This window comes from Salvelinus sp. IW2-2015, unplaced genomic scaffold (genome assembly GCF_002910315.2).
Source record: "Salvelinus sp. IW2-2015 unplaced genomic scaffold, ASM291031v2 Un_scaffold83, whole genome shotgun sequence".
NCBI classification, from domain to species: Eukaryota; Metazoa; Chordata; class Actinopteri; order Salmoniformes; family Salmonidae; genus Salvelinus; species Salvelinus sp. IW2-2015.
The window spans coordinates 4037527-4105307 of record NW_019942514.1 but is presented as its reverse complement, the minus strand read 5'-3'; the positions used below and the strand labels follow the sequence as shown (position 1 = coordinate 4105307).

The window sequence follows — 67781 nt, the reverse complement described above, 5'->3', positions numbered from 1 at the left end:
CAATGGTGGCCCTCTTGAAGCATGTGGGAACAGCAGACTGGGATAAGGATTGATTGAATATGTCCGTAAACACACCAGCCAGCTGGTCTGCGCATGCTCTGAGGACGCGGCTGGGGATGTCGTCTGGGCCTGCAGCCTTGCGAGGGTTAACACGTTTAAATGTTTTACTCACGTCGGCTGCGGTTCCACTGGACATGGTAATGCAGGGGGATCATAAGGAGCGGATTAGTCTCTTCCTTATTGATTCACCTGCGTTTCCAGTGGTGCTGGGGATTCCCTGGCTGGCTAATCACAATCCTGAGATTTCATGGAAACAGGGGGCTCTCCAAGGATGGTCAGGAGTGTTCAGGTAGGTACAGAGGAGTTCCATCGGTGCGACGACGGTGGAGAGTCCAGACCAGGCTTCCACTGTGCGCATTCCCTCTGAATATGCAGATTTGGCTATCGCTTTCTGTAAAAAGAAGGCAAATTACTACCTCATCGACGCGGGGATTACGCGATAAACCTCCTGGTAAACGCTGCACTTCCCAGGAGTCACGTGTACCCGTTGTCCCAGGAGGAGACAGTGGCTATGGAGACATATGTCACTGAATCTCTGGGACAGGGGTACATTCGGCCCTCCACGTCACCCGTCTCCTTGAATTTCTTCTTTTTTGTGAAAAAAAAGGAGGGAGGTCTGCGTCTGTGCATTGATTATAGAGGTCTAAATTCCATCACAGTGGGGTTTAGTTACCTGCTACCTCTCATCGCCACGGCGGTATCATTTCACGGAGCGCGTTTTTTCACAAAACTGGACCTTAGGAGTGCGTATAATTTGGTGCGTATCCGGGAGGGAGATGAGTGGAAGACCGCATTTAGTACCACATCTGGCCATTATGGGTATCTCATCATGCCGTATGGGTTGACAAATTCCCCAGCCGTCTTCCAATCTTTCGTAGACGAGATTCTCAGAGACCTGCATGGGCAGGGTGTGGTGGTGTATATCGATGATATACTGATCTATTCTGCCACATGCGCCTCGCATGTGTCTCTGGTGCGTAAAGTAAAGTGTACGTCAAGGCTGAGAAATGTGTGTTCTCCAAACAAGCCGTTTCCTTCCTGGGTTATCGCATTTCCACTCCTGGGGTGGTGATGGAGTGTGACCGCGTTACAGCCGTGCGTAATTGGCCGACTCCGACCACGGTAAAAGAGGTGCAGCGATTTTTAGGGTTTAACAATTACTACCGGAGGTTTATCCGGGGTTTTGGTCAGGTGGCTGCTCCCAATACCTCACTGCTGAAGGAGGGGCAGGCGGTTTTACGGTGGACAGCGGAGGCGGACAGAGCCTTCAGTCGTCTGAAGGAGCTGTTCACCGACGCTCCCGTGCTGGCTCATCCGGACCCCTCTTTGGCGTTCATAGTGGAGGTGGACGCATCCGAGGTTGGGGTCAGCCGTGCTGTCACAGCGCTCGGGCACGCCACCGAAGCTCCGCCCCAGCGCTTTCTTTTCGAGGAAGCTCGGTCCGGCGGAGCGGAACTATGACTTGGGGGACCGGGAGTTATTAGCTGTGGTAAAAGCTCTGAAGGTGTGGAGACATTGGCTTGAGGGGGCCAAGCACCCTTTCCTCATCTGGACTGACCATCGTAATCTGGAGTATATCCGGGCAGCTGGGAGATTGAATCCGCGTCAGGCAAGGTGGGCCATGTTTTTTTACCAGATTTCGGTTCACGATCTCCTATAGGCCAGGCTCCCTTAATACTAACGCCGACACGCTGTACCGTCTCTATGACACCGAGGAGCGGTCCATCGATCCTACTCTCATCCTTCCAGCTTCATGTCTGGTAGCACCGGTGGTATGGGAGGTGGACACGGAAATCGAGCGGGCGTTACGGTTGGAACCTGCACCTCCTCAGTGTGCAGCGGGTGTTCAGTACGTGCCGCTTGGTGTTCGTGATTGTTTGATTCGATGGGCCCTCTTCGGGCCATCCTGGTATTGAGAGGACAGTGCGGGGTCTTAGGGGGAGGTACTGGTGGCCCACTTTGGCCAAGGACGTGAGGTTTTATGTCTCCTCCTGCTCGGTGTGCGCTCAGAGCAAGGCTCCTAGACACCTGCCTAGAGGGAAGTTACAGCCCCTCCCCGTTCCACAACGGCCGTGGTCGCATTTGTCGGTGGATTTTCTCACCGATCTTCCCCCGTCTCAGGGGAACACCACGATCCTGGTTGTTGTGGATCGGTTTTCTAAGTCCTGCCATCTCATCCCGTTGCCCGGTCTCCCTACGGCCCTACAGACTGCGGAAGCCCTGTTTACCCACGTCTTCCGGCACTACGGGGTGTCTGAGGACATCGTTTCTGATCGGGGTCCCCAGTTCACGTCCAGAGTTTGGACGGCATTTATGGAGCGTCTGGGCATCACGATCAGCCTGACCTCGGGTTTTCACCCCGAGAGTAATTGCCAGATGGAGAGAGTGAACCAGGATGTGGGTAGGTTTCTGCGGTCGTATTGCCAGGACCGGCCAGGTGAATGTGCGAGATACGTCCCATGGGCGGAGGTGGTTCAGAATTCACTCCGCCACTCCTCCACTAACATGTCAAATTTCCAGTGCATGTTGGGCTACCAGCCGGTCCTGGCCCCATGGCATCAGAGCCAGACCGAAGCTCCTGCGGTGGAGGAGTGGGTGAAGCGCTCGAAGGAGACCTGGAGAGACATCCAGGTATCACTGAAACAAGCTGGTGGACGGCAAAAGAGGAGCTCTGACCGTCACCGCAGTGAGGCCCCCGTGTTCGCACCAGGGGACCGGGTCTGGCTCTCGACCCGAAACCTGCCCCTCCGCCTGCCCTGCCGGAAGCTGGGGCCGCAGTGTGTGGGGCCATTTAAAGTCCTGAAGAGGATAAACAAGGTGTGTTATAGGTTACAGCTTCCTTCTTACTATCGTATTAACCCCTCGTTTCATGTGTCTCTCCTCAGGCCGGTGGTGGCTGGTCCCCTGCAGGAAGGTGAGGTGCCGGAGGTCCCTCCGCCCCCTCTGGACATCGAGGGGTCCCCGGCGTAACATGTGCATTCCATTCTGGACTCTAGACGCGGGTTAGGGGCCTACAGTACCTCGTGGACTGGGAGGGGTACGGTCCGGAGGAGAGGTGCTGGGTACCGATGGAGGACATCTTGGATCCATCATACTGAGGGTGTTCCACCGCCCCATCCGGACCGTCAGGGGGGGGGGGGGGTTCTGTCACGACTTCCACCGAAGGTGGCTACCCTGCTGGTTCGGCGCGGCTCTCGGCGGTCGTCGTCGCCGGTCTCCTAGCCGCCACCGATCCCCTTTTCCTTTTCTGTTTGTTATGTCTTATTGGTTGCACCTGTTTCTTGTTTGAGTTTTGGTTCAGGACTATTTAAGCCGGTTAGGCTCGCCTGCTTTTGTGCGGGCTTGTTTTCTGTTAGTCTAGGTTGGTTGCGTGTTGTGTTCCCTGTCTGTTTGTGCCCAGTTTTGGGTTGGACACTTTTGTTTTCACTTGTTGTTTTGGCGTTAATTGTGGATACCGCAATAAAGTTTGGTTTCCCCCATTATCCTCTGCTCTCTGCGCTTGACTCCGCACCCACCACTCCTGGCTGTGTGACAATATGTTTAAGTATGAGAGACTTTTCTGAAACACCAACAATTTAAAAACTACAACAGATACACTAGTTTTAGAACAGCAACTCATCAAGGTTTTTCTTTATTTTTACTATTTTATACATTGTAGAATAATAGTGAAGACATCAAAACTATGAAATTACACATATGCCAAGAGTGTGCAAAGCTGTCATCAGGACAAAGGGTGGCTATTTGAAAAATCTATTTTTTGGTTACTACATGATTCCATATGTGTGATTTCATAGCTGCAATGTCTTCACTATTATTATACATTGTAGCAAATAGTAAAAATAAAGAAAAACTCTTTAATGAGTAGGTGTTCTAAAACGTATGACCGGTAGTTGGCGCCCCCCCCCTTGGTTTGTGCTGTGGTYGAGATCTTTGTGGGCTATACTCGGCCTTGTCTCAGGATGGTAAGTTGGTGGTTGAAGATATCCCTCTAGTGGTGTGGGGGCTGTGCTTTGGCAAAGTGGGTGGGGTTATTTCCTTCCTGTTTGGCCCTGTCCGGGGGTATCATCGGACGGGGCCACAGTGTCTCCTTTCTCAGCCTCCAGTATTTATGCTGCAGTAGTTTGTGTCGGGGGGCTAGGGTCAGTTGGTTATATCTGGAGTACTTCTACTGTCTTATCCGGTGTCCTGTGTGAATTTAAGTATGCTCTCTCTAATTCTCTCCTTCTCTCTTTCTTTCTCTCTCTCGGAGGACCTGAGCCCTAGGACCTTGCGTCAGGACTACCGGGCATGATGACTCCTTGCTGTCCCCAGTCCACCTGGCCTTGCTGCTGTTCCAGTTTCAACTGTTCTGGTGCGGCTATGGAACCCTGACCTGTCCACRGGACGTGCTACCTGTCCCAGACCTGCTGTTTTCAACTCTCTAGAGACCGCAGGAGCGGTAGAGATACTCTTAATGATCGGCTATGAAAAGCCAACTGACATTTACTCCTGATTATTATTTGACCATGCTGGTCATTTATGAACATTTGAACATCTTGGCCATGTTCTGTTATAATCTCCACCCGGCACAGCCAGAAGAGGACTGGCCACCCCTCATAGCCTGGTTCCTCTCTAGGTTTCTTCCTAGGTTTTGGCCTTTCTAGGGAGTTTTTCCTAGCCGCCGTGCTTCTACACCTGCATTGCTTGCTGTTTGGGGTTTTAGGCTGGGTTTCTGTACAGCACTTTGAGATATTAGCTGATGGCTATATAAAATAAACTTGATTTGATGATTTGATTAGTGTACGAATACACCATTTAGTGTGCAGCTAGAGTTTAGCAACAGCTGATTCTGTATGTTCTCTTTAGTCCTCTATTAATCACACTAAGAAACTAATAAACTGAGTACTCAGGAACTAATTAAAGTCTGACAATCTTGGTATAGTTTTAGTGCTGATATGATTTAATACAGCAGATGGATATCATTGCTGTTATGGGCTGCAGCAGTTTTTAACAGGCATGTCATACAAATGCTGCCTAAATATGCAATGAGCTCCAAAAGTATTGGGATAGTGTACCATGTTTTGTTGTTTTGGCTCTGTACTCCAGTACTTTATATTTGTAAATGATGTAATGACTATGAGGATAAAGGGCAGACTGTCAGCTTTGATTTGAGGGTATTTCCATATTGGTTGAACCATTTAGAAATTACGGCACTTTTAGTACATAGTCCCATTTTAGAGGACCAAAAGTATTGAGACAAATGAACTTATATACAGTACATTTGGAAAGTATTCAGATCCTTTGACTTTTTCAATTTTTTTGTTACATTACAGCCTTATTCTTAAATGGATTAAATCGTTTTTTCCCCTGATCAATCTACACACAACATCACATAATGACAAAGTAAAATCAAGTTTTTCAACAAATTTGCAAAAAAAGATCACATTTACATAAGTATTCAGACCCTTTACTCAGTACTTTGTTTGAAGCACCTTTGGAAGCGATTACAGCCTCGAGTCTTCTTGGGTATGACTCTACAAGCTTGGCACACCTGTATTTGGGGAGTTTCTCCCATTCTTCCCTGTAGATCCTCTCAAGCTCTGTCAGGTTGGATGGGGAGCGTCGCTGCACAGCTATTTTCAGGTGTCTCCAGAGATGTTCGATCAGGTTCAAGTCTTGGATCTGGCTGGGCCACTCAAGGACATTGAGAGACTTGTCCCGAAGCCACTCCTGCATTGTCTTGACTTTGTGCTTAGGGTCATTGTCCTTTTGGAAGGTGAACCTTCACCCAAGTCTGAGGTCTGGAGTGCTCTGGAGTAGGTTTTCAAAAAAGATCTCTTTGCTCCGTTCATCTTTCCCTTGATCCTGACTAGTCTCCCGGTTCCTGCTGCTAAAAATATCTCCACAGCATGATGCTGCCACCACTGTGCTTCAGCATAGGGATGGTGCCAGGTTTCCTCCAGACATGATGCTTGGCATTCAGGCCAAAGAATTTAATCTTGGTTTCATCCGACCAGAGAATCTTGTTTCTCATGGTCTGAGAGTCCTTTAGGTGCCTTTTGGTCAACTCCATGCAGGCTGTCATGTTCCTTTTACTGAGGAGTGGCTTCCATCTAGCCACTCTACCATAAAGGCCTGATTGGTGGAATGCTGCAGAGATGGTTGTCCTTCTGGAATGTCCTTCTGGAATGAATCTCCACATAAAAACTCTGGAGCTCTGTCGGAGTGACCATCGGGCTCTTAGTCACATCCCTGACCAAGGCCCTTCTTCCCCGATTGCTCAGTTTGGCCGGGTGGCTAGCTCTAAGAAAAGTCTTGGTGGTTCCAAACTTCTTCCATTTAAGAATGATGGAGGCCACTTTGTTCTTGGGGACTTTCAATGTTTTGGTACCCTTCCTCAGATCTGCTGCCTCGACACAATCCTGTCTCGAAGCTAAACGGACAATTTATTCGACCTCATGACTTGGTATTTGCTCTGACATGCACTGTCAACTGTGGGACCTTATATAGACAGGTGTGTTCCTTCCAAATCATGTCCAATCAATTGAATTGACCACAGGTGGACTCCAATCAAGTTGTAGAAACATCTCAAGGATGATCAATGGAAACAGGATGCACCTGAGCTGAATTCCGAGTCTCATAGCAAAGGGTCTGAATACTAATGTAAATAAGGTATTTCTGCTTTTTTTGTATAAATCAGCACACAAAAAAGTAACAAAAATAACAAAAGTTTTTCCTTTTGTTATTATGTGTATATTGATGAGGAACATGTTTTATTTATTACATTTTAGAATAAGGCTGTAACGTAACAAAATGTGGAAAAGGGAAAGGGTATGAATACTTTCCGAATGCACTGTATGTATTAAAGTAGTAAAAAGTTAAGTATTTGGTCCCATATTTATAGCACGCAATGACTACATCAAGCTTGTGACTCTACAAACTTGTTGGATGCATTTGCTGTTTGTTTTGGTTGTGTTTCAGATTATTTTGTACCCAATAGAAATGTATGGTAAAATAATGTATTGTGTCACTTGAGTCAATTGTATTATTTGCAATTCATTCAGGACTATCTGTAATCATGGTAGCATCCACATTAATGTAGAAGGGTTTAGAAACATATTCTATTCTTATTTACATTAAAAGTGACTCCAAAATGACACAATACATAATTTACCTAATCTGAAACACAACCAAAACAAACAGCAATGTATCCAACAAGTTTGTAGAGTCACAAGCATGATGTAATCATTGCGTGATAGAAATATGGGACCAAATACTGAACCTTTGACTACTGTAATACACAAGTGAATTTGTCCCAATACTTTTGGTCCCCTAAAATGGAGGCACTTTCACTGCACTGCAATTTCTAAACTGCTCACCCGATATGGATGAACATACCTTCAAATGAAGCTGAGTCTGCACTTTAACATTTTTAACACTTTAAAATCATGAAATTTGCTGGAGTACAGAACCAAAACCAAAAATGTGTCACTGTTCCAATACTTCGGGGCTCAAAGTATAATCAAAAACCTGGTAGCCTGCAATTGCAGTAGTGATGGTGGGGGATGGTGGGGGAAAAAATAAAATAAAATAATTGATAGTTACATATCGCAATACTATATCGATATGTCGATACTTTGACTCCAACTTTGACTCCAAGTATAAAAAATAAGTTATATTAGTGTAACCGATGTGAAATGGCTAGCTAGGTAGCGGTGGTGTGCGCTAGCAGCGTTTCAGTCGGTGACGTCACTTGCTCTGAGACTTGAAGTAGTGGTTCCCCTTGCTCTGCAAGGGTCGCAGCCTTTGTGGAGCGATGGGTAACGATGCTTCGTGGGCGACCGTTGTTGATGTGTGCAGAGGGTCCCTGGTTCGCGCCCAGGTCGGGGAGAGGGCACGCCATAGTTATACTGTTTCATTAGCTAGCACTAGTCGGCTGTGCCGGCTCCAAAACCTAGTTATTTTTAATCCTATAGCTTGTTCTCCATCTTTTTTAAGTAGTGAGCCAACAAATTCAGCACTTTTATTTCCATGACTGATCAAAACTAATTTTCTCATGCTCTCTTGTCTCTAATTTTCTCATGCTCTCTTGTCTCATACATACATAGCAATATGTTTGGAACATCAACTCGTAATATATATATAGAATCGTGAGAATCACAATTGTTTTATTTAACCAGGAAGGGCTCATTGAGATTTGAAATCTCTTTTTCAAGAGCGTCCTGGCCAAGAAAAGCAGCACCAAGTCATTACACAATTACAGACAGACATGAAACACTACACAGTACATTTATGCGTAAATTTGACTCAAATTGAATACAATTATACTCTACAAAAGACAACATTTCATCCCAGTCTAAATAGAGTACTCTTGTTGCAGAGTTCAATTTTCAGAGTTATTTCTACTCTATTCAGTGTTTATATTTAACTCTGCAAACTGTAATTTATTCTATTAAGCTTAACATGGAAACAACTACTGCCAATTCACTCAATACAGAATTGAATATCATCAGTCAAGAGTAGCGTTTGTACAACTAAACTTAACGTCAATAAATCAGAAGTCAGTATTTAACAAAGCACTTTATTCTTAAATGTAAGACATTTGCAATGTATATATCAAAATACTGATGATAAAATAAAATTGTGGACTGAAATTAAATGTTGGCCTCTGTTCACTTTAAATACATGTACATAAAAAAGCTCAATATTGCAATTCAATACATCTAACATGTAATGTAATGTATCTAACATGGAGGATTTTGTGAAACTGGCATCTCACATATCAAAAACACTGATGATAAAATAAAACTGGCCTCTGTAAAATGACATTTTGGCATCTGTCCCCCCCTTTATTAAAAGTCAATAAAAAAGCCAATATTGCAATACAATACATATTGGTTTTAAAAGAGCTTACTGTGCCGTTTTTTGGAGTCACGGGAAACAGTATGGAACAAACAAACTTGAATCACCACAACTGTAAGAAATCTTGTATATCAAGTGCTTTGCGACAGAAAAGCTCTTTAACAACTAGATACGGTCCCTCTGTTGCACACCCAACTCTATATGCATTAAAATGTTCATCAAGACACAGTTTGTAGGGCAAAAGGAACCTCTCATCTGTAACATGGTGGATTTTCTGAAAACTGGCATCTCACAATGGACTTTAAGACAAACTAAACGATACATATTTCCATGGTGTTTGGCACATTTAACATTTAAAACCGTGGTGTCAATTGGTACCTCAGTCTCAGCCATCTTACAGTCCCAGTCCACCACATTTAAAAATAACATTTTACCTGAACCGATCATGACTCTGTTGGTGTCAAATGTCTGCCAACTGTATGCTATTTGACTTGTGTTTTTTTTACCAATGTTTAGTTATTTTTTAAGTTTAAGTTTTTTTTTGAAATGATGCTTTGCTTCGTAGCGCCTGCACCAGCTATGTAAAACTGGTCCAATTTTAAGCATACATGTGGGGTATTGCACCATAAAATGATGCTTCGGTAGCAGCCTATTTTTTTGCTTGAATAACCTGTGGTGTTCTGCGATTAAGTGTCTCAAAAAAAGTTGTAATACACTTTGATATCATTGGAGAAAATACAATGTTTACTATCTGAAGCAACAGCAACAGTAAATACCAGTGTAGATCATTTGGACAAACTAAGTCTCCAAAGATAAGTGGTAGATTGAGAAGTAAACACCAGGACTGGATAGCATTTAACCCCAAGTCATTAGAGTCCTCTCCTAACGCCACTGCAGGAGGTTTGTTGTTTTGCTCCATGTAACCATAGTTACAGCTCTTTATTCTCCTGTCTGTCATTTGATGTTGTGTACTTGTTTATCAAGTGCAGTATTAGCAGTTTATTTTCATATTGTGCCACTCCCTTCAAGATATCATGCATAATATCGACAGAGAAGTTTTCAGATGTATTGAAGTACTGCAAGGAGTTTTAGAATGCAAGAACGTTTAACACCCATCGCAGAGGGAAGACTGGGATTTGTCTCTTTTTTTGACAGTGTTATGCATGAAGTGCTCGAGTTCGCATAACTATCTTGGGTGAATCTTCATCAAATTCAGTCTGAAAGTCCACTTTCTCAGCAAGACAAAAAGCAGCAACAATATCTGGCACTGAATGATTCAACAAAACCAAATAAACAGTGAAGACCAAGGTTGTCACCTGTAACTTGGTCAATAGTTCCATACACTGGTTGATCATACAAGGTGACCATAATTCCCCGTTTTGATCCAAGAGGATTTGCAGTTTCAAAATCATAGAAAAGCTGTATCTGAATTGCATGCTTCTGTTTTGAAAATAGAACATGGCTCTTGAACAGATCTCCATCACGTAAGTCATAAAGTTCTCTTGAACTACAATCAGTCTCCATCATCTCCTTCATATTAGGGTGTTTGTAAATAAACTGCAATGGTTTCAACATTGGGATGTAAACAAATTTTTCAGTAACAATTTGATCATAGCCTCCAGTAGTCCGATTGCGTTGTGCATCAAATCTTGTACCAAGAACGTGTTCAACTGGGTCTACCCTTCCCCACTTTTCTGTAAAATACTGCCTTCTTACTTTCAGAATTTAATACACCAAAAGGATGACATTTTTTCAAAACACTGATGAATTTTACACTCAATGTCACTTTTAATAGGCTCCTGTATAGACAGACACTTCTTCAGATTCTTTAGCTTGAATATCATCAACTATCTCTTCCATGGAAATGACCAAAGAGTTAATGGTGGTTTCACCTACACCTGCCACTTTAAGCTCAGCTATGGTTGCAGCGCGGCTGTCTACAAGACTCTTATTGACAAGGACTGAATCAGAAGGGGAACTTGTTGATGGCAAGTCATCAAAATGACTTACTGCTACATATTCAGCTGTAGAGGGGCCTTCACCATGATCAGAACAGGGTTCATGTGCTTTATAAAGATGCTTTCTGAACCCAGAAAAAGTACCATAAACTTGTGAACAACCAGCCTGACCGCATTTAAGACCAAGTGTCTTTCCTGGACAAAGTCCGTGGACCAACTTCAAGTGTTGTGTCAAGGGATTAGCATTTGCCTGGGGGCATTCGCTGTCACGCCCTGGCCTTAGTATTCTTTGTTTTCTTTATTATTTTAGTTAGGTCAGGGTGTGACATGGGGAATGTTTGTGTTTTATCGGTTTTGGGTGGTTATATGGTAAAGGGGGTGTTGGGTGTAGTGTATGGGTTTGTGTTGAGTGTATGTGTCTAGCTGTGTCTATGTTGGGTGTAAGTTGTCTAGGAGAGTCTATGGTTGCCTGAATGGGTTCCCAATTAGAGACAGCTGATTTCTGTTGTCTCTGATTGGGAGCCCTATTTAAGGTAGCCATAGGCTTTCGTTTGATGTGGGTAATTGTCTATGTCTGAACGTTTGTAGCCTGTATGTGCACTACGTTTATTAGCTTCACGGTCGTTTGTTTGTTTTGTTAGTTTTGTAAGAGTGTTTTGTTTTCGGTTCTCCTTCTTCTTAATAAAAAGAAGATGGCTTATTTTCCTACTGCTGCGTTTTGGTCCGTCAATCCTCCACACGATCGTGACATTCGCAAGCAAAACACAACATTTTAGATGACGTGTGAAATGAAAAAGGTTATTTCCTATGCTGTGTTTTAACCCTTTGCAACTTCAAAACTTTTAGCAACTCAATGCAGCATCCGAGCCCGCAACTCTGCAACCCTAGGATTAACCTTAGAGGTATCAACATCAATTTCATAAATTGTGGTTTGCAAGAATTTGTACACATTTACCAGATCCTGGTTGTACGAGGTACCAAAGACAAAATGAGCTTTGAAAAGCTCATCAAAACAGGCAAGAGTGTCTGGTGACTTACAAGGTATTGCATGTTTGTCAATCACAATGAAGTACTTGTGAATCGCACTCCTCTGGGTCCCCACAGCAAGCAGATAGGGTTGAAAGCTTTCCATGACGCTCTCCAGATGCCCCTGGATGCTGGTCCCAGTCTGTGACACAATAACTTAATTAGTGTGCTATTAAAATGAATCACAGTTCGCAAACAGTTTGTGAAAATGTAAATTACAGCTACACATGATCTTACCATGATTTGTCCTTATTCTTAAAAGTAGTTTATAGGATTAGGAATGGGGATAGAACAGTCAACTGTAACCTCACCTTGATAAACTTCACAATGTGGTCACTGGCGTGTCTGGCTGAGATTTTTCCTGGTCTCTTGCGGCCAAGAGGTGACGGTGGAAGAAGGTGGACAAGGACCAAAATGGAGGACATATCACTGTCCCATCCTGAAAGTACACATTTTCACTAAAAGTTACATTCCATTTTGCTTTCAAAAACAATGCTCCCTTTCATTGGTATAATCATTTTATTCCAGCATACCATTTTTCACTTCTCTTGTGGATTCAGCATTTTGAACCAGGTCTTGCAGGTTGCCTGTCTGTGTGAGGCCACGGCTTTGGTCAATGACTTTCTGCTTGTAGAGAGTAGGCCACTTCTCCAGGAACTTTGCGGAGGTTGCATCACCAAACATCAGCCTAAAATCTTGCTCAATCTGCAGACAAGATGGAATAAGTCAAGACAGAACAGTAAACATTATGGTGTGGCACTATCATGTAATATATCACAGTCCTAATCAGACTGTTGTAGAACAGAACACAATTGTCCTGACAGTTTCAAGGCAAGGCAGTCGAAGATCCACATACCATTCCTGCTATGTCTTGGAATCTTGGAAAAGCTGTGAATATTTCAGAGGACTTCACTGGGTCATGAACCATCTTTTGGCGATAGGCGAACGTCTGCTTCATCTTCTCCTTTACAATTGCTTCCTCAGCCGTATCCTTCATCAGTGCAATGGCCTCACAACACAGGCTTTCTGTTGTTGAACAGCTTTCCTCTCTGAAGGGGTCTCTATCAGCTTTTGGACCACTTGTAACATGGTGAAACATTTACAGATTGCTGGGTTTGTCTGCTCTATACAAGTATACAATATTGTGTCATAAGATATAAAAAACAATGCTCGGAAACTCTGCAAGGGTGGCCATGCATGCAGTTATGTCACCAGATGAAAAGTAGGATTTACTTGACTCAGAAACAGAATTGATACTAAGAAATACTAAAAGAGTAAGAGAGTAAGAAACACTTGCTTATACAGATGTTCACACAATTATTCTCTGGTCATGTGTCATGAATGAGACTAACTACAATCAAAATCACTTGCATGTCAGTGACTGACGCATGGCCTTCTGTCGTCCCTCTGATGCTTCCCTTTGAACACATTTCAGTCTCCATGCTAGATATCCACTCCCATCTTCTGCATTGCAATAATGCTCCTAAAGTAAAGTATAATTCACTTTGAGTGAGCAGGTTAAAATATCTTCATATTAATTTTTATCCTTAAAACTATAGATGCGCCGCACCCATAGATGAACATTTGCTCATTCAGCAGGTCTGACCCTCGCAGTGCAGAACTTAACGGCTTTTATACCACCAGAGTTGAGCTTAGGAGAGATGGCAGAGATGGTGGGCATACAAACATGTTAACAGATCTATAGTTTAAATAAAAACAGCACCCAACAGTAAAACAATTCAATATTGACATTCTGGACAAATTGTAAGGTGTAAGACTCCCAGAGAGTTAAAAAGGTTAGACTTAGTTTTTAATGTACTTACATAACCAAACTTGCTCCTAGGATCGACCAGGTATGGGAACAAGGCAATGATGCCCTTTGCGTAGTCCTCTTTAACACGCCTTGAAGGACTTGTCCTAGACACACACACACACACACACTTTACTGTTTGAGATCCAAACAAAAGTATTGATGTGTAAATCACAACTTCTGCTAAAAAATTGTGTTAGGTGGTAAGGTATGTAATGAGTATATGACATATACCCATGTTCACTTGTCATTTGTGCAACCAATATCGTGACCATATCGCGTCTTCTGCTATCTGTTAGGCTTTTTGTCCGAGCATACTCATTCATGATCCTCTCTCCTCCAGGTTTGTTCTTCAGAATGTCTTCAATCATCTAAGTCGGAGTAATTTAAAACACACCATGATCACAACTTCTGTTGATGTCATGCATCACTCAATCTTCATGTTTGGCATTTGTTTAAACTGTAAATGTGCAGTACTTACATGAGATAGACGATTATCCTCAGCTGTCTCTCTTGTAGCACTATGCTGCAATATAATGGTGTCATCCAAGTCCCCCTCGTTGTCTCCACTGTATTTTGATAAGGAGCTGCTTGCAGAGGAGCTCAACAAATCTAGCAATCATGTTAACATTTAACTGGTGTGATTAACACTAATTATAACACAATTTAGGAGGAAACATCCATTATGATTAGAGGACTTTTGTTAATGACAAGCGGAATGCAAAAATGTAACATTTTGAATTGATTAGGCCCACTACTGTTCTAAAAGGGGTGGGAGAGGTGAGCACAGAAACAAATATATTTTTAAAATATCAAAATGGGAAAATAAATCAGCAGATATATCTGCTTGTCTCACATATTCAGAACATGTGTTAGGCTAGCCAGGACTGTATGGATGAATGTGAAGCTCTAAGCTAATAAGCAATTCACCATAAGGATTTGGGTCTTGGGGTAAACAAATCTCCAGCACACCAAGGTCTTGAAGAAACTCAAACACCTCATCAACTTCAGTCTTCGATTCATCATAGACTTTTAAGTCCAAGGTTGGAATGTCAAATTTATTGGCAACTGTGAAGACAAAATAAGATTGCACAACCTTATTGATTAAATATGTTGTGTATTTTTTAGAGAAAAAAACAGAACAGAGGACAGAAATCAAGAGGTCATCTTTACGTGAACATTGTAACCCCAAAACGGACTTAGTGCTCCTTTCCAAATCAATTCCAATTATATGCAGTCTACAGCCTGTCAACTACTGCCACATACCGAATTATTATAACAGCAGTCTGAGTATTATAGCAATACACCACAGATAGCTATCAACACTGAGATTGTAGTGGCATACAAATGTTAGTATCACTTATTCTTTAAAACCATTAATGACCGGCAAAGACAATGAGCGCAGCTACAGATTAGCATAATTAGACAACTCCCAAAACATAAACCAATCTTTGACTGATTTGTGATTTGGGGAGGCGCAAGTTTGCTTTGTATTCATTATCAGCAAGGAAATCGGCAATCAATTTGACAGTAAATATAAAGTAAGTATATTTAAAGTGTGTCAGTATAAGTATGTTGTTCCATAGGATATTGTGTCAAATTTGAAACTTTTCACTCACCACAATCCAAAAAGGATTTGAAGGTCAGTTGCCCCTCATAACAAATGTACTTCTGACAATCCCTGTACTTCACGCGTACAGTCTGCATCCTTGATGACAAGAAAAAATCTCATTAACACAAATTACAAGAGAGCAGTGCTCTGTTTAGAGTAAAACACGTGTTGCACCGACCTGCCTGCCGCTAAATACTGTCTACTAACAGCTCTCTTTTCAGAGTAAAACGCACGTGTCTTACCGACCAAACAGCAGCTAAAAACTGTCTAGCTCTAAAGTTCAGAGTCAAACGCAGGTGCTGCACCGACCAAACTGCAGCCAAAAACCGTCAACCGGTAACAGCTCTAATGTTCAGAGTAAAACGCACGTGTTTGCACCAACCAAACTGCGCTAAAACTGTCCATCAGCTCTGTTCATGTCCATCAGCTCTGTTCAGAGTAAAATGCACATGTCTGCACCGACCAACCTGCAGCTAAAAACTGTCTAATAGCTCTAAACTTGAGTGAAACACAGATGTAGCACAGACCAACTACCGCTAACTGTCTGCTAACAGCTCGCTTTTCAGAGTAAAACAGATGTTGCACTGACTAACCTGCTGGCAGTAGTCAGTAAAGTCCGCCAGCTACTGATAATAGCTAATACTGCTCTGTTGAAAATGTACAACAGGCGTACATACTGTCCATAAACCACTAAAAGTGGTATAACTTAATGTTACTGTAGCTAGCTAGCTAATTAGCTCTAGCTAGATGCTAACATTGGCATCTGACTATGCAAATCGTGCAGTAACAGTAAGCCTACACTACAATGCTAGCTAGCTGTAATGTTGCTCAACTGTTTTAATTTGCACACAAAGTTAACAAATACCAGTGAACTTACCTGGAATTGTAACTAAGTTTAGAAATGAGGAAATTTTGTGGTTCTGTGAATGACTGGAGTTGTAATTAAGTTTAGAAATGAAGAAATTCTGTGGTTCTGTGAATGACTTCTGATGTTCGACCGATCCACCGATCTCGATCTATCCACTCTTTCCATTCACGAGACACTTGCAAATGGACAATGGCGGCAAAATCTCAATTTAACCAACATCAGTGGGCGTGGTCATGCTGTTTTACTCCAATTGAATTTAAGCTGTATTTTTGCTCCCACTCTAGCGGCCACTGGTAATAATTACACTCTATTTAATTTCACTACTTGAGAGGAAAATAATTTTAACTCCGGAAAAAACTCTCCAGATTTTACTGTGTACAAGTAATCTAGTAAAAACCATAGAAATCACAGGAGTATAACGAAATCATAAAACAGCAAATTAAAAACATTGACAGGTCAAGGAATCAAGCCTCAAAATCCTTCATCAATGATTAAAGACCACCAATCTAGACAAATTCTTCCAGATTAGAACTATTTTGTAAGGTGTTCCAAGCTGATGGCACAGAGTACATAAAAGCCCTTTTACCAAATTTAGTTCGGACAACTGGAACAGTTAGCAGGATAAAGTTCTGCGAACGAAGAGAGTAGCCACCACATTTCTGAAGAATAAAAATGAACAAATAAAATAGTAGTAAACCCAAAATGGCGTTGTATATAAAAGTATACCAGTGACTGAGCCGACGAATGACTAGAGAAGGCCAGACAACCCTGGTATATAAAGTGCAGTGGTGCGTAAGGGTTTTGCAGTTTAAAATAAATATCAATGCTCTATGGTAAAGGGTGTCAATTGATCTCAAAAACTGAGCGGAAGCATTCATACCCTATATAAAATATCACCATAGTCTAGTATAGGCCTAAATGTAGCTGATACTAGCCTCCTTATGGCTTCAAAAGAAAAACAGGGCTTATTCCTAAAATAAAATCCCAACTTCAACTTAAAAAATGTTGTAAGCTGTTGAATATGCAATTTAAAAGAGGCCGTCATCAATTAAAATTCCAAGATATTTATATGAGATTACAGCCTCAATCTCATTTCCCTGACAGGTAGTAATAGGTGAAAAGTTCAGAGGTCTATTTCTTGCTTTAGAAAACACCATTAGCGCGATAATATCTGATCGTGAGGTCATTGACCTAGTTTTAATGGCTCTGCGCCCGCATTATCAAACAGAACTGACTAGAGAAGTCTAGTAAAGCCTGTGGTCGAATGTGCTGGTACTTGCACTAGTGTTGACAACTCAGTACTGTCGGTTGAAGATTGTGTTTTTCTCTTTCTTTCAACGATCCAAGTCGTTATTGATTTGACTGTTTCTTGTGAAAGTTAAATGTTGAGGGATTTGAGGTTTTGAAGTTGAGGCAGTTATCAACTGGAGTTTATGGGGTAATACACTTTCCTGCAGCAGTTCATTTCGTGACAAACCTCCCCTCCGATGCCCGATTAAATCAAGAAAGTAAGGATCACTAAAGTTCTTTTGTGGAAGTGTGGGTTATGGATGAGGTAGCCTAAGTGCAAAGAGGCTGATGTGCATCTGCTTGAAAACCAAATATGTGACCTCCTTCGCCCCCCACCACAGTGTTGCATAACAGCGTCAGTACCCTAGTTAGGGCCACGGTTGTGGTTAAGTTGTGATGATTACAGTACACCGCACTCAGCGAAGACGTGCAATAAAGAGGGGTCCTCCAGAGAACCATAAAACTGTCACAACACATCACAGGAGTGTCAGTCGACTCAAGCTGCCTACACGTCGAGAACGTTGCTAAAATATAGAGAGCAGAGAACCAGAGACCTCGGAGAGCGATCATCACTTCCTCAACTTGACACAGGCTGAATATTGCATTAAATGGATCTGAGTTGAGAGAAAGAGTAGAGACAATTCCTAGAACTCCTTTCCTCTAGCTGAGGACTAAGCAGAGAGTCAGTAGAGTAAAGGAAAATATTGGTTTTATCCTCAACTGGTCAGTCAGGCTTTACTTGGTCCAAAATGTTGCCAATATCTGCCAAACTGGGGGTAAAAACATATGGAGTGTCCTTCTAAATGGTACTGTGGAAGTGAGGAGCATACAGCTCATGAGACTGGGTTGGGAAGTCTTCCTCTTTGCAAATTGAAGCAACCCAAATAGGTCTCAGCACCTTTGTATGCATAGCCTCTCTGCACGAGGAGAGTGCTCACCAACAGAGGCAAATGTAAATGTAAAACAGAAAGTGAGAGCCCAACTTGATAATTAGAAAGTACTTGGGTGGAACATTGCAATAGAAAAAATCTTTGCACGCTATAATAAATGATTCTAACTGAAGCAGTGCTTTATAGAATAGTCCAAATCAATGCATTGGCAAGTTAGCATTGAGTGTGTATTGCCCTCATGTATGGTGTTAGAATAGATTCATTTGAGTACCCCTTCCCTGACATTAGTTCAAGCTAAAGCAAAAGTTACATTGGGCTCTGCTTGCACCTGGGGTGATTTCATTTCAAGGTAATTATACATCTCAAATTATTTCTCCCAAAGAAATCAAGTTAAAAGCATACAAATTGTTTCCAAGAAACCTATGGTGACAAAACGTTGGACTGCAAGGACAAATATCCGGACACAGTTGGAAAGCACCATTTCGAGATGAACAAATCACACCACACTACGGGAGATGCATAGCAAACTGCACTTTGGTCCCATTTCTAAGGGCTCTCCTACTCTCACATCCATCTACCACCTCTAAAGAGGGGGGCAACCCAAATGCACCATCAGCATTGAGGTTTGGCTGAGCTGATACATGGGTGTTATGTTCCAAATTGTCTCCAGATGGAGTGGGGAAGGCTAACCCCTCTGTCTCTTTTGCCTCTCCCCACATTAACAAAAGAGTACCCCCACCTCCTCTTCCACCCACCCCTCTCCTCCCTTCATCCCCCAATCCTCAGTTCAATGTTTTAAGAATCAGGCGCCTGAGAAATAGCCGATATTGGGAGACATCAGGCAAGACCTTAATTCAGTGGAGAGAGAGATAAAGAGAGAAAAAGAGAGAGCTGTTGGGCAGGTGCAAGCCGTACACATACAGGGTGGCGATTAGGGGGAGAGTGGCCCTGTGTGAGGCGAGACGAACATCTGTGCCTATTTCGGCAGCACACAAAAGACTAGATGGGGGAAGGGGAAGGACCCCAGCCTTTCCAACATGAACTAGGCCTCACCAAACACCACAGGATGAATTGCATGTCCCAATTTGAGGCTTTCAGCGCCACTCGTCATTAGCATTTGAAAACCCAGGGACATGAGTGCTGCTCACTGGGTAGTTCATGGGGTTTGAGCGAGTGACTTAAATCTTGATGTCCTTGCCACAAAGCCCAGTGGAAGAATCATATTGTTGTGTATACTGCAGTACTCTCCTGTGCATAGTCTGTGTTGATATGAACTTTGTCCTCTTAAATCTGATTAAATCGTGTAAAATAATTTTCCCTGAGGAAATACTCACCATGGCATCTCTAAGTTACATTATGGGCAATCTTTTTAACCTACGATTAAGAAATCCCTACGGAAATATCTGCATTGACCCTATCTTGCACTGACTGCACATCAAGACTATACACAGAGCATACAAAACAGTAGGAACACCTGCTCTTTCCATGACATAGACTGACCAGGTGAATCCAGGTGAAAGATATGATCCCTTATTGATGTCACCTGATAAATCTGTTTCAGTGTAGATGAAGGGGAGGAGACAGGTTAAATAATTATTTTTAAGCCTCGAGACATGGATTGTGTTTGTGTGTCATTCAGAGAATGAATGTGCAAGACAAAAGATTTAAGTGCCTTTGAACGGGGTATGGTAGTAGGTGCCAGGCGCACCGGTTTGTGTCAAACTGCAACGCTGCAAGGTTTTTCACTCTCAACAGTTTCCTGTGTCTATCAAGAATGGTTCACCACCCAAAGGACATCCAGGCAATGTGACAACTGTGGGAAGCATGCCTTGAGGAACATAACACAATAGTCAATTCAGAGTCCACCATAGAAAATTGTATCTAACATCCAGGGCGAAACACTATAGAATAATTTCTTATTATCATGTATTTTTAATTTTTTAATTTCCCTTTTATTTAAGCAGGTAGGCCAGTTGAGAACAAGTTCTCATTTACAACTGCGACCTGGCCAAGATAAAGCAAAGCAGTGCAACAAAAACACAGAGTTACACATGGGATGAACAAACGTACAGTCAATAACACAATAGAAAAATCTGTGCAAATGAAGTAAGGAGGTACGGCAATAAATAGGCCATAGTGGCAAAGTAATTACAATTTAGCAATTTACACTGGAGTGATATATGTGCAGATGAGGATGTGCAAGTAGAGATACTGGTGAGCAGAAAAACAAAAACAAATATGGGGATGAGGTAGGTAGTTGGTTGGATGGATGGGCTATTTCAGATGGGCTATGTACAGGTGCAGTAATCTGTGAGCTGCTCTGACAGCTGACGCTTAAAGATAGAGAGGGAGATATAAGTCGACCAACTTCAGTGATTTTTGCAATTCGTTCCAGTCATTGGCAGCAGAGAACTGGAAGGAAATGCGGCTTGGCTTTGGGGATGACCAGTGAAATATGCCTGCAGGAGCGCGTGCTACGGGTGGGTGTTGCTATGGTGACCAGTGAGCTGAGATAAGGCGGATATTTACCTAGCAAAGACTTATAGATGACCTGGACCCAGTGGGTTTGGCGACGAATATGTAGCGAGGACCAGCCAAAGAGAGCGTACAGGTCGCAGTGGTGGGTAGTATATGAGGCTTTGGTGACAAAGCGGATGGCACTGTGATAGACTGCATCCAATTTGCTGAGTAGAGCGTTGGAGGCTATTTTGTAAATGACATCGCCGAAGTCAAGGATCGGTAGGAGAGTCAGTTTTACGAGGGTATGTTTGGCAGCATGAGTGAAGGAGGCTTTGTTGCGAAATAGGAAGCCGATTCTAGATTTCATTTTGGATTGGAGATTCTTAATATGAGTCTGGAAGGCGAGTTTATAGTCTAGCCAGACACCTACAGTTAAAGTCGGAAGTTTACATACACCTTAGCCAATTACATTTAAACTCCGTTTTTCACACTTCCTGATATTTAATTAGTGTAAAAATTCCCTGTCTTAGGTCAGTTAGGATCACCACTTTATTTTAAGAATGTGAAATGTCAGAATAATGTCAGACCCACTTTCATCACATTCCCAGTGGGTCAGAAGTTTACATACACTCAATGACAACATGATGCTGCCACCCCCGTGCTTCACGGTTGGGATGGTGTTCTTCAGCTTGCAAGCATCCCCCTTTTTCCTCCAAACATAACAATGGTCACTATGGCCAAACAGTTCTATTCTTGTTTCATCAGACCAGAGGACATTTCTCCAAAAAGTACGATCTTTGTCCCCATGTGCAGTTGCATACTGTAGTCAGGCTTTTTTATGGCGGTATGGAGCAGTGGCTTCTTCCTTGCTGAGCGGCCTTTCAGGTTATGTCGATATAGGACTTGTTTTCCTGTGGATTTTTTGTACTCGTTTCCTCCAGCATATTCACAAGGTCCTTTGCTGTTGTTCTGGGATTGATTTGCACTTTTCGCACCAAAGTATGTTCATCTCTAGGAGACACAAAGCGTCTCCTTCCTGAGTGAGATGATGGCTGAGTGGTTCCATGGTGTTTAAACTTGACTACTATTGTTTGTACAGATAAACGTGGTACCTTCAGGCATTTGGAAATTGCTCCCAAAAAATGAACCAAACTTGTGGAAGTCTACTATTTTTTTCTGAGGTCTTGGCTGATTTCATTTGATTTTCCCATGATGTCAAGCAAAGAGGCACTGAGTTTGAAGGTAGGCCTTGAAATACATCCACAGGTCTGTAAACAATTGTTGGGAAAATGACTTGTGCCATGCACAAAGTAGATGTCCTAACCGACTTCCTACAACTATAGTTTGTTAACCTCTCTTGGGTAAGGGGGCAGTATTTTGACATCAGGATGAAAAGCGTGCCCAAAGTAAACTGCCTGTTACTCAGGCCCAGAAGCTAGGATATGCATATAATTGATCGATCTGGATAGAAAACACTCAAAGGTTTCTAAAACTGTTAAAATAATGTCTGTGAGTATAACAGAACTGATATGGCAGGTGAAACCCTGAGTACAAACCAACCCCCCCCCCCAAAAAAAAAATCTGCCTACCTCTATTTTCAATGGCTATCACTTTTATTATAAGGCCAAGTCCTCCCAGATTGCAATTTCTAGGGCTTCCACTAGATGTGAACAGTCTTTAGAAAGAGTGTCAGGCTGGTTTTTGGAAAGATTTGCCAGAAATTGTAGTTTTTCTAGGTGGCTCCCATTTTGGCTGTTGTGTTTCCAAGTGCGTGGAAGAGAGCGCGTTCTTTGGTATTTTTCTCCGGTAAAGACAATAACGATTCTCCGTCTTAAATGTTATCGTTTAATTACGTATTAGGGTACCTAAGGTTTGATTATAAACGTTGTTTGACTTGTTTGGAAAAGTTTATTAGTAACGTTTGGGATTCATTTTGTATGCATTTTGATGGAGGGAAAGTGGGTGGATTATTGACTGAAGCGCGCCAGCTAAACTGTGTTTTTATGGATATAAAGGACATTATCGAACAAAAGGACCATTTCTGATGTAACTGGGACCTTTTGGAGTGCTAACAGAAGAAGATCATCAAAGGTAAGGTATTTTTTATATCGCTATTTCTGACTTTCGTGTCGCACCTGCCTGGTTGAAATATGTTTTTCATGTGTTTGTATGCGGGGCGCTGTCCTCAGATAATCGCATGGTTTGCTTTCGCCGTGAAGCCTTTTTGAAATCTGACACCACGGCTGGATTAACAAGAAGTTAAGCTTTATTTCGATGTATTACACTTGTCACGACTTCCGCCGAAGTCGGTCCCTCTCCTTGTTCAGGCGGCGTTCGGCGGTCGACGTACTGCCCTTCTAGCCATTGCCGATCCACTTTTCATTTTCCATTTGTTTTGTCTTTGTCTTACACACCTGGTTTCAATCCCCCAAAGACCTGTTAATTATTTAACCCTCTGTTCCACCATGTTTGTTGTGAGTGATTGTTTCTATGTAGGAAGGTTCGTTATTGTGGGCTCTGTTTTTGTATTGCATTTATTAGATGTTGAGTAAAATACGGTTATTTACTCATATCTGCTGTCCTGCGCCTGACTCCTATACACCAGCTACACACAGACTTCCTTATAACACTTGTGATTTTATTAAAAAGTTAAATATTTATAATACTGTAGTTTGAATTTCGCACTCTGCAATTTCACCGGATGTTGGCCAGGTGGGACGCTACCGTCCCACCTGCCCATAAGAAGTTAACAAGAAATTTGTGGAGTGGTTGAAAAACAAGTTTTAATGACTCCAACCTAAGTGTATGTAAACTTCAGACTTCAACTGTAGGTATTTATAATTGTCCACATATTCTAACTCAGAACCGTCCAGAGTAGTTATGCAAGTCGGGCGGGCTGGTGCTGGCAGCGATCGGTTGAAGAGCATGCATTTAAGAGCAGTTGGAGGCCACGGAAGGAGTGTTCTATGGCATTTTGGAGGTTTGTTAATACAGTGTCCAAAGAAGGGCCAGATGTATACAGAATGGTGCCGTCTGCGTAGAGGTGGATCAAAGAATCACCCGCAGCAAGAGTGACATCATTGATATATACAGAGACAAGAGTTGGCCTGAGAATTGAACCCTGTGGCACCCCCATAGAGACTGCCAGAGGTCCGGACAACAGGCCCTCTGATTTGACACACTGAACTCTATCTGAGAAGTAGTTAGTGAATCAGGCTAGGCAGTCATTAGAGAAACCACGTCTGCCAATAAGAATGTGGTGATTGATAGAGTCGAAAGCCTTGGCCAGGTCGATGAAGACGGCAGCACAGTACTGTCTTTTATCGATGGCGGTTATGATATCGTTTAGGACCTTGAGCGTGGCTGAGATGAACCCATGACCAGCTCGGAAACCGGATTGCATAGCGGAGAAGGTACGGTGGGATTCGAAATGGTCGGTGATCTGTTAACTTGGCTTTGGAAGACTTTAGGAACGCAGGGCAGGATGGATATAGGTCTAACGGTTTAGGTTTAGAGTGTCTCCCCCTTTGAAGAGGGGGATGACCGCGGCCGCTTTCCAATCTTTAGGAATTTCAGACGATATAAAAGAGAGGTTGAACAGACTAGTAAAAGGGGTTTCAACAATGGCGGTGGATAAATTTAGGAAGAGAGGGTCCAGATTGTCTAGCCCAGCTGATTTGTAGGGATCCAGATTTTGCAGCTCTTTCAGAACATCAGCTATCTGGATTTGGGTGAAGGAGAAATGGGGAGGCTTTGGGTATGGTAGGGTGTGAGTACAGTGGAGGTAAACCTAGGCATTGAGTGACGATGAAGGTTGCATTTCTGGAGGCGCCAGTTAAGCTAGATGTGGTCTCTGCATGTGTGGGGGTGGGACAAAGGAGCTATCTAAGGTATGTTGAGCGGGACTAGGGGCTCCGCAGTAAAATAAAACAATGAGAGCTACCCTAAACAACAGTATACAAGGCATATTGACATTAGAGAGAGGCATAAAGCAATCACAGGCGTTAATTGGGAGAGCTAAGACAACAACGGATAAGACAACAGCGGGTAAACAGCTAAGACAACAATGGGTAAATGGCGATGAATGGGCAGAGAGGGTCAGTTAGCTACACACAGGGTCTGAGTTCGAGGCTGGGGCCGACAGATAAACAAAATTAAGTACCGTGTTAACAGTCCAGCAGACATCAGCTGTGTAGCCGAGTGATCATAGGGTCCAATGAGCAACAATAGATGAAACAGGGAGCCGTTCGGTAGTCGTTACTACGCTAGGCGAGCGGGAGACACGGCGTTCAGAAAGCTAGTGGGCCGGGGCTAGCAGATGGGTCTTCACCGACATCCACGACGCAGATGCCGGATTACGTCAGGAGTCCAGTCGTGATGGATCGGCGGGGCTCCGTGTCGACAAAGGGTCCAGGCCAATTGGCAAGAGAAGTATTGTAGTTGGTGTACTTCGTTGGCTAGCCGGGAGATGGGCCTAGCTTGAGGCTAGCTCGAGGCTAACTGGTGCTTGCTTCTGGACAAGGGTGTTAACCACAATAGCCACTCGGTAGCAGCTAGCTAGCTGCGATAATCCGGTGTAATGGTCCAGAGCTTGTGGCAGGAATCCGGTGATGTAGTGGAAGAAAGCAGTCCGATATGCTCAGGGCTGATATCGAGCTGTGCAGACTGGCAAGTATTATCCGGCCTAAAGCGGCTGGTGTCTAAGCTAAATGTGAAGACCGCTAGCAGTTGCTAACAATGACTAAATAGCTAGTAGCTAATTAGCTGTCTAGCTACTGATGGCTAGCTTCTGATGGAGGTTCTAGTTATAAGGTCTAAAAAATTGCAGATCCATACCACATTGGGTGAGGCAGGTTGCAAGAAGGTATATTTCATTTGAAAATGGATAAAAATAGTTTGAAATATACTTGATATATATACAAAAAAACTAGAAAGAAAACTGAGTATTTACACGGGACAAAACAACACACGTCTTCCTGCTACGCCATCTTGGATTTGACTGGTTCTAGACCGCACAGAGCATCATATGTAATAAACAAAAACCATTTGTGAAGCCATATGTAGGGCGACAGGTAGCCTAGTGTTTAAGAGCATTTGGTCAGTAACCTAAATGTTGCTGGTTCAAATCCCAGAGCTGACTAGGTGAAAAATCTGACAATGTGCCCTTGAGCAAGGCACTTAACCCTAATTACTCCTGCAAGTCGCTCTGGATAAGAACTGCAATGCTGCTGGGTTTTTCATTCTCAACAGTTACCTGTTTGTGTCACACCCTGATCTGTTTCACTTGTGCTTGTCTCCACCGCCCCTCTAGGTATTGCCCACCTTATCCCCTGGGTATTCATACCTGTGTTTTCTGTCTGTCTGAGCCAGATCGTCTTGTTTGCCAAGTCAAGCAGCATTTTTCTCTCAGCTCCTGTTTTTCCAAGTCTCTCTTTTTCTCGTCCTCCTGGTTTTGACCCTTGCCTGTCCTGACTGAGTCTGCCTGCCTGACCACTCTGCCTGCCCCTGACCTCGAGCCTGCCTGCCGCCCTGTACCGTTTTGGACTCTGCCCTGGCTATGAACGCTTGCCTGTCCCAGACCTGCCTTTTGTCTATCCCTTGGATTATAATAAAAAACAGAGCTCAAACCATCTGCCTCCTATGTCTGCATCTGGGTCTCCCCTTGTGTCGTGACAGTTTGTATCAACAACGGTTCACCACCCAAAGGACATCCAGCCAACTTGACACAACTGTGGGAAGCATTGGAGTCAACATGGGCGAGCATCCCTGTGGAACGCTTTTGACACTTTGTAGTCCATGCCCCAACGAATTGAGGATGTTCTAAGGGCAAACAATATAATATTATTACAAATGTTTTGTACACTCAGTGTATATACACTATGCTGTACACACTAATTCACTCACTATGCTGACACTCTCACACAAAACCCACACACATGCACATACACTATTCACATACACACCCAACGACACAACACACACACACGCACACACACTCATATATTGCTGCCACTGTTCTTTATTTTACTTTTTTTTTTTTTATCTATCCTGATGCCTAGTCACATTACCCTGCCTTTTTGTACATACATGTATCTACCTCAAATACCTTGACCTTGCTCCCCTGCACATTGATCTAGTACCAGTATATAGCTTCATTCTTATGGTCACATGCATTGTTGGGAAGGGCTCGTTAGCAAGCATTTCACGGTAAAGTCTACACCCGTTGTATTTGGTGCATGTGACAAATAACATTTGATTCGATTTTTGTAATTCTCACACCAGTTAGCCACATGAAAGAAATCAACAATCTGCTATCTAAACAACATTCAAGGCCCTTTGTGGAAGTTTACATATCAAAGTTGCGTCTCCAGAATTGGAGGGAAAAAATCTATCCATCGTGAACAATTTGAACTGTACCTTTTGAGTATGTCAAGTTAACTGAAAAACATAATAAATGTTATTAATATCATGAAAAATAAAACACCGACTGGTATGTGGTGCATCAAACTTTTCAGAAGTGAATGTCACGTTGGCATGAATGATCGGGAGACACGAGCAGGAATACGTAATATGGGTTTTTATTTCACCCAAATTACGGCGTGGCGTGTAAGGGCAAGGGGACGAAGACCAAACAAACACGTAACAAAAACACAGGGTTGAAACTCAAACAAAAGAGCGAGGAGTACCTTGAAAAAATAACACACACGCACAATGTTTAACACACGGGATGAGACCGTAATCATCTGCGCAATCCACAAGGGCACGAAAGACCAAAACACACAGCACAGGTACTCACACGCACCAACGGACATTGTAACAGTAATCGACAGCACCATGGTGAACAAAGGGCACATATATACAAATACAATCAGTGGGAATAGTGGCCAGGTGTGCGCAATGAAAGTTCCGGAGGGACCCGTGACAGTGAAGACTCTTTGGACGGGTTATCACTTATTTAAATGCCACATGCAAATACCTGTTTTCTTAAATATTCCAATACATTCCAAGATTTGCTGAAGTGAATTGTGAATGATAAATCATTACTATTATTATTATTACTAAATTAGTTATTAGTTATGACATCATTGCATTCTGTCTTAGTCAGTCTGTCTTGCTCAGAAATGGGTATCATTTGGAGGGTAATAGGGAGAAATCAGTGATCACTCCAGACCAGGTAAACCAGGCCTAAAACCCATATGTACCTTGATGCAATAGGAAAAACTGCACTTCAGTTGCAACACCTTCGATTTTTGGAATTATGTACGTATTGTTTTGTATTGCTAGGTATTATTAGGAGCTAGAAACACCAGCATTTCCCTGCACCTGCAATGACGTCTGAAAATCTGTGTACGTGACCAATAAACTTTGATTTGATTTGTGGGGGAATCATGTGAATTAAAACAAAATGCTGTCTGGACAACTAATATCTGGTTTGAGGAACATAACACAATAGTCAATTCAGAGTCCACCATAGAAAATCGTATCTAACATCCAGGGCGAATCACTATAGAATATTTACTTATTATCATATATGACTACTGGACAGCACAGAGCATCATATGTAATAAACAAAAGACATATTTGAAGCCATATGTAGGGCGGCAGGTAGCCTAGTGGTTAAAAGTGTTTGGCCAGTAACCAAAAGTGTGTTGGTTTGAATCCCAGAGCCAACTAGGTGAAAAATGGATGTGCACTTACCCCTAATTGCTCCTGTAAGTCACTCTGGATAAGAGTGTCTGCTAAATGACTGAAAAAGTGTCAAATGTACTGAATAAGTTGATAACCTCTCTGGTAGTATGGAGGGCCTGTACGCACATCTAAAAAGTTCATATAAAAAATGTCCCCCTTTTCAGACGAGGCCAATACCCAATCACTCCCTCTGCTGGAATAGGGGACCCATGATCTAACCTCCTACAGAGCTGCCTAGAAGCGCCATGAGGTGGCAAACTAGGCTTTTAGTCACTAAAACTCACTATTCTCTGAGTTCCTTACTGCGAGGGAAGCTCCTCTTTCATTCCAAAAATGCCACTAAATTTAACCAGGCAAGTCATTTAAGAACAAATTCTTATTTACAGTGAAAGGTCTACACCGGCCAAACCCAGGCCAATTGTGCCCCGCCCTATGGGACTCCCAGTCATGGCCGGTTGAGATACAGCCTGGATTCAAACCAGGGTGTCTGTAGTGATGCCCCTAGTACTGAGATGCAGTGCCTTAGACCGCTGCGCCACTCGAGAGCCTCACATTTACCACAGTGAGGTGAAATCATTTCAGGATGAGAGGGCGAGAGACACTCAGCAGAGACAGAGAATTGGTTGACCCGTTTTCTTTTACATAAGTACATTTCCCTGATCTTGAGTCAGATGGGTAAAGACATAACGATACATTATGCATGTCGAAGAAGTAATATCTGATGAAATTCTTAGCAAACAGGTGGGTTCAAGAGCAGGGCCTCAAGCAACTCGAATCACATATGTTGAAACAGATAAATCAACATCGGGCTTAACATTTCCCATACTGGCATTGTGAATAGCTTATAAATCCTAACAAATGAAGTATACTGGAGTGATCGGATAATTATCTAGATTCTAGTTGATCAATATATATATTTATTTAAATTTATGTTGAGATGATTTTAAATGATGGCGTTAACCCAGAGTTGCATGCAATCTGAAAGTAATCATATCTAATTGTCAACTTGGCCGGTGCTTGATTCCCACATTAAATCCCCAGATGAGAACAAGTAAGGAAGAAATAATGAAAATTGACACGCTTGAAGTCAGCATATTTCCTCATTTACTGAAGATAAAGCAAAAAGGGGGGCACACGGGTCAAGTATTGTAACAGAAAGCCAATAGAATCCAAATTTGGTGGCATGCATACTGACGAAACAGTCTGCATCAGCTCAAACAAGTATGACGAGCAGCAGAACATTGTGTTCACATGCATGCAGAATATGTACCGTATGAGAGCGAGAGAAAGAGATAGAGAGAAAGAGAGAAAGAGATATAGAGAGAAAGAGTGAAAGAGAAAGAGATAGAGAGATAGAGAGAAAGAAAGAACAACAGAGAGAGAGCATATATGAGAGCGCCGGAAAGAGATGGCCGCCTCGCTTCGCGTTCCTTGGAAAATATGCAGTATTTTGCTTTTTTATGTGTTATTTCTTACATCGGTACCCCAGGTAATCTTAGGTTTCATTACATACAGTCGGGAGGAACTACTGAATATACGATTAACGTCAACTCATCATCGTTCCTACCAGAATAGCTTTCCCGAAACGGATCCAGTGTTTTGCCTTCCACCCAATACAATGGATCTGATCCCAGCCAGCGACCCTGTGCGACGCCGTAAAAGGGGCAAACGAGGCGGTCTCGTGGTCAGGCTTCGGAGACGGGCACATCGCGCTCCACTCCCTAGCATACTACTCGCCAATGCCAGTCTCTTGACAATAAGGTTGATGAAATCCGAGCACGGGTAGCATTCCAGAGAGACATCAGGGATTGCAACGTGCTCTGCTTCACGGAAACATGGCTAACTCAAGAGACGCTAACGGAGTCGGTCAGCCAGCTGGTTTCTTCATGCATCGCGCCGACAGAAACAAACATCTTTCTGGTAGAAAGAGGGGCGGGGGTATGCCTTATGATTAACGAGACGTGGTGTGATCATCATAACAACACACAGGAACTCAAGTCATTCTGTTCACCTGATCTAGAACTCCTCACAATCAAATGTCGACCGCATTATCTACCAAGGGAATTCTCTTCAATCATAATCACAGCCGTATATTCCCCCCCAAGCAGACACATCGATGGCCCTGAACGAACTTTATCTGACTCTTTGTAAACTGGAAACCACACACCCTGAGGCTGCATTCATCGTAGCTGGGGATTTTAACAAGGCTAATCTAAAAACAAAACTCCCTAAATTCTATCAGCATATCGATTGTGCTACCAGGGCTGGGAAAACCCTAACATCATTTATACTAATTTCCGCGACGCATATAAGGCCCTCCCCCGCCCCCCTTTCGGAAAAGCTGACCACGACTCCATTTTGTTGATTCCAGCCTACAAACATAAACTAAAACAACAAGCTCCCGCGCTCAGGTCTGTTCAACGCTGGTCCGACCAATCTGAATCCACGCTTCAAGACTGCTTCGATCACGCGGATTGGAATGTGTTCCGCATTGCGTTCAACAACAATATTGACGAATATGCTGATTCGGTGAGCGAGTTCATTAGAGAGTGCATTGACGATGTCGTACCCACAGCAACGATTAAAACATTCCCAAACCAGAAACCGTGGATTGACGGCAGCATTCGCGTGAAACTGAAAGCACGAACCACTGCTTTTAACCAGGGCAAGGTGACCGGAAGCATGACCGAATACAAACAGTGTAGCTATTCTCTCCGCAAGGCAATCAAACAGGCTAAGTCCCAGTACAAGAGACAAAATTGAGTCGCAATTCAACAGCTCAGACACAAGAGGTTGTGGCAGGGTCTACAGTCAATCACGGATACAAAAAGAAAACCAGCCCCGTCGCGGACCAGGATGTCTGCTCCCAGACAGGCTAAACAACTTTTTTGCCCGCTTTGAGGACAATACAGTGCCACTGACACGGCCCCCTACCAAAACCTGCGGGCTCTCCTTCACTGCAGCCGAGGTGAGTAAAACATTTAAACGTGTTAACCCTCGCAAGGCTGCAGGCCCAGACGGCATTCCCAGCCGCGTCCTCAGAGCATGCGCAGACCAGCTGGCTGGTGTGTTTACGGACATATTCAATCAATCCTTATCCCAGTCTGCTGTTCCCACATGCTTCAAGAGGGCCACCATTGTTCCTGTTCCCAAGAAAGCTAAGGTAACTGAGCTAAACGACTACCGCCCCGTAGCACTCACTTCCGTCATCATGAAGTGCTTTGAGAGACTAGTCAAGGACCATATCACCTCCACCCTACCGGACACCCTAGACCCACTCCAATTTGCTTACCGACCCAATAGGTCCACAGACGACCAATCGCAACCACACTGCACACTGCCCTACCCATCTGGACAAGAGGAATACCCATGTGAGAATGCTGTTCATCGATTACAGCTCAGCATTTAACACCATAGTACCCTCCAAACTCTGTCATCAAGCTCGAGACCCTGGGTCTCGACCCCGCACTGTGCAACTGGGTCCTGGACTTCCTGACGGGCGCCCCCAGGTGGTGAGGTAGGTAACAAACATCTCCACCCCGCTGATCCTCAACACTGGGGCCCCACAAGGGTGCGTTCTGAGCCCTCTCCTGTACTCCCTGTTCACCCACGACTGCGTGGCCATGCACGCCTCCAACTCAATCATCAAGTTTGCGGATGACACTACAGTGGTAGGCTTGATTACCAACAACGACGAGACGGCCTACAGGGAGGAGGTGAGGCCCTCGGAGTGTGGTGTCAGGAAAATAACCTCACACTCAACGTCAACAAAACAAAGGAGATGATTGTGGACTTCAGGAAACAGCAGAGGGAGCACCCCCCTATCCACATCGACGGGTCAGTAGTGGAGAAGGTTGAAAGTTTTTAAGTTCCTCGGTGTACACATCACGGACAAATTGAATTGGTCCACCCCACACAGACAGCGTTTGTGAAGAAGGCGCAGCAGCGCCTCTTCAACCTCAGGAGGCTGAAAAAATTCGGCTTGTCACCAAAAAGCACTCACAAACTTCTACAGATGGCACAATCGAGAGCATCCTGTCGGGCGTATCACCGCCGGTACGGCAACTGCTCCGCCCACAACCGTAAGGCTCTCCAGAGGGTAGTGAGGTCTGCAGAACGCACCACCGGGGGCAAACTACCTGCCCTCCAGGACACCTACACACCCGATGTCACAGGAAGGCCATAAAGATCATCAAGGACAACAACCACCCAAGCCACTGCCTGTTCACCCCGCTATCATCCAGAAGGCGAGGTCAGTACAGGTGCATCAAAGCAGGGACCGAGAGACTGCTTTCTATCTCAAGGCCATCAGACTGTTAAACAGCCACACTAACATTTAGCGGCCGCTGCCAACATACTGACTCAACTCCAGCCACTTTAAAAATGGGAATTGATGGAAATTATGTAAAAATGTACCACTAGCCACTTTAAACAATGCCACTTAATATAATGTTTACATACCCTACATTACCCATCTCATATGTATATACTGTACTCTATATCATCTACTGCATCTTGCCATTCTTATGTAATACATGTACCACTAGCCACTTTAAACTATGCCACTTTATGTTTACATACCCTACAGTACTCATCTCATATGTATATTACCGTACTCTATACCAATCTACTGCATCTTGCCATGCCGTTCTGTACCACCACTCATTCATATATCTTTATGTACATATTCTTTATCCCTTTACACTTGTGTGTGTGTGTGTAAGGTAGTAGTTGTGGAATTGTTAGGTTAGATTACTGTTGGTTATTACTGCATTGTCGGAACTAGAAGCACAAGCATTTGGCTACACTCGCATTAACATCTGCTAACCATGTGTATGTGACTAATAAAATTTGATTTGATTTGATATGAAAGCATGATGTCCCCGTGTGTGTCACGCCCTGACCATAGAGAGCTGTTCATTCTCTGTTGGTTGGGGCGTGATCGTGACTAGGGTGGGTCATCTAGGGGATTAATGGTTTATGTTGGCCTGGTATGGTTTCCAATCAGAGACAGCTGTTTATCGTTGTCTCTGATTGGGGATCATATTTAGGCAGCCATTTCCCCTTTTGTGTTTCGTGGGATCTTGTCTACAGATAGTTGCCTGTGTGCACACCAGTAGCGTCACGTTTCGGTTGTGCTTTTGTTGTTTTGTTTGGTGAGTTTCTGTTTATTAAAAGATGTGGAACTCTACGCACGCTGCACCTTGGTCTACTCATTACGACGTGTGTGTGTGTGTGTGGTGTGTGTGTGTGTGTGTGTGTGTGTGTTCGTGGTGTGTGTGTGTCCATTCAGGACTTATATCGATATGAGCCAGGGCTTAATCCTTTCACTCTGATGGCTTCAATGACAGGCATACCATCAGATAAGAGGTCATTGAACTGCAGCCGCCACCTCTTCATTCCGAATAAATGGGGTGCACAGAAAGTGCACCTTTGCTATGAACCACATTGCTTTGGTCATAATGAAAATGTAATGCATTTTGGGTTCCTGCCTCCATCACCATTGTGGCAGACAGCTCTGATATTGTTGATATTGCTTGAATAACTTGCCACATTTGTTCCTTGATATGGTACACTGAGACGTATTTTCATTGTATGAGAATGCCAACTGACTCACAAGCGACGGCTATGCTGTGTCAAAAGAAGGCTATTCCATGTAACTATCATCTGGGATTTTTTCCCCTCTCTCTAAAATAATTCAATTCAACCTATTTGTGAGCTGTGACCATGTTATGTGCTTAACCTCACCAATGATATTGACTCGTTCTGCTTTTGATATCGCAAACCATTTTAACAGTTCATGTCTAAAATTGAGACAACGCAATGGGAGTCCAAAATATTCCACACCAAGCTAATCCACCAACCTTGGATCCAGTCCAGATCAGGGATACACAGAAGAGAGTAATACATCTTCATATCAATGAGTGTGATTTTATTATTTCATCTCTATTATCCCAGCATGGACATGGTAAAGTATTAATGAAGCTCTGTTTTGGTGTTGCTAACCTGCAAGGTTGAAAGGGACAGGAGAACAGGTTGTCCTGGTATCCATCTGAGAAGACATGACTATGGCTTTATGCAGTGTCTATCTCCAGTTCCACTGAGACATGAAAGGCAAAGAGAGCCACAGAAAACCTTGATTGAGGCACAGTTGAGACATGCTAATGCCCTGAGTTTGTTTTCATTTCGCAGGACTTCTAGCTGTGGCGCATCATTCTATTTTTGCATGCACCGTCACAACATGTGTTTCTGTCCACTGAAGCCTGAATGACTTCCTGGCATTGGACAATCATCTGGGGACAACAGTTGGATGTTTATTTTGGCAGAAATATATAATGCGTTCATGCCCGTTTTCTTTGGTCTGTCTGGTGGCCCTGTGTATCATTGTAAATCCAAATGGAAAGAAGATATTGTAGATATTGTTGCGCAGGATAAAAAAAAAAAAAAGAATTAAACCTTGCCTCGAAACAGTACACAAGCAATCTGCAGTAAACTGATTATGAACAAACGTTCTAAACTTTATCTCGCTTTTACCTAGATGGTTTTAAGAGCTAGGCCATTAAAAGAGCGAGGACTTTTAACACCAACCCATTAACACAGCAAAATACTCTTTGTCACCCTGCATTTTTCTCAATTAAATTCAGTTATCGTGGAGAAGCAATTTAGACAGCCGAGGGAATAATGAGAGAAAAGTGCATAACAAACATAAAGGTGCACTATGGATGCCTGCATGGTGACATCTTTTGTTCTATTTTTCCAGATAGGCAAGATAATGACGCGAGGCGAGGGGGGCAGAGAAAAGTGCCGCTCACCACAAAGGTGATCTTTCAAACTGTACAGGATAATCATGGTGTAGGGAGGCCGGGGGTAGAAGGAGAGACATATCTCCTTTGAGATCAAGGTCAAAACAATTCACATGGAAGAAGGTGGAAATTCAGTTTCAGAAACACTCACAGCCTCCTGAAACCGTATTGATCTGGATTCTGGTTCCTCTTCCCCTCCAGTTCCAAAGTCATTTTTCGAATAGATTATTTTCTTGTCATAAGGCCCACAATGGATCACTGTTAAGAATATACTGTTTGTCAAATGAGAAAGGAGGCAAGAGGGAGGTATTGTATGAGGCCCATTGTGCAAGGCATTTTCAAAGAAAAACAAAGTGACCTACCCATCAAGACCGTCTTTAAAACGCCCTCTCTTCCCAAGACCTGAAATTTAAATCACTCAAGAGAAGAATATGGTCTATTATCAGTGTTATATTGCGGAATTTCAACAAGGACTCGAACTACCCCTCTATTATAGGTTCAAATAAGACACCTGAAAGTTGAGCGAATGTTTGAAGGGGTCCAGAAGGATTATCATGAGGATTGAGGGAGAAGAATGCTTTGGTTTCGTGGCTAGATAGCCACTAGCCCTGAGGAATGTAGCACTGTTTTCTACATGCAATCAGTAGGCTGAAACACACACAGATCAATACCCCCCTAGCATAAAGTCCGCTGAGGCGTTGCGGTGAGCTCAGCCTTGAATGAAACCGAGCAAAGTGCCCTTTACAACAAAGTGAGAGCTTCTTTTCCTTATTTATTCATTTGATTTATGCACTTTACCAGGAACTTGACGCATTGGACCCAAATACCGGTAGTCCAACTTTATTTAAGTAATAGTGGTGTCTATCTATCTATATACAGTGGGGCAAAAAAGTATTTAGTCAGCCACCAATTGTGCAAGTTCTCCCACTTAAAAAGATGAGAGAGGCCTGTAATTTTCATCATAGGTACACTTCAACTATGACAGACAAAATGAGAGAAAAAAAATCCAGAAAATCACATTGTAGGATTTTTAATGAATTTATTTGCAAATTATGGTGGAAAATAAGTATTTGGTCAATAACAAAAGTTTATCTCAATATTTTGTTATATACCCTTTGTTGGCAATGACAGAGGTCAAACGTTTTCTGTAAGTCTTCACAAGGTTTTCACACACTGTTGCTGGTATTTTGGCCCATTCCTCCATGCAGATCTCCTCTAGAGCAGTGATGTTTTGGGGCTGTTGCTGGGCAACACGAACTTTCAACTCGCTCCAAAGATTTTCTATGGGGTTGAGATCTGGAGACTGGCTAGGCCACTCCAGGACCTTGAAATGCTTCTTACGAAGCCACTCCTTCGTTGCCCGGGCGGTGTGTTTGGGATCATTGTCATGCTGAAAGACCCAGCCACGTTTCATCTTCAATGCCTTTGCTGATGGAAGGAGGTTTTCACTCAAAATCTCACGATACATGGCCCCATTCATTCTTTCCTTTACACGGATCAGTCGTCCTGGTCCTTTGCAGAAAAAACAGCCCAAAGCATGATGTTTACACCCCCATGCTTCACAGTAGGTATGGTGTTCTTTGGATGCAACTCAGCATTCTTTGTCCTCCAAACACGACGAGTTGAGTTTTTACCAAAAAGTTATATTTTGGTTTCATCTGACCCATATGACATTCTCCCAATCTTCTTCTGGATCATCCAAATGCTCTCTAGCAAACTTCAGACGGGCCTGGACATGTACTGGCTTAAGCAGGGGGACACGTCTGGCACTGCAGGATTTGAGTCCCTGGCGGCGTAGTGTGTTTACTGATGGTAGGCTTGTTACTTTGGTCCCAGCTCTCTGCAGGTCATTCACTAGGTCCCCCCGTGTGTTTCTGGGATTTTTGCTCACCGTTCTTGTGATCTTTTGACCCCACGGGGTGAGATCTTGCGTGGAGCCCCAGATCGAGGGAGATTATCAGTGGTCTTGTATGTCTTCCATTTCCTAATATTTGCTCCCACAGTTGATTTTTCAAACCAAGCTGCTTACCTATTGCAGATTCAGTCTTCCCAGCCTGGTGCAGGTCTACAATTTTGTTTCTGGTGTCCTTTGACAGCTCTTTGGTCTTGGCCATAGTGGAGTTTGGAGTGTGACTGTTTGAGGTTGTGGACAGGTGTTTTTTATACTGATAACAAGTTAAAACAGGTGCCATTAATACAGGTAACGAGTGGAGGATAGAGGAGCCTCTTAAAGAAGAAGTTACAGGTCTGTGAGAGCCAGAAATCTTGCTTGTTTGTAGTGCACCAAATACTTATTTTCCACCATAATTTGCAAATAAATTCATTAAAAATCCTACAATGTGATTTTCTGGATTTTTTTTCTCATTTTGTCTGTCATAGTTGAAGTGTACCTATGATGAAAATTACAGGCCTCTCTCATCTTTTTAAGTGGGAGAACTTGCACAATTGGTGGCTGACTAAATACTTTTTTGCCCCACTGTAGGTCGAAGAGTTATCCTTAATTAAAATGTTGCATGCATAGGCTGTACAGTATGAGAACAAAAACTATGAGAAAGACTTTGCAAGCAGACAATCCAGAATTAACTTTAAGCAAACTGAAGAAACAAACTTTAGGATGCACATTTGATAGACGGCTAAAATGTGTAAGAAACTCTGCGTAGTCACTAATCATCATAGAACTGCAGGCATATACGCCTCATGATGTGGGAATGCTACTCTCTGACTTAGAAAAAAGGAATAGAACGTGTTAAACATCTTTAACATCTTGCATAGTTGAGATTTTACGGGCGAAAAACATGGAAGATGGAAGAGATTCAACTTTTGATGTTGTAAAAGTACATTTTTGTATCGCTTTGTTCTACGCCATATTTCATTTTCTCCCTGACTGTTGGATGTTGCTCAAATGTAGTCTATCCCCTCCACCTCTCCTCTCTTTTATTCCCAGCACAAATCCCTATTTTATTACCCAGGCAGCCGCACAGGGTCCTGACCCCACTTCCCTATTGCTGTTTCCTTAGCGTTTGATGCTTGGCTTGTTGCGCTCGCTTTTATGGAGTAACTATGAGCCAACTTGTAGCCAGTATGGACATTCAGCTGATGGATGGATGACCTGACAGACAGATGGAGAGAACGGATGACAGCTGCGTCGCCTCAGATGAATGCATACATTCGCTTTTTTTGCTGCTCTGATCTGAAAGAAATGAGGTGTTGTCCTCTTTTCTGAGGATTTGATTAAATCATTTAATGAACTTGTCAATGTCAAGAGTAAGTGACGCTACTGCAGCCTACGTCATTTTCAGAGTTATTCAGCATTTCGTTTCTTGACTGAGTACTTAATTGATCAACTGAAGCCCTTTATTGTCATCTCACCTGGATGTTTATGGGGAAACACACTCAATCATCCACTCATCAGCACCATGGCTAAGTGACTTATTCCATGAATTACTCCTGTTAATCAGATGCGGYTGCATCTAAACAGCTGTTAACGAGATGTCTCCACTAAAATGACTTTCTAATTGTGACACTCTATTACGCATAAATGTTGTGTTATATCGTTTTCTTTGAATTCTCCTAAGTATTAAGCTACAATGCTTACTTCTTGTTGTACATTTATGTTAATCGCAATAAGATATGGGACTTTTCTCAAAGTTAGCATGAAAAACAAAAAGTAAACACAAAAACTCTTCAAACTGTTGAAGAGGAAATGAATAAAGGAGGGCATCTCAGGGTTTCCTCAGACAAAAATATGTTATTCTGAAGCCAAATCCCCAAAACAGAAAGCAGAGCATTTTGGGTGAGTGAGTCCATGTTGATGAAGCTCCCCTGTGTTGGGACCTGACCTGTGTAGTTTGACAGAAAATCAGACATCAATCATTAATAGGAAGATTCCTGCTGTCTGGCCAGCCTGCTAGGGAACTACAGGAGACAGACACACACACTCTCAAATAGCTCTCTTCGCTAGGCTAGAATAATTGTGTGGCACCCCTGGCTATCGCACCATGTCAATGTCTCGTTAGCCCCTGTACTGGCTCCTCTGTAGCCCGTAACATCAAGGAAGGTCAGTGCAGAGTCTGGCACTGTCACACTGAGCTGAGCCATGACAGACACAGCCAGGCCCAGCAGTAACTGGGCCGGGAGGAAGACACCGAGGCTGTGAATGATGTGAGCTGTGAGACTCAGATCCATACTATTATTGAACCCTACTCAGACAAGACCAGTGACAAGATTTCTCAGACAAGACGAGATGTTTACGTTTTGTTAATTCAACATAACATAGCCTAGATGTGGTCCATAGGCTACAATATACGTTATGGTCTTTCAAGCCAGATAGAATCCATTGTCAATGTTGCTGTTATGACAGAGAAAAGGGGACAGATAGTATCGCCCCACCTTTACTATTGAACGAGCCCATCCTTGTCGTCAAATGTTGCTACAAAACAATCGTTGGCAAATATTTTGCATCTAGGTACATTTATTGACCAACCATCATTGCAATGCACAATGTTCATGGCTCAGAAGTCTGAACACAATAAATCAGTGATGTGAAACAACAAAAAACAACAACAGCAACATGGCCATATGGAACATACTGTAGGCCTACACGTCGATCACTTCAAAACTACTGAAAATAATTTCACAAGACATTTCAACAGAAATTGCTCCCAACAAAATACAGGGTTTGAAAACCACACAATGTCACACAGCAGTATTTTTTTTATGTTGACTCGAAGATGAGCCTTTACAGCTGTGACATTGACAAGTTCAACGAAAAATAGGCTTCGCAACACTCATTACATATCCTTGCCTGACACGAATCCTATACTGACCTCTTCCAGTTTCAGAAATGTATTTTCCAGCCTCATGTGATTGTTCCTTTGTCCTGTTTTCTCTCTGTAAACCCTGTTTGATTCTGTATAAGTAACCCAGTATCCATTTAAGGTTTTTGAAAAGCCCGATAACAGTTTTCAGTGGAGGAGGAAGGGGATGAGACCTGACAGGTGACGAGACACAAACAGGATATTCAGCCGGTACCCTGTCCACCGAGCACTCTGATACATGTCCAAGAACCCCAAAATAAGCCCAATTTATTTCACTCCGCCGACAGTCTTTCATCTTTATGACTGTGCAGAGGTACTCATCAATTGGCAGAACTATTAGCCGAATCACACAATGTGTTTTCTCTCCCTTCTTCTCTTCTCTTGCCAGACAGGTCAGATATTAGAAACCTGTATTATCTGGTCTTCCCAGAGATGCCGGTGGAAAAGTTGATTTGCAACGCCCGATTGAATCTCCTTATCTATCATCCCTATCCAGCTGTCCCAGCAGACTGAACACAGAGACAGCGATGGGCTATCTGTACTGAGAGAGGGAAGAAAATAAGTAAAAATATCTGTCTAGAGCAATGAGAGAGGCCAGTCAGCAGACATTTCACTACTTGGACAGCTGGGGGGAGTGTATAAATCTTTAATGCAACCCCCCCCCTATCCCCAAACCCATACCCCACCCCTTCCCAAAAATGTATCTACTGCCATTACACCCATTTATCAGTCAGTAAACAAAACCTTTCATCCCCCACCCCAACACCAACACACACTCTGAAATCAAACTCTAAGGCAAAACGATCAGACGAAGTTAAATCATTTAAAGGAGGACCAGAGACTGAAGGTCACGGATGACCTTCGTTAAAAGACTAACTTGGCTAATTGAAGCTAACTCCTGATGAAAGAAGCTTTCTGTTGACTGGGCCAGACGGCATGGCTGAGTGGCTGTCAATGGCACAAAGAGACCCATTAAAGCTTTATCTGGGTAAATAGAGGAAAAGTGAGTCTTGGCTTGGGGATGGGGATAGAGGGAGAGAGAGGTGGGGGAGAGGTGACAGATGAGGCCACTGTGAAGCTGTGGCTTGGTGGGGAATGCATCATTGAATGCAATTACATCCCCCGCCTTACAATCAAATCGCATAGAACTGCTGTGGTGACTATAGGCCTAATTTCATTCCATATGCCCTTCATTCATGTGAAAATGTGTGTGTTRGTAGCCTACCTGTATACTGGAGGCTTTGTTCTCCCACAAATACAGACTAAATGTACAGTAACTATTCTATAGAAGGAATATTCCAAGGGCCACATGCCACAATGTTTTCAAAATTGTACCTCTGATTTACACAGTGTACAAAACATTAGGAACACCTTCCTAATATTGAGTTGCACCCTCTTTTGCCCTCAGAACATCCTCAATTCATTGGAACATCAAATCAAAACATGGACTCTACAAGGTGTTGAAAGCGTTCCACAGGGATGCTGGCCCATGTTGACTCCAATGCTTCCCACAATTGTGTCAAGTTGTCTGAATGTCCTTTGGGTGGTGGACCATTCTTGATGCACACAGGAAACTGTTGAGCATGAAAAATCCATCAGTGTTGCAGTTCTTGACATACTCAAACCAGTGCGCCTGGCACCTACTACCATACCTTGTTCAAAGGCACTAAATATTTTTTCTTGCCTATTCAAGCTCTGAATGGCACACATACACAATCCATGTCTCAATTGTCTCAAGGCTTTAAAAAATCCTTCTTTAACCTGTCTCCTCTCCTTCATCTACACTGATTGAAGTGGATTTAACAGGTGACATCAATAAGGGATCATAGCTTTCACCTGGATTCACCTGGTCAGTATTTCATGGAAAGAGCATGTGTTTTTAATGTTTTACGCACTCAGTGTATAATATTTAATTCATGTGCAAGTTGTAGATCACAAATTCTTCATCTTACTAAAATTATATACAGAACAATGTTGACATTTTGTGGTGGGTTACTAACCAAAGGCCAAACAAGTGTATTCTTCTAACTGTATATATTAGTACTTGCTTTGTTTTAAAGGCCCAATGCAGTCAAAAACATGACTTACTTGTGTTTTATATTTGACTACTATGAGGTTGGAATAATACAGTAACATTTTGAAAATGATTATAATGCCCTGTTAGTGTAAGAGCTGTTTGAAAAGACAGCCTGAAATCTTAGCCTGTTTTGGTGGGATGGAGTTTTTGGCTGCCTGGTGACATCACCAGTCTGTAAATTAGTTAATAAACCCATAAGAAAGAGTTCCAAACATCTCTGCAAATAACAGCAACGTTTTCAGTTGTCCCCTCCCCAATCAGACCACTCCCAGACAGTTCTAGCAAAATTCTTGCTTGAAAAATTGCTCTTTGCTAAGTAGCTATTTTTGTTTCTTTTTGACCATTTTATTTTAAAACAATCACAGTAAGGAATTTCATTGTTACCCAGAAATGATTTGATATTGAGACAAAAACGGCCGTATTGGACCTTTAATGAATGAGTTCCTACACATACTTTTTCCTGGGAGTGTCAGGACGTTTTGGCAGTGAAGTGGAAAACAATTTAAAAACACGGCTGTCAATTTGTGAGCACATGTTGCCAGACTGTGGGTTCATGGGTTGGACAGTGTGTAACCTTCACTGAAGTTCCCAGTTAATCAAGCCTTTAATCTTGGAGAGCCTGCTCCCTTTACAAAATTCCAGCCACATAGTGCTCCCTGCAGTTATCGAATTGGGTGCACCTCCAATTAAAGTGACACAGACAAACTCCATTACTATCAATGTGCCTTTGGGTTTTCCTGCTAGCACTCTCCTGCATCAGAACCAAATAATGTTTGACTTTTTGGCTTTGGAAACTTTTAATAGAGTTCATTCCACAATCAACCTCAGTAGGGAGCAGAGTGAACTCTGACTTTGTAGTATTGATCCTCTCATATGTTTACTGGCCCGAGGTCACAGGAATCCCTTTCCCACTCCCAGAGGTCAATAATGTCAATACAGTAAATTAAGTAATTTTGCTGGAAAACATCCTGAGATGGCCCATTTCCATTTGACTAAACTTTATATGTGAAATAGTCAATTACGGCCACATGTCAACTTGTCACACTTCCTGGTCTGAAAAGAGATTGCACAGAGACCTTGCTGTTGGAGATATATCTAAGGGGGGTGGAACGGAAGATAAACAAGCTACCTATTGTCAAGACCTCCACTTGCTCATTGGAGACAGAGGATTAGTGGCATTTAGSCCTTTTCTTTCCATCGGAAATGGAGAGACAGAGAAGACAGAGAAGATACAACACCCCCACATACTTATTTATGTATTGTCCGGGTATCACAGAAGACACGCTGTTCTATTTGAATAAAATACCTTCTACTGACTTGAAATTCCACTAAAACATAGAATTGGCTAGTATTATGATAAGCAAGGGAAAATGACTCACTGAGCTAAATTTAATGCAGCACATTTAAACCATGGTAAGAATATACAGATAATGTKTTTTAAGTGTGAAGTAGGCCCTAAAGCCCAAATGTTAACATAAATCTGTAGATATTTGCTCCAGTCTTTTCCTTGAGATTGTCTACTTGTGATAAATGGGCATAAAAAAAGCTAGAAGAGAGTGAAGAAGAAATTGACTAGCGCCACAAATTCCTTTGAGAGCAAGAATTCACTGAAGCTGACATTTTGTTTGCTAATGCCATGCACGACATTGCTCCGGTTTAGGTCAGTGAAGTAAAAAGTAGCACAGTTTTGATAAATCGCTCCCCTCATTTTGTTCTGGTTGGAGTGGACACAAAGGACTGACCTCCAGTGCATATTGAAAAAGCTCACTGAGGGGCCAATGTAATCATTGGGCATGGTCGGGGGCAGAGAGAGGAGAGATGCTTCAGACTTGGCTGAAGCATAGCAGGCAGACAGAGCACCGACTGGGGCCACTGAGATGGAGTCCAGTGAGGGGCCTATTGCCAAATACCAGTGGGGAAATAAACAGACCTAAAATAGACAACGGGAGCCAGGAAATGTATTTTATTGGAGAACTAATCAAGAGGGGGGGGGGGGTTAGTGGAGCACAATTTAGATTTAGATTGGATTCCTACTGACATCAGGGTTATCTATATGTCTCATACTGGGCGGTGTAATTTGATGTTTGATGTCCACGCTGCGGTCTGATGTATGTTCTGGTGCATGGGTTGTGACTGGTGCCTGTGTTTAACGGCCATGCGTTGTGACAAATGCTCAAGGAGCCCACATTTTAGAGGTCATTTTGTGTTTTGCCGTTTCGGTTTTAGGTAAGCTACTGTGAAACTTTGTAACCACATTCTACATCACGATCAATACTCAAATTCGAGTCTGATTGCATTATTATTTGAGAAGATAACTCGTTTTGCCACAGCAGGCAATATGAAACATATGCTAGGGGATACATATACATGATGATGAGATAAGTTGTTTCACAGTTTATCTCAGTTTAACCAACAACAAAAAAGGTAATAATGTTGCATTTTTAATTATTAGTTACAACCTGCATACAAACATTAGGATGAAAGTCTTTCTTTAAAGCTGGACCTAACTCCTGGCTTGAGCCTTGTGCACCAGGACTCGCCTCTGGTCTGTGGCAGCACCTGACCCCAAATGTTTACGTACAGGCTGCCATTTTATCACACAGACACTTTATCACTCCAAGTTATTGTTGAAAAGCGTTCTGAGGGGCGCATCAACTTTTTTGCTCCCTAGCAATTTAATCTTTGGSTCAAGCCAACTAACTTCAACATTTCAACCACTCATTAAACTAGATAGAGATTTTAATTTGGCTTTACTACAGTAGTGCAAACCTCCCCTTATAGATCAATTTTAAGCCCCAGTCCCTATCCATTTATATGACAATAAATAGGAGTGGAATAGAACATGAGGTAGTTAGGAAACAATGTAAATGCACATCAGTGAACCGTGTGTATTGATCTTGTTTARATTTGAATGTTGGCTCATACCCTTCACTTGTCTGTTTCGCCTCCACGATCAGGTATAAAGAAAGTGTTTTATTGAATTCAGTATCTGGTGTGCTGACTAGCAATATCTGAACCCAATTTGGCCTGTAATAACACTGGCAAGCAAACAGCATTCATGTCAGGTTTCATCCAACGTGGTGTGGTGGACTGTAGCCTCTGAGATGCTCTGTTCTTTTGGATGTTAGCTAAAAGTGGTTTGAATGACTATAGCATAAAGTAATTGATACGATATAATAGGGAATCCATAGAAAGTGACRTAAAACGATCCATAAGAGTGCACGCAAGGGAACTTAGCTAAAGTGCTAACATATGASTTCTTGTCTTTCCTACTGTATATCAACCTTAAAGGTTTTTCTTTTTTGTTTAACCGGGTTTTGGCACAATTTAGAAGTCACATGTTTTCACAGCCTTTCCTACTAATCTCAACATGTTCATCATTTTGGTTGGGTGTTGGTTTTGACGTTGAAAATACTTAGAATATCCTGTTATGTGGAGATCAAGAGGGATACTTTTTTAATGTATCCCATTCTAATCTAATTTAAGTTGCAGCCAAGACAGCTCAATGCCAAATACCATCAAATCCAGCCTTTGATGCCAGAGCCAAAGACATTAAACATGCTGGAATGTGGTAGTGGGATGCAAGTGCCAGGTGTATACCACAGTATAATTAGGTCTGAATTAAATTAAAGCAACATATAAACCGTGTCACTTACTTATTAGGTTAACATTTATAGAAGGCATAGGTATGTTCAGGTTTGGGTTATACTAGCCGGCACAGTCTCGTAACCATTTTGGACTTCCCTTAAAAAACACCATTAGTTTATGTTCAGGTGTAAATCAGGATTATTATTTTTTTCACATCATTTTTATCCACATCAAACGATTTCCCATAAGAAATTGTATTTCCCTTAATAGACACAAAGTCCGTGAGGTACATATGTTCGAAGGTGTTAAAGATTCGGACCAATTTCAACTGTGTAATGACGTCATTTGAGAGGGAGGTGATTGCCATGCAGGGATCAAGTCTTCAGTAGCATGACACTCATTGGCTTACTCTGCCATTGCAACTTACCCTGGCCACTCATTTTTTAAAGGTATTTAAATATGTATGAACTGTATGTAGGAGTTTTGCATGTATTGTGCACCATCTATTCTATTGTGTAGGGCAACGCTGATGAGACGCATCCACCTGTATCTCCTGTTAGCACACTATTCAACCTTGACATTGCCTCTACTCTAGATAACTGTGTGTCGCTTGATGACGAAAGCAAACAACCTATTGTATCCCGCCAATAAAAGCAATCAAATGGAGTATATAATTGTGAAGTCAAGCGTTAATTGCCAGCATAACTATGATACCGGAATAATTAAGAGTGTGCTTTTTTTCTTAGGGATTGGCACACAATTATACACCTCATCACAGTGGCAAACGGAGACATTCAATAGACGATAATAACAATAACGACAGAGGAAATGAAACATGGCTACAAGGGATACAATACAGTACTAATGGAGTACTGCTGCAAGCCTGTATCCAAGAGGGTTGCCATGTCTGCAAAGTCAATTTGCATGCCTATTATGTCCGGTAATTATTTTTAGGTTAGCATTCAAATATGTACAGGGTTCTCCCAGTCTTCACACCTAAATGAAATATTTCTCTGCCTCCTAATAACTGATGAGATCCATCTAGAAACAGAGACACCTAGCACTGTCAAACAGAGCTGTGAGATTCCTATCCATTTCCATTACCGTGCTAGTTTGTTTGCATTTGTATGTAGGTCATAAATGCCACCGTGGATTTTGTGGTGTTTAAATCAATTGAAGTCAAATGATTCATCATTGCAAACTGGCAATCCCGCGGCTGGTTTATGTCGAGCTCCATTCTCGGAGTGATCCACCAAATATCACTAATAGCTACATGTCCAACAAGATACTACCCTCTCATTCTCAACCAGCTACACTGTACATAATATGGGCTTGTGTTAGAAACATTGGGAATGTTTCTCTTAATGCAGGCGTATGTAATTTAGTCAAGAGGCCCGAAGTCATCACAGAGTGCAGTGCTATTTAGCAGTACCTAAAGTATTCTGGCTTGTAATTCAATGTGTGATATACAATAGTACAGACAGTGGTAATCTATAGGAGGAAATGTTCTGTCCTTCATTTTTGTATTATTAAAAGGTGGAGATAAATGAAATATTCATAAGATGATATGCTGCTTTAATATTCCAAGAATGTATCATTATATTAGGGAACAGGTTTTTATGTGAAGTAGACTGGGGCCGCGGATTATATTTCATTGTTTGATCACTAGGTGGGAATATTATGAGACCCAGAAAGCGCCCCCCTTTAGGAAAACATTTAGGACCTATTTCTTGGGCCAATGGTCTTTGGCCTGACACTTCTCAACAAGTTGATGATAGTTTGAATAGTCCTCTCAAATCACAAAGTAAAGGTTTTTCGCTTTGCTTTGTCTTTGACTAGTACAGTATGTAGCGCCTGCCAGCTTTAAATATTACCAAGAAGGGAGAATGGACAGCAATAATAAATATATAAAAGCAATAATAAATATTGATGTATTTACTTTCAATGTATTCACCTAAGGCAATAATAACCCTGTTTACAAATAAATTTGAATAAATCTGCCCCCCCCACACACACACACACACACCACAGAATCCCTGAAGTGCTGTAAAATACTTGTTTAACACCAAAGTGGCTCTGTTGTCTTGCTGTGTTTACGTAAGAGTATTAAAAACAAACACTGTGCCATTACACAACTATCAGGAGATCTCCAACCCTCTTAGAACATCTCTAAAAAAAGATCTGATGTGAAAAGATCTGATGTAATTGGTCAAAAGACAAATTGGTGGAAAAAATATCAGAATTGGGCAGGCTGTCTAAATGCAGCCATAGACCCGTTCCTATTTTGGATGATGATACCGTTATTGTAGCATTGGATGGGACAGACAGTAATCCTTCTCACACCCCTCCTGGTCAGAGGAAGATCAAGCGAGGGGGACCCGCTGTGCCTCTAACAAGATGCCATTCTCCGAGGTCACCAAAGGTCACCGAGGTGCCCAGAGTTCATGTGTACTTTTAAGGGACGTGAAACTATACTCAGGCTCCTCAACAGCTTTCTAATTGGATTAGAGCTGAAAGCAGAGGCCCTCCTTTGACTCTTATCATTACCTGCTTTTGTCTGCCTCAGTGACAAATGGAGCTTAAGGGCAATGCCGCTCCGAGGTTTGGAGGAGCCAAATACCCGCGGATTAGGTGATGTGTCTCGACCAATTAAAGACCAGGGCCAGGTGTCATGCTGATTTGAGGGGGGAAATTGAGACCTCTCCTGACATCTGTCAAATTTCACCCTCGTTAGTCCACAACTGCTTGAGGGTTTGAGAGGGACAAACGCCTCTTTTCTCTCTTATTTCTCATTCTCTTCTTCTTCCAAGGTAATCTGAGCTGCCATGCCTTGACCCCGCCTCCTACGCCTCTTCCATAGAGAGCTAATCAGACTCACCTGGAGGTTCCCAGAGGCTAGAGCGCCCAGTCAGCAACAGATGATCCTGGTTGATCCCATGGGCAAACAGCGGGGCCTCGCCCCCCTCACACCCACCAGGCCCCTGACTCAGGATCAGGGATGGAGCAGTGGCGTGTATTCATGGATGGCAAGCAAAACCATGATTCCCCCAAAAATTGACCAAGAAAAAAAYAAAAAAAAAGTTTAAAACAATGTATCTTTCGTCTCTTGTGTTTCATAATTGTTCTTCAATTCACAAAAGGCTGAATATATCTCTGTGGAGAAAACACAAGAGGCAGCAAAACAGCGCAGTCTCTGTATGTGTAGGCCATTTATCTGACTCTGTCTGGTCAAAAAGAGTATGACATTGTTGCCGCCCGTAACATTGATAAAAAGGGAAGCCAGCAAGCATTTGGCCTCCCTGATAAAAAAAGTATAAAATAATATCCAATCAGCATTGAGTTAAACTGTGAATGGTCCTGGCGCACCATAAAAAGTGTCAAGTGAAGCCAGTTTGGATTTGGCTTCACTCCAATCACATCACATCGAGAGCAATACGTAATTTTTAGAAACAACTTGAATTGTTGCATCTCGTTGTGTTGTTGTCCTCCGGTTCCGATCAAACCATAAATTCATACTACGTGCCCCTGGCCTGAGAGGATGGAAGTTCAATATGTAGATACTGTACATATAGAAGGCTAATGTTTACTAGCTAACGTTGCCCATGAAAGGAAGTTAGGCTAGTGAGCAAGCATTTCAGCCAGGTAGCCTTGGACAACAAAACATAAAAGTGTGTACTGTATGACAGTCATAGAACGTTTTGGCAACATGAAAGAGGAGGATGGCATTGGCGTTTCTCTATAAGTAGGGTGAGTCAACATATTTGTTCTACTTGCACGAACGCACGCACACACACAGAGAAATCAGAACCATCGACAACCACATCATATTTAGCTTACGTTGATTGGACTAAATTGTTTTTTGGTGTCTTTTAGTTGTAACTGTATTTGACAAATCACAGGTGATTTGTTGATGTTGACATTTTAAAGTTGAAATGGTGATGGAATAGTGGAGGCAGCTCCTGTTTTCTTTGCAACTTGTGGTAACCTTCCGTGGTTCTAAATAATTCACTTGCTTGACCGTGCTGTAGGTCATGTAACGGTTTGTTAAATGCAATATGCTTTGTCGACTTCACCGGACAGAGGTTGCTCTCCGGTTTTGTGATGAAACAAAGGTGTGGTTGAATTTATTCTGCCACTGTCTTCTTATTGTCTCGGCCTTAGGCCTATATGTCACAGTGGCAAGGCATATGAACTAACAGGTTATAGCGCAAACAAAGCAATTATCACACCACATACAGTTGAAGTCGGAAGTTTACATACACCTTAGTCAAATACATTTCAACTCAGTTTTTCACAATTCCTACTTTTAATCCTAGTAAGAATTCCCTGTCTTAGGTCAGTTAGGATCACCACTTCATTTTAAGAATGTGAAATGTCAGAATAATAGTAGAGAGAATTATTGATTTCATCACATTCCCAGTGGGTCAGATGTTTACATACACTGAATTAGTATTTGGTAGCATTGCCTTTAAATTGTTTAACTTGGGACAAACGTTTCGGTTAGCCTTCCACAAGCTTCCCACAATAAGTAGGGTGAATTTTGGCCCATTCCTCCTGACAGAGCTYGTGTAACTGAGTCAGGTTTGTAGGCCTCCTTGCTCGCAAATAGTTTTTCAGTTCTGCCCACAAATGTTCTATAGGATTGAGGTCAGGGCTTTCTGATGGCCACTCCAATACCTTGACTTTGTTGTCCTTAAGCCATTTTGCCACAACTTTGAAAGTATGCTTGGGGTCATTGTCCATTTGGAAGACCCATTTGCGACCAAGCTTTAACATCCTGACTGATGTCTTGAGATGTTGTTTCAATATATCCACATAATTTTCCTACCTCATGATGCCATCTATTTTGTGAAGTGCACCAGTCCCTCCTGCAGTAAAGCACCCCCACAACATGATGCTGCCACCCCCGTGATTCACGGTTGGGATGGTYTTCTTCGGCTTGCAAGCGTCCCCCTTTTTCCTCCAAACATAACAATGGTCAGTTCTATTTTTGTTTCATCAGACCAGAGGACATTTCTCAAAAAATAAGGTCTTTGTCCCCATGTGTAGTTGCAAACCGTAGTCTGGCTTTTTTACGGCGGTTTTGGAGCAGTGTCTTCTTCCTTACTGAGCGGCCTTTCAGGTTATGTCGATTTAGGACTCGTTATACTGTGGATATAGATACTTTTGTACCTGTTTCCTCCAGCATCTTCACAAGGTCCTTTGCTGTTGTTTTGGGATTGATTTGCACTTTACGCACCAAAGTACGTTCATCTCTAGGAGACAGAACGCATCTCCTTCCTGAGCGGTATGACGGCTGCATGGTCCCATGGTGTTTATACTTGCGTACTATTGTTTGTACAGATGACGTGATACCTTCAGCCATTTGGAAATTGCTCCCAAGGATGAACCAGACTTGTGGAGGTCTACCATTTTTTTTCTGAGGACTTGGCTGATTTCTTTTGATTTAACTATGATGTCAAGCAAAGAGGCACTGAGTTTGAAGGTAGGTCTTGAAATACATCCACAGGTACACCTCCAACTGACTCAAATGATGTCAATTAGCCTATCAGAAGCTTCTAAAGCCATGACATCATTTTTTGGAATTTTCCAAGCTGTTTAAAGGCACAGTCAACTTAGTGTATGTAAACTTTTGACCCACTGGAATTGTGATACAGTGAGTAATAAGTGAAATAAACTATCTGTAAACAATTGTTGGAAAAATTACTTATGTCATGCACATAGTAGATGTCCTAACCGACTTGCCAAAACTATAGTTTGTTAACAAGAAATGTGTGGAGTGGTTGAAAAATGAGTTTAAATGACTCCAACCTAAGTGTATGTAAACTTCTGACTTCAACTGTAGGTTGTAATATTACTTTTTTTCTGGCTTGACTTCCCCAGTGAGTTTACCCACGCACCGCTACTGGGATGGAGGGGGGGATTTTCCAACTGATGGTTCATTTGTCCTGATAAGGTGGTGGAGATGGGGAAGGACAGGAGCTTCCTTCCACTCATGTACAACAACGGCAGGGGTATAGGATTTGGATCAGGCCATCAGGAATGAAACGTTACCCAGGGCATTCCCCTTCCGACTACCTACCAGCCCTGAAAGCTGTAGGAACAGGAGGGACTTTCACGGCTACAAGCTACAGCAGACAACAGCAAAAAACACAACTTTCATAATGAACAACATATACTGTACCTTTCCAAGCAACATGGCAATACATCATAGGAAATAATGATTAGTATGTCTTATCTACTCTATTCTGCCTGACAATAAGCCAACTGTGTGCAAAGTTATGGGGCACAATTGTTCAATCAGTGCCATGTCTCATTTAAACAGACATACTGTGCATAATACATGTTGCCATGATCCCTTTTTGACATAAAAAAAGCAATAATGATAGCAACTTTTCCCTGATTTGCGGTGTTAAATTATTATAATATAGCCAAAGGCCACTAGTAATGAAGACGTTGACATTCGCATTAGGGATGTGACAAATGGACAATTTTATTAACATTTAAACAGCCATTTCTATACTGGTTTTCAATCAAAATTCCATGTGAAATCACAATGCATAATATGGTCCTATTGCGTCATGTGGTCCTATTTCGTATGACCACTATGGGGAAATGACATTATATCTACTGCAGCCATTGGCTGATTCTCAAACCGAACACTTGGCCCCTAAGCCCTTTATCGAGTGGCCACTTTGTATTGTGTTTGAAAGTTACCACTCGAGTCTGCAAGTGTGTTGGCCAAAATGAGCGTTGAGACGATCCCAACTGCCACTTATCAATATTCCAAAATGCGAAATCCATTTGTGAGCATTGTCTCCCACGACCTGTCTTGTGCATGACTCACTCATTATAGACATTCAGAAAGTTGTAAAAACAAAATGTGATCTCTACTCCTGCACAAAATATGTTAAGGTACACTACCGTTCAAAAGTTTGGGGTCACATAGAAATGTCCTTGTTGTTGAAAGAACATTTTCAAAAATTGTCCATTAAAATAACATCAAATTGATCAGCAATACAGTGTAGACATTGTTAATGTTGGAAACATAGGCGTACAGAGGCCCATTATCAGCAAATTGGCAAGAAAATTAAGATCTCGTACTATTCTGTATACTACTCCCTTCACAGAACAGAGCAAACTGGCTCTAACCAGAATTGAAAGAGGAGTGGGAGGCCCCGGTGCACAACTGGGAGAATTGCAAAGAAAAAGACAAATCTCAGACTGGCCAATAAAAAGAAAAGATTAAGATTGGCAAAAGAACACAGACACTGGACAGAGGAACTCTGCCTAGAAGGCCAGCATCCCGGAGTCGCCTCTTCACTGTTGACGTTAAGACTGGTGTTTTGAACGGTACTATTTAATGAAGCTGCCAGTTGAGGACTTGTGAGGCGTCTGTTTCTCAAACTAGACACTCTAATGTACTTGTCCTCTTGCTCAGTTGTGTACCGGGGCCTCCCACTCCTCTTTCTATTCTGGTTAGGGCCAGTTTGCGCTGTTCTGTGAAGGGAGTAGTACACAGAGTAGTACACAGAGTAGTACGAGATCTTCATTTTCATTTTTTCAATTTAACAACGATGACGTGCCGAGCGCTTTATATCTGTGGCAAATCATTTGAAATATGCATATCTCCTACTAACGTTAAAGCATTGTTGCGTTACGTAATTGTTACAATTTTCCTTTTATGATGATGATCGGGACCTGTTAGTGGTACAGTAGTTTCGTGATAACTGCATTGTGATTAAAATTTTGTGGAAGCAAAAAAACAACATGCTGTTTGGGTCATGGATTTTTTTATTAACAGCTTACTTGTGGGAAGTAGCCTATAAGGCCTACAGGGCTAAATTCAAATGTTTCTTACAATATGGAAAGCATATGTATAACCACGGTAGCAATTAAATACATGTCAAAAAATATATATATAGGACAGACACTTCAAAACAAACTCAATTTAGATTTTTTTGTGGGGACTATCTGTTGTTCCATGTAGTGAATTTGTTATTCAATGCATTTGTATGGGCTAATAGCAGTAAGGCCCAAAATAAGTTTTCATCAAATATTTTTGTAAGATTTTTTTTTATTCTTCAAGGGTCTTAATTCTAAATCAAATAGCTAAATGATCTTTGGTATGACCTTCTTAAAACAATTCCTTGTAGCTTAGTACACACCTCTCCACCGGCTTATACAGGGCTTATCCGCTTATGGGTTAAAAGCGAACAGTTGGGAAATAATGAGAAAATTACTAGACTAAAGGTGAGGACACAACAGTTCACCTGACACAAGACTGAATCCAAACATTACACTGTTGTTTTTATACATTTTACATGTACTGTATTTTTCACCGCATTTGTTGATAACAACATCTAAAAATACTCGAGGTACATTCAGTAACATAAGAATATTTAAAAATTATTGGAAAATTTGGTGTTGGTGCAACATAAGGCACAAAAATGTCAAGGGTTTGTGGGAGGTCTAACTGGTGTTTCCAAATGGCCACACACCTCTCCAAAGCGTGCATAGCTCCTAACTAATGTCAATGCACTTTTATGACTCAAAGAAGAGTCTTCAACTATAAGGTGCTTTTTTGAGCTCTCCTAGCTGTGCCGTTGAGGAACTAGAGCAAGCAGACCCACTGTTATTGTTTACGCAATGCTAAAACGGTCCATTATAAATCGCATAATTTGAAAGCTTGTTCTATTGCCAACATAACTAGCTAAATTATAATATACAATATTAAAGTGTTAGGGTTTCACAGAAAAGCAGATGGTAATTTTGGTGTGCATAGAATGGAGTCATGAGTGCATTCAGATGTGAGGCAGGCGGCAAATCTTCTTCACAATGCAACAAACATACTCATTCTGTTCAGGACAACCCAGGGTATAACACCATTTCACTTTAAAACTATTTAAGAGATTATTTATTTGCAAGTACATCATTAACGATGACACTGCATATTAAATGTGAAGTGCATAGTTGGACTCATGGGTGTTTGGCTTGCTTATATGATATCAAAGTGGTATTTATTATTTACATTTACATTTAAGTCATTTAGCAGACGCTCTTATCCAGAGCGACTTATAATCCTCAACGTCTCATCTTTCAAAATACATAGAGTCCTCTTAATTTACAGCATTTCCCTCACTCTGTAACGACCGATGCCAGAGATGAGAAGCAGGTACGGGGAGTCAAACATTTAATAGGAACAGACAGGGAACAGGACAGAAACAGCGTCAGCACATGGGTATACAAGGACATATGAACATTACTGCAGAAGCAGGGAACAGAGCGGGTAACCAGACAGATATAGGGAAGGTAATGACAGAGGTGATTGAGTCCAGGTGAGTCCAATAATCGCTGATGCGCATGACGGGGGGAAGGCAAGTGTGCGTAATGATGATGGCAGGAGTGCGCAATGCTGGGGAGCCTGGCGCCCTCGAGCGCCAGGGGGGGAAGAGCGGGAGCAGGCGTGACACACTCAGACAATAAAACACTTGCAAAAGTTGCCCAATTAGCGGGAAGGATGGGGGCAAATTCCTGTCACGCGCTATGCTCAAGTTCAGACCGTCTGTCAGTCAAAACCCATACAGAGCTGTGAAGCAGAGACCCTGATCTCTGGCGACATGTATAGCATGTTAGGCACTAATCAGTGTCCAAATCTGCCAGTGTAAAGGCCTACCGTTAACATCCCAAATTCATTTAAAAGTTTTAACCTTTTAACGTTCACACACTTAATTCGTATTCACTCCATTATACATTGTTAAACATTGATCAGTGGTTTAATATTTGCTTCCCAACAGCGTTGACAATGTGTTATTATCTTGACAGAGGGCCTTAATGTGTTCCGACATGCGAGTGATTATTTAAATAAGCTGTGACAGTAAATATATCTATACACATGTATGACCTGAGAAATCAGCCTTAGGTTAGCCTGTGGAGATGAATGGCTAGATTAGAAGTTACAGAGGGAGATATGGGGAAGAGGGAATGAGTAATATGACTACGGTATTAGACAATTCACTCATTATTGTTACAAAGTTTATAAACAAGTTGATTTAGTACAAGATCGGAGCAGAAAATAAATGCATTGTTTTCTCACATGCAAAAAGTGGATCGTCAGTTTAGGGAGAATGTATAATAATTGCATCACCCGAAGGGCTGATGAAAGACTTAAACCTGTTTGACCACTTTAACCAAGTTGAACAGCCCACCATTGTTGTTGTTGTGRCACTGAACCAAGCCCCTGCTACATTATTTCATCCCTGTTGCTTAATTTCACTGAGTATACAAAATATTAAGAACACCTGCTAGGACTTTCTAAATATGAGCATGCGTTTATAAGATTGTGCTGTTATTATTTCTATTAATAGGATCTATTTTTGTTACTATTTATCTTTTTCTGACTGTTTTCCATATTATTTGGTTAGTTCTCTTAATTAAGCATCCTCATAGATATTTATGTTATTGTGGGCCTGCCCATATTTTCCTCTGGCCAACGCCAATTGGTGGCTAAGGGTTTGCCTTAGAAAACAAAGGTGTGTCATGAGTCAGGGAGATGGTCTGCTGGTCTTAGTGACAACAGACCAAATATGGGGGGAGGTTTTAGTGGGTGGAATATTAGGACAATTGGAGGTTTACAAAGTTGCAGCTACAGTATGCTTAACAGTGCAAATTATTATGGTACAGCTATATGGACACTTAATCATCATGGTGCTTTTTAATGGTAAGTTTACAAAAATTGGTTGTGGTAAGTATAATTTAAACTTGGGTATCCTTCTGGTAAGTGGGGAAATAAGTATAGCCAATTATAATTGTAATGGTTTAGCAGATCATAATAAAGAAGATCAATATTTACATGGCTAAAAGAGAAATAATTTAATATCTATTGTTTACAGGAAACTCATTCTACAAATATAGATAAGGTTGGGTAGAAAAAGGACTGGGAGAGAGAAACATATTTTTGTCATGGGCAAAGAAACTCAAAAGGGGTGATTATACTAATTAATACAAATGTTTATCCGATTGTGCAAACAGATCCGCAAGGAAGATGGATTATTTTAAATATGCTATTGGACCAAAAACAGATCTGTCTAATGAATCTATATGGGCCAAATAATGATGATCCACACTTCTTCGAAAATATATATAATAATTTATTGAGCTCACAAGCAACAAATGAATCTATTATCATGGTGGGAGATTATAATACTGTTTTAAGTACCTCAATGGATCGTAAAGGAAATCACTCTACAAACTATCACCCTCAAGCACTTAAGGAGATCATGAATATCATGAATATATCAGAACTAGTGGATATATGGAGGTTGAAAAACCCTGACCTAGTGAGACATACATGGAGGAGGCTTAATCAAGCTAGATGTCTTCATTACTTCCTAGTCTCATTCTTGCTGGCATCAAAAGTATTAAAAAAATACTAATTGGAGACCAAATGCGATTGGACGACCATCTAATTGGCCTCCATATAACTCTTACAGAATTTCCACATGGACGAGGATATTGGATATTTAATCAAAGCCTATTGGATGACAGTTTGTTCTTAACTAAAACAAATTAATTCATAATTTACTTTTTTTGCACGTCATAGGTACAGCAGATCCACTTATTGCATGGGACACTTTTAAATGTACTTTTTGAGGCCATTCAATACAATAGACATCATTAAAACAAAAGCAGTTTAGGTCATAAGAGATAAGACTAATAAAGGACGTAGAGGATTTAACAGCGCAGGTAGATGGTAAGGAAAATTGTACTAGAGACACAAAATAGGTTAGAGGAAAAACGAAAAGAAATGGAGTGTAATGTGGAACCATGGAAAATTGTGAAAAATGCACAACATTTTTCTTGAATCTTCAACACAAATTCTACCAAAATAGAATTTACAGAAACTCATTACAAATGGAGTTATCCATGATTCACCAAATTATATTTTAAAAGAGGTGCAAAATATTTTAAGCATTTGTTTTCTTTTCAGTCTCCTCCATTTCCACTGAATGATGTTAAATGTAATGATTTATTTCCTAATAATAATAATGTAAAATTAAAAATGTACAGAAAGACCTGTGTGAAGGCCAACTTACAGAAGAGGAACTTTTTGAAGAAATAAAATATTTTCAGTCTGGAACATCTCCCAGGACATAGACATATCTGATATTGGCAGAAAGCTTAAATTCTTGTTAATCTAACTGCAGTCCAATTTAGAGTAGCTATTACAGTGAAAGAATGCCATGCTATTGTTTGAGGAGAGTGCACAATTTGGAACATAAAAAGTTATTAGTAAACAAATTAAGCATATTTGGGATTCTTGTTACAATTTTTTTAACAGAAATGCAATGGTTCATTGGATCAGTCTAAAACGTTGCACATACACTGCACCTAGGCTGGAATAATACATTATGGCCTTTCTCTTGCATTTCAAAGATGATGGTACAAAAAAAAATTCTTGTTACTTACAACCTCATGCTAATCGCATTAGCCTACATTAGCTCAACCGTCCCGTGGAAGGGACACCGATCCCGATTAACCATAACATTTGTTGTAATATTTGTTCCATCTTTTCTGGAGGATAAAACTGAAATTGTAACCAGCTTCTATGGCTTGTCTAAGAAAGGGTGATACTTAGACAAAATTAAATGTTCAATTAGTCGGAAATGAGAAGTTGTAATCTGTATAAAGGCAAAAATGCTGTTTTTGAACAAAGGATGAGCCTTTCTTAATAATCTAGTGAATCTTTTAGATGGTACAAATGGTGCAAAAAAACAGTTGTTTTTTTCTTTGTATTATCTTTTACCAGATCTATAATGTAATATTATCCTACATTCCTTTCACATTTCCACTAACTTCAAAGTGTTTCCTTGCAAATGGTACCAAGAATATGCGTATCCTTGCTTCAGGGCCTGAGCTACAGGCAGTTAGATTTGAGTATGTCATTTCAGGCGAAAATTGAAAAAAAGGGGCGGATCCTTAAACTCAAATATACTGATTAATAAAAAAACATTAGTTATGGAAAAAACGTATAAAATGGTATTATATTTATTAATTATATCATGAATAGAAACAGAGGAGTTATGTCACATATGCAGCTATCGCAAATATATGGGAATATCTGCTCAATCCAAATTTACAACCAACTGATTGCAGCACTACCACAAAAATGGAGGTGGCAAGTGGAAAAGGGAGAAGGTAGGGAACTTGTTTACCCGTGTGACTCGGTGGGCATTCTAGTTTCTTTATTTCTATGTTTTCTATTTCTTTGTGTTTGGCCAGGTGTGGTTCTCAGAGGCAGCTGTCTATCGTTGTCTCTGATTGAGAACCATACTTAGGTAGCCCTTTTTTCCACCTGTCTTTGTGGGAAGTTGACTTTTGTTTAGAGCACATAGCCTTTAGCTTCACGGTTTGTTTTTGTAGGGTTTGTTGTTTTGTTCTGCGTCTTTTTTCCAAATATAGAGAAAATGTACGCTCTCGACGCTACACCTCGGTCCTCTTCTTTAAACAGCCGTGACAACCTGCCATATATTAAAGATGCAAATTGGCTGAAAGGAACTGGCATAAATGGAAAAATATACCAGTTTCATTTGAGGACAAAAATGTTGACAGCTGCACCATACAGGTTGCAAAATAAATGGGAAAAGATTTRCGATGTACCAATTCCATGACATATGGTTTATGAACTGGTACAAAAAACTAGACCTGATTCAACAATTCGAGTTTTTCAATTTAAATGATTATATAAAATTCTTGCCACCAACAGAATGCTATATCTATGGGGCATACAACAATCTCAGCTCTGTACATTTTGCTGCGAAGAGACAGAATCAATAGATCATTTATTCTGGTATTGCCCCTATGTAGCTTGTTTCTGGTCACAGGTTCAGGAATGGTTAAAAAATCACAACATGCACTTAAAATTAGCCTTACAAATAGCAGTGTGGGGCGATTTGGAAAACCATAGTCAGTCAATAAATAGTATAATAATAGTCGTAGGAAAGGTTTATCTTTAGCTCACAATCTGTGGATACTATCCGATTTTAGAAAGGTAAAAACGTTATGTAATAAATCACAGCACAATTGAAAAATATATGGCACATGGAAACCAAACGAGGGTGGTCTATGGTGTTAGGTGGGATGGGCTGAGAGTGGCTGGGATTAAAGAGTTTATGTTTGGTAATGTATTATTGTTATGTGACTGCTTTATACAAAAGTATGTATGTAAAATGTGTATGCAAAATGTATGTATATGTAGCAGAAAAGCTTTAAAAAAAAAAAAAAAAATGTTTGTTGTCCTCCGGAGATGGGGCATGGTAGTAAAAAATAAAACAAAATAAAACACCTGCTCTTTCCATGACATAGACTGACCAGGTGAATCCAGGTAAAAGCTATGATCCCTTATTGATGTCACTTGTTAAATCTACTTCAATCAGTGTAGCTACAGAGGAGACAGGTTAAAGAAGGATGTACAGTGGGGCAAAAAAAGTATTTAGTCAGCCACCAATTGTGCATGTTCTCCCACTTAAAAAGATGAGAGAGGCCTGTAATTTTCATCATAGGTACACTTCAACTATGACAGACAAAATGAAAAAAAAAATCCTGAAAATCACATTGTAGGATTTTTAATCAATTTATTTGCAAATGATGGTGGAAAATAAGTATTTGGTCAATAACAAAAGTTTATCTCAATACTTAGTTATATACCCTTTGTTGGCAATGACAGAGGTCAAACGTTTTCTGTAAGTCTTCACAAGGTTTTCACACACTATTGGTATTTTTGCCCATTCCTCCATGCAAACTCCTCTAGAGCAGTGATGTTTGGTGTTGCTGGGCACACGACTTTCAACTCCCTGCAAAGATTTCTATGGGTTGAAGCTGGAGATGGCTAGCCACTCCAGGACCTTGAAATGCTTCTTACGAAGCCACTCTTCTTGCCGGCGGTGTGTTTGGGATCATTGTCATTCTGAAAGACCCAGCCAGTTTCATCTCAATGCCCTTGCTGATGGAGGAGGTTTTCACTCAAAATCTCACGATACATGGCCCCATTCATTCTGTCCTTTACACGATCAGTCGTCCTGGTCCTTTGCAGAAAAACAGCCCAAAGCATGATGTTTCCACCCCCATGCTTCACAGTAGGATGGTGTTCTTTGATGCAATCAGCATTCTTTGTCCTCCAAACACGACGGGTTGAGTTTTTACCAAAAAGTTATTTTGGTTCATCTGAACATATGACATTCTCCAATTTCTTCGGATCATCCAAATGCTCTCTAGCAAACTTCAGACGGGCCTGGACATGTACTTTAACGGGTGTTCTAGAGTAGGATTGGACCAAAGCGCAGCGTTGTTATAGGACATAACGATGTTTATTAAAGAAAAGACGAACACGAAAAACACTTGAGAATTTACAAATAATAAACGAAGTCAACAGCTGAACAAACGAACTTACATACACGAAGAACGCACGAACAGGAAAATAGACTACACAAAACGAACGAACAAACGAAACAGTCCCGTGTGGTGCAACATACACAGACACGAAGACAACACCCACAACAAAACATGTGAAACAACCTACCTTAAATGGTTCTCAATCAGAGAAACGTAAACACCTGCCTCTAATTGAGAACCATATCAGGCAACCCATTAACCAACATAGAAACACATAACATAGAATGCCCACCCCAACTCACGCCTGACCAAATAAACACATACAAAAACAACAGGAACAGGTCAGGGACGTGACATACCCCCCCTCAAGGTGCGCACTCCGGACGCACCACAAAGTCTAGGGAGGTCTGGGTGCATGACCACGGTGGTGGCTCAGGCTCTGGCGTGGTCCCCACCCCACCATAGTCAATCCCCGCTTCCGTATCCCCCTCCAATGACCACCCTCCAAATAAACCCACCTAATATAAGGGGCAACACCGGGATAACAGGGCAACACCGGATAAGGGCACGCACCGATAAGGGCAGCTCCGGACTGAGGACGGCAGACCCAGGACGGAAAGACGGCAGCTCACGAGACTGAGAAGCGCAGCTCCGGACTGAAGGACGGCAGCTCCCGGACTGAAGGACGGAGCGAGTGACGAGCAGCCCGGACTGGCTGACGGCTCTGGCTGCTCATGGCTCGCTGACGGCTCTGGCTGCTCATGGCTCGCTGAGGCTCTTGGGCTGCTCAGGCTCGCTGACCTCTGGCTGCTCAGGGCTGCTGACGCTCTGGCTGCTGCTCATGGCTCGCTGACGCTTCTGGGCTCATGTGCCGCTGACGGCTCTGGCTGGCTCATGGCTCGGCTGACGGTCTTCTGCTGAATCCTGTCTGCGGGACGGCTCTGGCTGACCTGTCTGCGGACGGCTCTGGCTGATCCTGTCTGGCGGACGGCTCTGAGCTGATCCTGTCTGGCGGACGGCTCTCGCGCTCGGGCAGACGGGCAGCTCTGACGGCTCGGGACAGACGGGCAGCTCTGACGGCTCGGACAGACGGCAGCTCTGACGGCTCGGGACAGACGGGCAGCTCTGACGTGGCTTGGCAGACGGCAGCCTGCGGTGCTGGCAGACGGCAGCTCTGACGGTGCTTGGCAACGGGCAGCTCTGACGTTGCTTGGCAGACGGGCAGCTCTGACGTTGCTTGGCAGACGGCAGCTCTGACGGTGCTTGGCAGAGGCAGCTCTGACGGTGCTTTGGCAGACGGCAGCTCAGACGTGCTTGGCAAACGGCAGACTGCTGGCGGCTGAGGCGCACTGTAGGCCTGGTGCGTGTGCCGAACTGAGGTACCGGGCTAAGGGACACGCACCTCAGCTAGTGCGGGAACAGCAACAGGGCACACTGGACTCTGCAAGCGCACTATAGGCCTGGTGCGTGTACCGGCTGAGGCACGTACATCAGGGCAGTGCGGGAGAGAGAACAGTGTACAGGGCTCTGGAGACGCACAGGAGCTGTGCGTGCGTGGTGTAGGACTGGTGGTAATGGCTGGAGACACGCACCACAGGGCTATGCGTGGAGGAGGAACAGGGCTCTGAGACGCACAGGAAGCCTGGCGTGTGTGGCACTGTGGTCTGGGCTGGAGCGGGGAGGTGGCGCCGGAATACCGACGTGCAGGCTACTGGCTCCCTTGAGCACTGAGCCTGCCCAACCTTACCTGGTTGTATGCTCCCCGTCGCCCGACCAGTGCGGAGGTGAATACCCGCACCGGCTATGTAGGCGAACCGGGGATACCATGCGTAAAGGCTGTCCATGTATGCCGGCCCGAGGAGACGCACGGAGACCAGAGCGCTTGAGCCGCTTCATGGCACTGGCTCAATACTCATCTAGCTCGGCCGATACGAGGAGCTGTATTGTACCGCACCGGCTATGCCACCCGTACAGGAACACCATGCGCTCTACTGCATAACACGGGTCTGCCCTACTTTCGCTCTCCACGGTAGTACAGGGATATGCGCAGTCTCCTACCTGACTTCGCCACACTCCCTTTTAGCCCCCCCCCCAAGACATTTTGGTTTCCCTCGGATTTCCAGCCACGTTCCTTGCTGCCTCCTCTACACCGCTCCTGGGTTTCGCTGCCTCCATCTCTTCCCGAGAGCGGCGATATTCTCCAACCTTAGCCAGGGTCCTTCTCCGTTCAATATTTGCTCCCATGTCCATGAGTCCTGTTGTCTTCGGCTGCTGCGCTGGTTCTATCACGCCGCTTGATCCTTGTTTGGTGGGTGTTCTCTTCGCTTGAAAAGGAGTAGGATTGGACCAAAGCGCAGCTTGTTATAGACATAACGATGTTTATTAAACGATAAAGACGAACACGAAAAACACTTGAGAATTCAAAATAATACAACAAGTACAAGACCTGAACAACGAACTACATAACAGAAGAACGCACGAACAGGAAAATAGCTACACAAAACGAACGAACAAAAAACAGTCCCGTGTGGTGCAAACATAACAGACACGGAAGACACCACCCACAACAAACATGTGAAACAACCTACCTTAATATGGTTCTCAATCAGAGGAAAGTAAAACACTGCCTCTAAATGAAACATATCAGGCAACCCATTAACCAACATAGAAAACATAACATGAATGCCCACCCCAAACTCACGCCCTGACTAACTAAACACATACAAAAACAACAGAAACAGTCAGAAACGTGACAGTATGCTTAAGCAGGGACATGTCTGGCACTGCAGGATTTGAGTCCCTGGCGCGTAGTGTGTTACTGATGTAGGCTTCTTTACTTGGTCCCAGCTCTCTGCAGGTCATTCACTAGGTCCCCCCGTTGGTTCTGGATTTTTGCTCACGTTCTGGTGATTATTTGACCCCACGGGTGAGACTTTGCGTGAGCCCCAGATCGAGAGAATCAGTGTCTTGTATGTCTTCCTTTCCTAATAATTGCTCCCACATTGATTTCTTCAAACCAGCTCGCTTACTATTGAGATTCAGTCTTCCCACCTGTGCAGGTCTACAATTTTGTTTCTGGTGTCCTTTGACAGCTCTTTGGTCTTGGCCATAGTGGAGTTTGGAGTGTGACTGTTTGAGGTTGTGGACAGGTGTCCAAGTTCAAACAGGTGCCATTAATACAGGTAACGAGTGGAGGACAGAGGAGCCTCTTAAAGAAGKAGTTACAGGTCTGTGAGAGCCAGAAATCTTGCTTGTTTGTAGGTGACCAAATACTTATTTTCCACCATAATTTGCAAATAAATTCATTAAAAATCCTACAATGTGATTTTCTGGAATTTGTTTTCTCATTTTGTCTGTCATGGTTGAAGTGTACCTATGATGAAAATTACAGGCCTCTCTCATCTTTTTAAGTGGGAGAACTTGCACAATTGGTGGCTGACTAAATACTTTTTTGCCCCACTGTATATTCCTTGAGGCAATTAAGACATGGATTGTGAACATGTGCAATTCTGAGGGTGAATGGGCAAGACAAAATATTTAAGTGCCTTTGAATGGGTTATGGTAGTAAGTGCCAGGCAAACTGCAACGCTTCTGGGTTGTTCACGCTCAACAGTTTCCTGTGTGTATCAATAATGGCCCACCATCCAAAGGARATCCATTGGGGGGTGTAGGAAGCATTAGAGTCAACATCCCTGGGGAACGCTTTCGACACCTTGTAGAGTCCATGCCCTGACGAATTGAGGATGTTCTGAGGGCAAAAAGGGGTGCAACTCAATATTAGGAAGGTGTTCCTAATGGTTCGTACACTCAGTGTATATTGTACATAAAACACAGGAAAATCACCTTTTTGACTGCAGAGGGCATTTAAAGCATCTCTCAGTGCCCTTAATGCCGGGCGTACACTACATGACTTTCGAAATCCTAACATCTCTGAGCCCCTCACATTAAACTACCCTCTTTCCTGCAGTTTTTTTTGAGGGGGTTTGTTGCAACTCAATATTAGGAAGGTGTTCCTAATGTTTGGTATACTCAGTGTATAATGACCCCATAGTATGGCCTCAAAGTTAACCGATTGGTCCTCTTCTACAGTATACAATATGCTATATTTCAACTAATTTACTTACACCTTAAGGATGCAAAACTAGCCTATGCCTTGGAGAGACCAAAGGCAATCAGTGGCTTTAGCAGAAAACATAAAATACTCTCCATATGCTGAATGCAATGAAAGTGAGTTGGTGCGAAGACCATGCTGGAAACATCTCCAATTAGAACTGAAGAGAGGAGGCGAGAGAGAGAAGAGAAAGAAGCAAGAAAAAAAGAGTAAGAGCTTCAGACTGTTGTTTTGTCATGGTGCCATCTTAGTTAGACCTGGCCTTCTCTAATGAGATGAGATGGCCCCGTAATTAGCACGGCAGTGGGGAGAGTCAACTGTGGAGAGGTGATCAGAAATTCCATCACCCAATGTGCTGTTGGACTTTAGGAGTCATTAACTAATAACAAACAAATGATTTACGGGAGCCTGAGAGATTCTGCGGTCTCTAGCCGTTCTTTTGTTAATGAGCAGCAGAGTATGGAAGTGATAATCAGACGCTGTAACAATGTACAATATAAGGTGATGTCATGTATACTCCCTCTCTGGCCTCGAGGTCATCAGGCTGCTGATTATTCCCGCACACCTGTCACCATCATCAAGCGCACCAGCACCTCATGACACTCACCTGGACTCCATCACCTCCTTGATTATCTTCCCTATATCTGTCACTCCCCTTGGTTCCTTCCTCGGGTGTTATTGACTCTGTTTCATGTCGGTGCGTTTGTGTTTATTGTTTTGTTTATTTATTTATTAAAACACTCACTCCCTGTAGTTGCTTCCCGACTCTCAGCGCACTCGTTACAGGTGGATGATATTGATTTGGAGGCATGGATTCAATCGAAACCCACGTGTTAATTTAAGTCAAAAGCACACAAATGAAGTGTCTTAAATTCTCTTGGAATAAAAAGTTTGATGTAGGTGGGGAAATCAGGTGCGTTTGTGATCGGTCCATTCAAAGCTAATTTAGATGCAGTTGCACATTGAAGCACGTCGTAGTTAATTTGACCCATTGAGAAAGTGCATGTGTTGCTGAAACAGAGTGTAAGCCATTCCAATAACTCAATTTTTCCTACAGAATTTCTAACAGATTCCGCAATGGTTGAGCTATCAGGCCAGAAAGGGTGCATGTAGGGTGGACGTAGCTGGCGCTCTTAATAATGTTCTGACATGAAGTCATACACGTTTAACCAGGTAATATCAATGGATTAAATAATGATCCATATCGGCTTTTAAGACAAACTATTAATCTCTCGCTTCCCTTTGCCCCTTTTCTCTGTCATATTCCTTGGACTCAGGTTAWAAAAGATTGACCTTCCTTCAAACTGAAATTAATTGTTTCTGGTACTCATTATATTTGTCGTGGAAAAGCTGCTATGCTGGTGAAATGTTTACACAAGTGTCAGCGTTTTCCTTTATTGGCAAGCACCTAAATGCATGCATTTTATATTCTGMAAGGGTTTCATATGTGTAATACCCTGTTAACCAGTGATAAAGTGAATTTCATTTCAGCAATATCTAGGAGATGTAATCAACTTGCAATTTTTGCTAAGTGCACAAAACTATCATTTTTGTTAACTTTGCATATTTGCTCGGGAAATATTGCCCCACAAGAGTATATTAACGTAAGGGCCCCTAATACGTCTTCCCATCAGACCTTCAAGATCCTTGTCACCACTATCTCCCCTAATCTGTTTAATACTGTTGATGTCCACCCAAATTTCAGATGCACTGGAGAATGACTAATATCCTTCTTCTCATAATTTAGTCATAGTGCCGTTCCTGGGGCCCATACATGGGCAGGGTGGACATTCAAATAGCGCACCCATCCTCAAATCAAATCAAATGWTACTGGTCGTATACACATGTTTAGCAGATGTTATTGCAGGTGTAGCGCAATGCTTGTGTTCCTAGCTCCAACAGCTCCCTTTCGTCACCACATGACCAATCACCCAATCCCATCTCCCTGTGCTACCTAGGTCTGCCATAGTAAAGAGAAGACAATAAAAATGTGCCATGTCCACACAGATGATCCCTATGGGTGAGCTAATTGACCCCCAGCAGTGAGAGAGATTGTTCCGAGCTGGAGGTTGTTATGACTCACCTATGCCACATTTCCAATGAGGATTTACCCCAGTGTTTTTCCCAAAAGGCTCAGACTTTTTAGTTTGCATATATGCGGGAAAGCCCTCGTGTCTCCCTGAGCCATGGCTCCAGCAGTCCTGCTCTGATTTGGAGCCAAGGCAAGGCCCTGGGTACTTTTCAGCTGGACTTTACATAACAATGGCTAACTGTGAACTTTCACACCTTCTCACAAAGTGGTCTTTAGTGTCACACTCCTGATGGAAAACAAAATAACTAATGTAAAATATACTGTGTCTGTAAAATGTATGCCCCAGATACTCAACAAGTCAATTGTATTGCTTCTTTAATCAGATAAACAGTTTTCAGCTGTGCTAACATAATTGCAAAAGGGTTTTCTAATATCAATTTGCCTTTTAAAATTATAAAC

General features: G+C 42.4%; 1 protein-coding gene across 2 annotated transcripts; it reads right to left on the bottom strand.

Annotated features, from left to right (window-relative positions):
- Positions 1-9447: 9447 nt before the first annotated feature.
- Positions 9448-15813, bottom strand: LOC111956610 (uncharacterized). Of its 2 annotated transcripts, XR_011475107.1 has the most exons (10): positions 15315-15813; positions 14626-14763; positions 14177-14307; positions 13930-14066; positions 13709-13802; positions 12742-13368; positions 12419-12590; positions 12197-12324; positions 11624-12027; positions 9448-11132 (listed from the first exon to the last, which is right to left on the bottom strand). XR_011475107.1 is itself a non-coding variant. In XM_070438023.1 (9 exons), the coding sequence occupies exons 6-9, from the start codon at positions 12982-12984 to the stop codon at positions 11710-11712; spliced, it is 861 nt and encodes a 286-aa protein (XP_070294124.1). In that variant the 5' UTR covers positions 12985-13368; positions 13709-13802; positions 13930-14066; positions 14177-14307; positions 14626-14763; positions 15315-15813; the 3' UTR covers positions 9448-11709. The 2 variants fall into 2 exon arrangements, 1 of the variants encoding a protein (XP_070294124.1); XM_070438023.1 differs by having other exon boundaries at positions 9448-12027.
- Positions 15814-67781: the final 51968 nt, after the last annotated feature.

What these genes read in the sequence shown, in the direction of transcription:
- LOC111956610 (XM_070438023.1), bottom strand. Translation starts at nt 12,984, where the DNA reads ATGTTTCACCATGTTACAAGTGGTCCAAAAGCTGATAGAGACCCCTTC. An exon ending in TCCAAGACATAGCAGGAATG is followed by an intron (nt 12,591 to 12,741) that starts GTATGTGGATCT and finishes TCTTGTCTGCAG; the next exon opens with ATTGAGCAAGATTTTAGGCT. An exon ending in ACATTGTGAAGTTTATCAAG is followed by an intron (nt 12,028 to 12,196) that starts GTGAGGTTACAG and finishes ATTGTGTCACAG; the next exon opens with ACTGGGACCAGCATCCAGGG.